Below are 72,089 nucleotides of genomic sequence, written 5' to 3' on the forward strand. Positions count from 1 at the left end.
GCCCCTTAAATAGGTACGTAGTTGAAGAAAAAGGGTCTTAAAGGTGAAATATTACTTATTAACAGAAATATTCCACTTTGTTATTAGTTGTAAAATAATTGACTGATAAAGTGTGTATCTACAAAGAATATGAATTTAAGAGTGATTAACATATTGTTTTAATGAGAATATAAAAGTTTTTGCCAAAAGCATACAGGCCAGTCAATATTTCACTGCTGCTTGACTGCTGCTGCTGCTGCTGCTGTCCTATCCCTAGCACATCATCAGCTGTGTCAATGCTGAATGGCTCTGGTACCCCTTCAAATACATGAGACTAGCGGCCTATGATGTCATACACCAGTTTATCTACCACAGTTAATGTCTGCGTATCTGTGGTGCCACACGTGTGGGGCCCTCAGGTGCTGGGGGAAATGTCATTGTTATGAAAGGGCAGGGGTAAACCAGTGTATGCTGTGAGGCCTTGGTGTGGAAGTTCCGTCTGAACTGTGCAGCTAATCCCCCGTACAGTGAGGGCAGTGAGGGCCTTTTTTACTCCCTCAGGGGCTGTGCAGCTGAGAGAGTGGTGTACATGAGTGTGAATGTGTAAGTGAGTGTGTGCCTGTCTTGGCTAAAACCCTTCATTGGGGGAAGATAGCCAGGTTATTTAGATAGATTGATAGTCATTGACAGATGAACATCAAAAAAATTTATATATCAAATAAACAGTTCACTGCTATGAACTTATTAACTTTAAGCTGAAATAAAGGCATTGTGGCCAGTATAGCTGCATTCTGTGAGCACATGAAAAACTAACTAATATAAGTTTTGTTTTAGGCGTAATGGTTATGTGTAGTAGCGTGCATTATATAAGGACAATGATACACGCCCGTGGCCTGTGTTTGTATTCCGTCTCCGAGCCGTTACAAAGCGGATCCTTCGAGAATGTAAACAGTGCGTTATAGAAAACTGGATAATGGTGAGGGGTGACTGAGCCACACAAACAATATGAGTATTGAATATTGTCACATCCCTTTTCTTTAAAAAAATGAAAGCAATTCAAATGTGATACATTGTTTACATTTGAACAAATATTTAGTACATGTATATTCCTTAATATATAAAGTATCAGTTACTTGAGATGTATATTCCTTAACAACTAAAAATACAAAACTGCATGAGGTATGGTAACTAATACATGAGGTATCTTAGAGCAATACATACATGAGATACATATAGTGTTCACTTACTGACTATAAAATCCTTAAATCTAGATGGAAGAACACCTCGCGTTGCTCTCGCGGTGTTTCCAGGGGTTTGACCTGTTTGACCTGTTTCTTGTATGTCTCCTTTTGGCATATGTTTGTGTTTTTGTCTGGAGTCATAAAAAAGTGTGTCTGTGCTCGGTAGATCTGACTTAACATTCACAGAGCTGTCATCTACGACATCATTCAAATTCTGTTCATTAGTCTTTCTGAGATGTTGTCTGTTGCGTCTAAGAATTCCTAAGTCAGTCTCAATGTCATATGATCTCTCATCTAACCGTTTGTGAACTGTACCTCGTCTCCACACTGAGTCTCCTAATTAGGTTGGTTGATCCTAACTGCATCACCTTCACTCAGTGGTGTGAGATCTTTGCTACCTTGTCATAGTACCACGCACTTTTCAGGTTCTTCAGTCTTCTTCTTCTTTCCAATGAAACATCAATTCCACTTGTTTTAGGAGCTCCGCTGTTGTGGGTAGTAATGTTCTCGTCCTTCTACCTAAACTACGCTGTACTGGACTCAATTCCATATCTTGAGATGGGCATTTCTGTAGTCTAAAATGGCTAAATAAGGATCACTTTTACTTGCTAGTGCTTTCTTAATCAAGTTCTTGGCTGTCTTTACAGCAGATTCAGCCATTCCATTGGACTGAGGATATTTGGGGCTTAATGTCCTGTGTTCAAAATCATATTGGACTGCAAAATCACTGAACTCTTTGCTAATGAATTGTGGTCCATTATCACTAACCAAAACTGATGGTATGCCATATCTAGCAAATGAGCTTTTAACTTGATGACTGCTATTGTATTGACAGAAGTTAACACATCAATTTCCCAAAATTACTGAAGTAGTCCACAGTTACAAGAAAATGTTGATTACCCAACTCAAATAAGTCCACTCCTACTCTCTCCCATGGTCTGTCAGTTATTTCATGTGACATTAGACTTTCTCTCTGCTGTTTGTTGCTGAATTTAAGACATGTTTCACATTGGGATATATATTATTTAATTTCAGCATTCATGCTTGGCCAGTAAACACATTCTCTTGCTCGCCTTAGACATGCTTCCACTCCCGTATGAGAGGAATGTATTGCCTTCTTGATCTCGCCACGCAGGGCACGAGGAATGACAACCCTTTCTCCTTTGAATATGAGACCATCTTGTGCAGATAGCTCACTTCTATAGTTGAAATATGGCAATAATTGATTTGTAATGTCATCTTTTGCCTCAGGCCATCCTGTGATTATTGCCTGTAAAAGCAAATTCATTGTCTCATCATCCGCAGTTGCTCGCTTTATTTTCTCTAGACGTTCAGGTCTAATGGGCAAAAGGGATATCATGTTAGTGCTTTCAAACATTTGACCGCCCTCATTATTTGGTAGATGTTGCCTGGGCAGCAAATCTGCTATGTGCATGTCTTTGCCTGGCAAGTATTCTAATTCTAAGTTATACTGAAAAGCTTTGAGTAGCATTCCTTGTAAACGCTTTGGAGCTCGATCAAGAGGCTTCCGGATGATTGACTGCAAAGGTTTGTGGTCACTCACTACTTTAGTCATTCTCCCAAAAGTATATTGGTGAAACTTGGTAAGTCCAAAAACAACTGCTAACATTTCCTTTTATCTCTGAGCATATCTAGTCTCTGTAGGGGTCAAAGCTCTGCTGGCATAGGAAATGGGTTTACCATCCTGCATCAATGCTGCACCTAAACCTGTCTGACTTGCATCGCACTGTAAAACAAGTGGTCTAGTCTGGTCATAGTAAGTGAGAACTGGGGCGGAAGTCACCGACTGTTTGACCTGTGCTAGCGCTGTGTCTTGAGCTGGTCCCCACTGCCAATCTACGTCTTTGTTGGTTAGACGACGAATGGGTTCCAATATGTCAGATAATTGGGGTAGAAACCTTGCTAAATAGTTAACCATGCCAGTGAGTCTCTGTACCTCCACCACATTTTGTGGGGCTTTCATGCTGACAATTGAAGTTATTTTATCTGGGTCAGGCTTTAGTCCATCTTTAGAAATCTTATGGCCTAAAAAAGATATCTCAGACTTTCTCAGTTCAGTCTTACAAGTATTTAACTTGATGCCCTGATTCCTACATCTTTCTAGCAACTTGCGTACATTGTTATCATGATCAGTATGTGCTTCATCATCAGTGTCACCAGAACCATAAACTAATATATCATCAGCAACACACACAACTCCTTGCAAACCTTCTAATGCTGTATTCAATCTTTTTTTGAAAAATTTCACTGCTGACAGCTAAACCAAAAGGTAGTCTCAACCATCTATATCTCCCTAGTGGTGTTTGGAATGTTGTCAAGTAGCTTGATTGTTCATCCAAACACAATGCCAGTAGCCGTTCCTCAGATCAAATTTAGAGAATATTTTATCCTTTGACAGGTTAGGCAGCACATCATCAATTATTGGAAGAGGATGCATTTCCTTTGTAAGACTTTGTTTAATGCTTGTGGATCAATGCAAACTTATGTCACCAGATTTCTTACTTCCAACAACCATGCGGCTTACCCACTCTGTTGGTTCATCAACTTTGGCAATGACTTTGGCTCTTTCAAGTTCTCTTAGCTTATTGTTGACTCTCTGCTTAATGCTGATCGGTACCCTGCATGACTGTACTGACACTGGACTTGGATTAGAACTCAAGGTTAATTTCACAACACCAGGTAGTTTGCCAAGGTCTGATGCAAATACATCAGAGTAATTAGCAAAGGAATCACTTACTATACTGATGTTCTCATAATTTACTGTGATCAAGTTCATCTGCTCAGATGCTTTTTTTACCCAGAATTGGTGTAACATCTTCTTCTACTACCACAAACTCCACTGAATGTTTGGTATTAGTCCTACAATTGACAATGACAATTCTACATTTACCCAATGGATGTAGTTTGGTAACTACATCCTGTAACAGTGTTACAGGGCTGCAACTGAATAGTTGGGATCATATGTCTAGGAATGGTATTGACACTAGCACCACAATCAACTTGGAAAGCAGCTTGTTTGTCACATACCAACATAGATGCCATGATCACCTTGTTGTTGTGTCGGTCAGATACCTTCATCACGTACTGCACCTCAGGGTCATCGTCAGCGTCATCTTGTACACCATGAACGGAATTCCTTGCTGGTCCCTTTGCTTGTCGTGTTTTTCCTCTGCATTTTGTTGCCAGATGATTCTTCCGGTTGCACTTGCTGCATGTCTGGCCGTATGCTGGACATTCTTCTTTCTTCCAGACGTGCTTGGTGCCACAGAATTTGCAGGGTTTCAGTTGCTTGGGTGTAGGTGAAGTCTCAGGCTTTGCAGCTTGTTTCACTTGATTGGGCTTGTTGGTTGGCTTGTGTGAGACTCTGTGAACAGGCTCTTGCGCGCCATCCTTGTAGATCGACATCTGCTTCTGTGATGCTTGATGTGCTGCGGCGATCTTCTGCTTGTTGTAGGGTTAGGTCTTCTTCTCGAAAAACTTCTCCCGGAGTGCATCGTCTCGGCAGCCAAACACCAGCTGGTCTCGCAGTAGGTCGTCCTTTTCAATCTTGAGATCACAGTCTTTTGCCAAAACTCTGAGCCTTGTTATGAATGCTTCCAAAGTTTCTCCACTCAGCTGCAGACACTTGTGGAATTTGTACCTGTCAATCAGCGTTATATAAAACAGTGTTACAGGGCTGCAACTGAATAGTTGGGATCATATGTCTAGGAATGGTATTGACACTAGCACCACAATCAACTTGGAAAGCAACTTGTTTGTCACATACCAACATAGATGCCATGATCACCTTGTTGTTGTGTCGGTCAGATACCTTCATCACGTACTGCACCTCAGGGTCATCGTCAGCGTCATCTTGTACACCATGAACGGAATTCCTTGCTGGTCCCTTTGCTTGTCGTGTTTTTCCTCTGCATTTTGTTGCCAGATGATTCTTCCGGTTGCACTTGCTGCATGTCTGGCCGTATGCTGGACATTCTTCTTTCTTCCAGACGTGCTTGGTGCCACAGAATTTGCAGGGTTTCAGTTGCTTGGGTGTAGGTGAAGTCTCAGGCTTTGCAGCTTGTTTCACTTGATTGGGCTTGTTGGTTGGCTTGTGTGAGACTCTGTGAACAGGTTCTTGCGCGCCATCCTTGTAGATCGACATCTGCTTCTGTGATGCTTGATGTGCTGCGGCGATCTTCTCTGCTTGTTGTAGGGTTAGGTCTTCTTCTCGGAAAAACTTCTCCCGGAGTGCATCGTCTCGGCAGCCAAACACCAGCTGGTCTCGCAGTAGGTCGTCCTTTTCAATCTTGAGATCACAGTCTTTTGCCAAAACTCTGAGCCTTGTTATGAATGCTTCCAAAGTTTCTCCACTCAGCTGCAGACACTTGTGGAATTTGTACCTGTCAATCAGCGTTGTCTTCCTTGGAGCAAAGTGGGCGTCGAACTTGGCAAGGACAGTGGTTAAAGTCTTAGCAGGGTCAGTCCCACTAGCATCTGGTGTAGGGAACTCAAAAGAATTGTAGATATCAAGCAGCTCATCCCCACCTAGATTTAGAAGTAAGGCCACTTTTTCCTCATCGGATCTCTTCTTAAACCCTGCAGCAAGCACATGGTCAAATTTATGTTTGAAGGTCTTCCATGCTTGATCGGAGTTACCTGCGAGGTGTATCTTGCCTGGGGCGCTCAGTGCAGAGACAGCCATCTTCACTTTCACTCCCTGTGTCCTCCAGAGAAATGATATTGCTGGCTCACCAGATTCTTGCACCGCCGCTCCTCGTATCACCAGGGCTGGGCGTCACTCTCTTCAACACATTTCACGAGCTTGGAACACTTCTTTCGCCACTGCGCTGCTGTTATAGGTGTCCGAAGGGATTATGTCACTTTTACCGCTGCCACCATGTTTTAAGCGTAATGGTTATGTGTAGTAGCGTGCATTATATAAGGACAATGATACACGCCCGTGGCCTGTGCTTTGTATTCCGTCTCCGAGCCGTTACACAGCGGATCCTTCGAGAATGTAAACAGTGGGTTACAGAAAACTGGATAATGGTGAGGGGTGACTGAGCCACACAAACAATATGAGTATTGAATATTGTCACAACCCCCCACATGTATATGTGACTTATTTCAGCGACGAGGTATTTCTTGCAACACTGGCTGCAGCGTCGCCACAGCCGCCGCCAGAGGAGGTGACGCGCCTCCATAAACATTATCCCCTATTTTCAAGAGTGAAAAAAAAGTCCTTGAATTGGATTTTCAAAGCTTTTCCATGACTGTTTAAGGTTTGTAGAAAAGATATATGAAGAGATGCTGATGTTTCATAAGGTAGGTAATGAGATACTGGCACGGACCTAAAACGAATCTTAACCGTCCTCCCTTCCTTTCCTCCCCAGTCAAAATACATCTTCCCTTCCTTCCTTCCTCCTCCCCATTCTGTCCTCCCTTCCTTCCTTTCCTCCCCGGTCGAAATACGTCTTCCTTCCCTCCCTCTCCCTTCACTGTCCTCCCTCAAAGAAATTCCTCCCCAGCTCCCATCTCTTCTTCTTGGGTGTTTTATGGGGTTAGTTAGGCTGTGGGGCCGCAGCCTCTAGAGCTCCGAGCTCCCATCTCTCTCCCTCCTCCACCATGGCGCTTGTTTTCCCCCTATTTTCTCCTCTTCCACAGCCTCCACATGCTTCCAGCACTCACCACAGACGGCACGGAGTGGCTTTTCCAACACGGCACTCGTCTCCCTCATCTTGGCGGCATAAACCACGGGTAACGGTAGAAATATGGACTCAGCGGGGTTGGTTTAGGTCCCTGTTTGGTACAGGTGACCCGTTGGAGAGTCAGGCCTTCTCATCGGCACACCCTGTAAAAATAAAACAACAGTATCCATTACAAATCTTCCAATTCCCTATTTCTTGCACAGCACATCTTTTCCAGAAAACCCTTCATGGCTTCTATAATTCTCTCATTTGCTTCATCACTCAGTCCCAGCAGCAGCAGCATCCACTCCCTCTCTGTCCTTGCAATCCTCCCATTCACATCCCTGCAGCCCACCTCACTCAGTGCCACCCTCATCATCTCCATCCTTTCTCTCCGGTACCTCCCACACACCACATGCACGACAGTTTCAACCACACCCCTGTCACACATCTGTCACACTTTGCTGCGGGACTCAGACCACCTGTAATTTCTTGCATTCACATTCATACACTGCGCTCGAGCTTGGAAGAGAAGATCACCACCACCCAGGCTTCCATCATACCAGCTGACACACTGCGGGGCTTCCTTTTCCCTGTACCACTCCATCGCATGCTTCCACCTCCTCAGACCGTCACCTTTCACTGCACTGTCTATCTCTTTCTTCCACTTTCTCACATTCCATTCTAGACCCTCACTATTTCTGTCAATCACCTTCCATTCAAAGAAACGCCTCCCTTCCTCTCTGCTCACCCACCAGACTCGCATACCACTGTCACCAACCATTATCATGCAGTTTTTAATCCATTTGCTCTCATGCACACTCCACAAGTAGACCTTCCGTGCCAATATCGCTTCATCCATTCGTTCCAATCTGACTTTGTATCTAAGGGTAGCCTTCCTAAATCTTTCCCTAAAGGTACTCCACCCCATATCACCCCTCAATGCTTCCACCGCTGCATACCTTGGTGCATTCAAAGCTAACCTACCGATCCTATTTTGCCCTACTTCCAATTTATCCATTTCCAACTCACTCCATGTAATCACCTCCATCCCATACATCACACTCGGCACTGCTACACTCTTCCACACCTCTCTCAGCACATCATACTTACATGCTCTCATTCTTGCCGCACTTCCCAGACGGCCCACCCATTGATTGACTAGGCTAATCTTCTCATTCTTTGTCCTTTCACATCCGCTCGGACTCATCCATACACCCAGGTACTTGTAAGCATCTGTTTGCCCTAGCTCTGTGTCTCCTAGCCTCCAGGTCCTATTTCTCTCATCTTCTGCCCCATTCACAACCATTATCTGACTTTTCTCACTACTATATTTCACTCCAAAATCTCTCCCATACTCATTCACCATATCTAATAGTTCCTGCAGTTCCTCCGCTGACTCACTCATGACTACCACGTCATCTGCATACAGAAGCACACATGCCCTGTCTTCTCCCACTTTTACTCCTGCATTCTTTCTCCTCATCCTGGCTGCCAACTCCTCAGTATACAGACTGAAGAGAGTTGGAGACAGGATGCAGCCCTGCCTAACACCTCTTTCACTCCTCACCCACTCTGTCTCTAATGCTCCTAACCTATACCTGGCTCTCGTATCCACATATATGCTCCTAATGATTCGCACTATCTTATCACTCAAACCTACTTTCTCCAGTACCTTGCACATCACCTCCCTGTTCACTCTATCATACGCTTTCTCAATATCCAGAAACCCAAGATACAACGGACTTCCATTCTTCCTTTTCCTCTCTATCATCTCATTTACCACATACATATTGTCCTCTGCCCTCCTGTCTGTGCGAAAACCATTCTGCTCCTCACCCAGCACTCTCTCTATTTCAATCCACTTACACAGCCTTTCATTCAACACAGCACAGAAAATCTTTCCCACCGTACTCGCCAGGGCTATCGGCCTATAATTCTTCAGTTATTTCTTACTCTTATGTCCTCCCTTGTGTATCAGAGTCACTCTGCATTCGTTCCATTCCCGAGGCACTCTCTCATTCTCCCATACACAGTTGAACAGCTCAGTCATCCTGTCTATCACCACCTCACCTCCATTCTTATACAATTCATACGGGATCTCATCCAGCCCTGCACGAAATAATATTGTATAATCACACTCTGTCCTGCCTGGGGGTTGGGATGGCATGTTCCTCCCTTCTCCCTTGTTGTTTACCTGCAACAATAAACTATCAATCAATCAATCAGAAAATCAGGGCGGGCCGTTGCAAAGGCTGACCCCAAGAACATCAACACAACAACAGAACATGTGTGTGTGTGGCCCCGCCCTGTAAAGCCTCTTCCCTCGACTTTCTCCTGCCCTCCCGACCCTCACATCCTCCTCAGTGCCGATGATGACCTGGTGCTGACGACCTGCCAACACGGGGCTGTGCATGAAGGAAGGAGTAATGGCCTGGGGTGTGTGTGTGTGTCTGGCCGTCAGGGTGAAGGAAGGAGTAATGGCCTGGGGTGTGTGTGTGTGTCTGGCCGTCAGGGTGAAGGAAGGAGTAATGTCCTGGGGTGGGTGTGTGTGTCTGGCCGTCAGGGTGAAGGAAGGAGTAATGGCCTGGGGTGTGTGTGTGTGTCTGGCCGTCAGGGTGAAGGAAGGAGTAATGGCCTGGGGTGTGTGTGTGTGACAGGCCGTCAGGGTGAAGGAAGGAGTAATGGCCTGGGGTGTGTGTGTGTGTCTGGCCGTCAGGGTGAAGGAAGGAGTAATGGCCTGGGGTGGGTGGGTGTGTCTGGCCGTCAGGGTGAAGAAAGGAGTAATGGCCTGGGGTGTGTGTGTGTCTGGCCGTCAGGGTGAAGGAAGGAGTAATGGCCTGGGGTGTGTGTGTGTCTGGCCGTCAGGGTGAAGGAAGGAGTAATGGCCTGGGGTGTGTGTGTGTGTCTGGCCGTCAGGGTGAAGGAAGGAGTAATGGCCTAGGGTGGGTGTGTCTGGCCGTCAGGGTGAAGGAAGGAGTAATGGCCTGGGGTGTGTGTGTGTCTGGCCGTCAGGGTGAAGAAAGGAGTAATGGCCTGGGGTGTGGAGTGTGTGTCTGGCCGTCAGGGTGAAGGAAGGAGTAATGACCTGGGGTGTGTTTGTGTGTCTCGCCCTCAGGGTGAAGGAAGGAGTAATGGCCTGGGGTGTGTGTGTGTCTGGCCGTCAGGGTGAAGGAAGGAGTAATGGCCTGGGGTGTGTGTGTGTGTCTGGCCGTCAGGGTGAAGGAAGGAGTAATGGCCTGGGGTGTGTGTGTGTATGTCTGCCCGACAGGGTGAAGGACGTAGTAATGGCCTGGGTGTGTGTGTGTGTCTGGCCGTCAGGGTGAAGGAATGAGTAATGGCCTGGGGTGTGTGGGTGTACTGTGTCTGGATGTCAGGGTGAAGGAAGGAGTAATGGCCTGGGGTGTGTGTGTCTGGCCGTCAGGGTGAAGGAAGGAGTAATGGCCTGGGGTGGGTGTGTGTGTCTGGCCGTCAGGTGAAGGAGAATGCTAGCTGCTATGTACCGTCGGCTGCTATGTACCACTGCTTTGGCTTATATGTACCATTGTTGGGCTGCTATGTACCGGCTCCTATGTACCACTGCTTTGGCTTATATGTACCATTGTTGGGCTGCTATGTACCGGGTCCTATGTACCAGTGCTTTGGCTTATATGTACCAAACAAGGCTGATATGTACCAGATACCAAGTAGTAAGCTGGCTCTATATGAGATGGAGGTATGTTTGGCAGCGCCATTATCTGCCGAATGAATTGTCTTACAGTGAGTTGATTAATATAGGCATTTTGTAGAGCTAGTCTCTTCACTCTGCGGTACACTGCTTGGGCCCAGTGAAACCAGCAGCCATGAAGGGAAGCCTCGGGAATGCACACTCGCACTGCTGACCATAGTGCTCTTTCAAAATCCAAAACAACTTCACAAACAGATGTTGACGTTAAATCAGTAATTTTTCTTATGACAGCTACATAGTCCTTTTTCTTTCTTCTTGACATTAGGACAAAGCACAATGGAACCTGTTTCATAATTCCATCCTTCTTTATAAAACTGTGCACACTAAAAAGCTGAACAAAAGGGGTACGAACAATTTTAAAAGTTCCGTCCATGTACCAAACTTTAGATTTGGACAGATGCTGCAACTGAATTGGTTTTGCAAATATGAGATGCTGTTGTCCATTTTCAAATAGATCAACTTGAAGAAAGTCCTGTGGAACATGATCTGTGTTTAATACAAAACTAATATCTTCAGGGTGTTTTGGACGTTGTCCTTCCCTGGCGCGATTGGTGCATCTGACTAGAGTGTTTATATTTGGTAAGGGAACATCTGAATTTTCCCAGCTTGAGAGTGCTTTCTTTACTATTTCCCCAGATGATGCAAATGGAAATTCCAAAGCAGACTTTTTAACGAAAGCTCGTGTCGATGCTTTGAGTTCAGCACCAGGATCCTCAGGATGTGTGTGTTGGTGGTGTCCACTTTTGAAGTTCATTGTTCCTATTTGCTGTGAAATTGTTGCATAGCACTTTTTACCACGGTAGCTGCATATCCATGTGACTGAGACAAATGACTCGCTTCCTGGTGTACGTAAAACCCAAAGAATCAGCGAGGAGAGAGCTGCCTTTTCTTGTTCCACCGGAAACAATTTTGTAGGTCACAGGAGTGTCTGCAAGGATCGTTGTTGGTAACGCTTCATCATCTAATGATGTTTCTGCAGCTGGCGTGATGTCATCAATAGGAAGTGTGATGTTGAAGCCATTGGGTGTGTTGTTGATTGTTGCAGGCTGCTCTTCGACTGGGAAGACATTAAAAGGATCATCAGCATCACCTGAAACCAGGGTAAAAAATATGAGCAAATGTATAGTGAGAGGGGGGGATGGAAAGTGAGTGGGACAGGGGAAAGTGAGTGGGGAAAATGAAAATAAGAGGGATGAGGGAAAACATGAGTGGGACAGGAAAGTGAGTAAGTAACAAGGTACATACATAGTAATGCAAAGGGGTACAACTAAACCTAAATGACTACAAATGACTTCAAAATACATAAAGGAATACAGAGGAGAGAGAGAGAGAGAGAGAGAGAGAGAGAGAGAGAGAGAGAGAGAGAGAGAGAGAGAGAGAGAGAGAGAGAGAGAGAGAGAGAGAGAGAGAGAGAGAGAGAGAGAGAGAGAGAGAGAGAGAGAGAGAGAGAGAGAGAGAGAGAGAGAGAGAGAGAGAGAGAGAGAGAGAGAGAGATACAAAGGAAGGCAAACAACAACAGACCTATGAGTCCTCACTACGGCTGTTTGTGTAGAAGAGAGAGAGAGAGGGTCTATGGGCATAAATTAGTACCCCTCCTCTCCCACCCATCCTTATCTAAATGCTCATGCAAAAGAAAGCTAAGGCCCCTAACAAACAGAAAGATAATTGTACCTGAAACTTCCATCCAGTCAGGACAGTCTGGGCAACACCACATGAAAACTTGACCAGCTTTCAATGGTCTGTCTATATTCCGGTACTCAGATTGTGATGTTGCTGTACCACATAAGCAGTGGCGCCACTTGTTGCACCCGTCACAGATAGGGGCTTCCTGGGCGAACACACAATCCACATCCTGAGCAAAGGAAAAGTGCTGATGCCATGGTAGTATAAAAAGGATAACTGGAGTTAGGAAGTAAATACTGAGCAAGTTCACTGGAGTTTCGAAGCAAATAGTGAGCAGATCCACTGGAGGTCCTAAGTTACCCTTTTCGAAGCAAATAATGAGCAGAGCTCTATTTGCTCTATTCTCTATTTGCGTGGTAAACAAATAAACATTATTATTAATTATATTAATAATAATGTTACATAGCTATAATTATGGTACATAGCAGCTGGTGGTACATAGCAGCCAACGGTACATAGAGGCCTGTTACGGTGAAGGAAGGAGTAATGGCCTGGGGTGGGTGTGTGGGTCTGGCCGTCAGGGTGGAGGAAGGAGTAATGGCCTGTGGGGATAAGGCTGGCAGCGGTGAGGTGACGGCAGCGTGGCATGAACCAGCTGGCACCTGTGATGACCTTAAAGCCCTGGAGGAGTGCCAGGCCAGGGTAGAGTCCCTTGATAGAGAGAGAACCAACATTGGCGGCCCTGTTTATGAAGCTGCTGGGCGCTTTTAGTGGCCCATCGAACACTGCGAGGTATTAAAAACATAATTTTACCTATTTTGGAAGCAGATTTGGCTGCTTTTTAATGTGGCAACTCCTTGCAGCCTTGCCTTTGGCTGTAACAACAGGCCACAGAGGGGATACAAAATTTATGAATTACCTGCAAGCCCGCTGAGAAGATAGAGTTGTGCTGACTTTTTTTTTTCGTCTTGGGAGGAAACCCTCTCGTTGGTCAGGTTTGTACCAGACATGCAGTGTGTGTGTCTTGCTGTCATAACTGCCCTCCTGTTGTCCTGATATGGAATTCATTGTGAGAGAGACACAGCTACAAGGACTGGAGCAACCCTTCGCCTCAGGCCCAGACATCCAAGCTGATGAGGGGAGCTGTACGTCGCCCTTATGACCAAAATTATTGGATTTGATCTCCCCCTCAGGGCTCTAGCTGTTATAACAGACTCACAATGGATACTTCAGTCTCATTGGCTGGACGTGTTACAAAATTTTAGATGAACAGAAGGTAGCTTTTGGGTGTGCCTTACCTGCATTGGTAAAACTCTAGAATCACACCCAACCCACTCTAATGACTAACACAATTTTTTAATTGTATTTGCTAAGCATCACTCTGATAACTCTTCATTATTATTACTCATTTCTGAAATTTTAAAATGCTGGGAAATATTACTATTTCAGCGGTGATAGGTTACTATTTGGTCATGTGATAGTATTCAGCGAGAAACTCCTCTAGGCTGGGCTATAAATATATCTTTATTTAATATCCTAATGTATAAGGTTGCACAGCCTTCATTTCTAGGGGTACCAATGTCACTATAATGTACTGAAGACATTTTCCTATAATATTTTCTAAACCTATTTTGATCCTCAAGCAAAATGAAACATGTTTATATGTCCTTAGAATTTTACTGTATTATCTTTTAATCAACAATAAGTATTTCAATTGAATTAAATTCAATGTTATTGTGTTGGAAGTGGCCTCAAGTACACACAGAGGACGTGTGGTCACCCATCTTGTCCACCTTCATGCAGCTCAGCCACCTTGTCTTAGTGTGTTGGCCAAGAATATCAAAGAATGAATCCAGAGCCTCCTCCTCTCCTGCCTCCCTCACTCTCTTGCCTTGTGTTTTATTATTATTCTGTCTTGTCATTCTCTCTTTGGTTTATTTCTTGCCTATTTATTTTTGCATCCTTCCTCTGTTCCTTTTATTATTACCACAGAACCTCCACACCTCACCTCTCCCTGCACTTACAGCACACCTTGGCCTGCACCTCGTCCCTCCCTGCAGGTGCATGGTGCCCAACGGGGTGCTGCACCTCACCTGGGTCAACGCCCGGAGCAGACTGATGAGGGCATCCATCAGTGACTCCCTGGGTGTGGGCACCTTCATCTCCACCCACGCCAGGCTCAGCATTGTTGGTGAGTGCCACGGCTGTCATCCCTCGCAGTACCTCTTGACGGGCAGTAGTCAGGCAGTCTTGTGTAGGATTTGGTAAGACTGTCTTTGGCTCAGTGACTTTCTGAGGATGCACAATGCACATGTTGGTTCATACTCTGTAGAGCAAGGAGAGAAAACTACCTCCTTCCACCTTGTCCTGATTCCTGGGAAGGTCTGCAGCTGTGACATGAACACACTAACAAAATATTACCTACCTACTGGGGTGATTTGGTGTGTGTGTGTGTGTGTGTGTGTGTGTGTGTGTGTAGATCACCTCTTGGTGTGCTGCGCGTTTCTCTCGAGACAGCCAGCCGTTCCCCTGCGGAAGAGCACAGAGCTCGTAGTACTGATCCTTGGGCAGGACTGAGACAACTCACACACAACACACCGCCACAACGAGGTCACAACTCCTTGCCTGACGTCGCGTACTTACTCACTGCTAGGTGAACAGGGGCTACACGTGAAAGAAGATAAACCCAACTTATCTTCACCCGGCCAGGGAATCGAGCCCCGGTCCTTCTGGTTGTGAGCCAGACGCTCTATCCACTGAGTGACCGGGCCATGTGTGTGTGTGTGTGTGTGTGTGTGTGTGTGTGTGTGTGTGTGTGTGTGTGTGTGTGTGTAATTCACCATGGTCTCATCACACAATAGACTCAAGATTGTCCGTCACTACCTTCCCCGAGAGGGCATGAAGCTCATGAGTGACGGATCTCCGCATACAGTTTAGACCCCCCCCCCTCCCTGGGGAGGAAGGGCACAACCCCTGTTAATACCTGATACCCATTCAGTGGTGGGTGTAGAGGTGACTCAGGTTAGAGGAGGCTGCCCATGGTCCCCACTCTGGCCAGGACTTGGCCCTGGAGAGAGCCCTGGAGCTGGTCAGCCAGTCTGTGGGCAGTGCTGAGCCTTACTCCCCCAGCCTCGTGGCTCAAGAGGCAGGAAATGGAGAATTCTGGACTAGTTTCATATACATTAAAAAGTGGTTATTCTACTAAGTATCTCTGTAGTATCTTGTACAGGGAAGGTGTCCTTAGTTTTCAAGGCATTACAATAAAACAAAACCTCAGCTGTTTGCCTTGCAAGGAAGAATGGTTTTGCTGCATGTGATGAACTTGTAAATATTCCCATGAGGAATGTATGGCATGACAAATAGCATTGAATAATTCCCTGCCAAGACTCATGCTTGGTTTCTCTCCTCACAGAAAGAGGATGGTAAAGACACCTTGTGCATGTTACTCTCTCATACTTGTGCCAAGGCCTAACACTGTGTGGCCAACACTCTCAGCAGGGGCTTTGTCTTGTGATGTATGTTGTTCATTTTGTATCTTGTTCTTTGTAGCTGTGTGAACTGCCTTAAAGTGAGTATTTATGCTCATTTTCATGACAAGAAAGTGTTTGTTATGTTGCTGGCTGCCACAGGCTCTATACAATCATGAGATGTTCATCATTCCACAGGAATATTTTATTGGCTTTACATTTTTTACATTATAGTTTGCTGGAATGTTCTCTTCCCTGCCTGGTGCTCAGCCTTCATCATTTCACAGGCTGACTGATTGAGGGACGTAAGTGGGTACTGAATTCGATACTGTTTGCTGATGACACAGTGCTTATTGCAGAAAATGAAAGTGACCCACAAAATTTGGTCAGTGTTTTTGATAATGTCTGTAAAAGGAGAAAGCTGAAAGTAAATGTCAACAAAAGTAAAGTGATGGTTTGTGAGAAGTGAGGCTGTAGATTTTGTATGTCCATATAGAGTGGGAATTGAATGTTTTATTTATCTATTTATTTATTTTTTACAACAAAGGAAACAGCTCAAGGGCACAAAAGAAGGAAACAATAATAAAAAAAAAAAAGCCCGCTCGCTGCTCCTAAAAAAATAATCAAAAGAGGTGGCCGAAAGAGAGGTCAATTTCGGGAGGAGAGGAGTCCTGATACCCTTCTCTTGAAAGAGTTCAACTCGTAGGCAGGAGGAAATACAGATGAAGGAAGATTGTTCCAGAGTTTACCAGCGTGAGGGATGAAAGAGTGAAGATGCTGGTTAACTCTTGCATAAGGGGTTTGGACAGTATAAGGATGAGCATGAGTAGAAAGTCGTGTGCAGCGGGGCTGTGGGAGGGGGGGAGGCATGTAGTTAGCAAGTTCAGAAGAGCAGTCAGCGTGAAAATATCGATAGAAGATATAAAGAGAGGCAACATCGCGACGGAATTTAACCCGTGGGCTTCGGCTATGGGAAAGCCGAGATGTGGCTGAGAAACGGCACCATTACACTGCATTTTGAGACTAAGAAAAGAGCATGGAACATACATCAGAGTACTCCTCTCATAACCATGAAGCCGTTAAAAATATTTATTTATACTCAAACTCCATTCTTTTTGGGTGGTGTTTGTTACAAAATAAACAGTCTCGTGATGCATGACATCTAGCCGAGAGTCGCTTGTTGTCTACTTTAGATAATTTGACAACTGATTACTCTATGGATAGCTAATTCAGTCTGCCATGACATTACAGCACCACCTATGACAAATAAGCCCACCTCAAGATCACTCACCCACCACAATGACCCAGGGCATGCATGGTGGGTTGCTCTATGCCGCCACCGCCTACAATTAGCTCGAATTAGGTGTTTTGAGCCGAGCCCCATACGGGGTCCACCATTTCAGCGGACCGACTCGCAAGAGCCCAAAAATGGGTCCACCGACGCTGCTGGGTTAAGAGGTAGAAGACTATCAGTAGGAGGAGGATAGCTGATGAGACGAAGAGCCTTAGACTCCACTCTGTCCAGAAGAGCTGTGTGAGTGGAGCCCTCCCACACGTGAAATGCATACTCCATACGAGGGCGGACAAGGCCCCTGTATATGGATAGCAACTGTGCAGGGGAGAAGAACTGGCAGAGACGATACAGAACGCCCAACCTCGAGGAAGCTGATTTAGCGAGAGAGGAGATGTGAAGTTTCCAGTTGAGATTTTGAGTTAAGGATAGACCGAGGATGTTTGGTGTTGAAGACGGTGACAGCTGAGTGTTATCGAGGAATAGGGGATAGGTGTTTGGAAGATTGTGTCGAGTTGATAGGTGGAGAAATTGAGTTTTTGAGGCATTGACGGACACAAGGTTCCTTCTGCCTCAATCGGAAATGATAGCAAGGTCTGAGGTTAATTATTCTGCAGCCTCCAGTCTGGAGTCGTGTACTTCCTGTTGAGAGGGTCTTCTATTGAAAGAAGTTGAATAATGCAGAGTGGAGTCGTCAGCGTATGAGTGGACAGGACAGTTTGTTATAGAAAAATCATTGATGAACAACAGGAAGAGAGTGGGTGATAGGACAGAGCCCTGTGGAACGCCACTGTTGATAGGTTTAGGGGAAGAGCAGTGACCGTCTACCACCGCAAAGATAGAACGGCCGGAGAGGAAACTGGAGATAAAGGAACAGAGAGAGGGATAGAATCCGAAAGAGGGCAGTTTAGAAAGCAAATACTGGTGCCAAACTCTATCGAAGGCTTTCAATATGTCAAGCGCAACAGAGAAAGTTTCACCGAAATGGCTAAGAGAGGATGACCAAGAGTCAGTTAAGAGAGCAAGAAGATCGCCAGTAGAACGCCCCTTGCGGAATCCATACTGGCGATCAGATAGAAGGTTAGAAGTGGAAAGGTGCTTTTGAATCTTCCAAGGATTGATTCAAAAGCTTTAGATAGACATGAAAGTAAAGCTATTGGGCGGTAGTTTGAGGGATTAGAGCGGTCACCCTTCTTAGGCACAAGCTGTACAAAGGCATACTTCCAGCAGGAAGGAAAGGTAGATGTTGAGAGGCAGAGACGAAAGAGTTTGACCAGGCAGGGTGTCAGCATGGAAGCACAGTTTTTAAGGACAATAGGAGGCACTCCATCAGGTCGATAAGCCTTCTGAGAGTTGAAGCCAGAGAAGGCATAGAAAACATCACTTGGAAGAATCTTAATAACAGGCATAAAGGAGTCAGAGGGGGGATGAGTTGGAGGAATATGCCCAGAATCATCCAGGGAGGAGTTCTTACAGAAAGTTTGAGCAAAGATGTGAAGAAAAAAAATGCAAAATAATTTTGAATGGTGAAAAAATGGAGGAGGTCAATGAGTTTAAGTACCTTGGATCATTTGTGTGTAAGCATGGAGGGAGAGATAAGAGAAAGAGCATTGCAAGGAAGAAGGGTGGTAGGGTCTTTGGGACGAATCATGAATGGTAGAAGTGTGAGCATGGAGGTAAAGAGGGATTTGAGAAATACAATAATAGTACCAACCCTTACATATGAAACGTGGGTCTGGAATGAAAGTCTAGAGTGCAGGCAGTGGAAATGAGTTACCTGAGGAGTGCTTGTGGTGTGAGTAGAATGGATGGAATGAGTAATGAAAGTGTGTTTTGGAATGTGTCACAGGGGTGAAGGGAAGAAGTGTGGAGTGGTGGAAGAAGTGAAGCGACAGACCTTAAAGTGGTTTGGCCACATAGAGCGAATGGAGGAGAGTAAGATGACCAGAAGGGTGTATGTGAGTGAGATAGAGGGAGGGAATGCTAGAGGACGACCTCCAGTGAAATGGAGGCATAGGGTGCTAGAGTACATTAGGGAGAGGGGGGAAAAATCTTTGAGAAACTTTGAGCAGGCAAGGAGGGAGTGTCTGGATAGAGAAAGATGGAAGCTCTTCTGCCGTGGCCATCCCCTGCTGGGAGCTCCTAGGAGCAGGTGTCCATGAAATGATGATGATGATGATGATGATGATGATGACTGATCTTCCTGTTATTTATGTCATGTAAATTGTTGTGGTCACCTGGAACATAAAACTGTTGCTGCTCTTCATTATGTAAATGCCTAGATAGTCTACAAATGTATACTTTTTGCATTGCATTTCATCATTGTGAGTTATCCGTTTCCCTTCTGAGGCAGTCACCAAAGGCCATACAAACACTGTAATGAAGGTTTGGGCAGAACCATTGGACTGCCCCAGCCTGCCTCCTGTCTTGCAGGAGTTTCATTTGTCTTCATCACTTGTGCCGGGCCACCTACAGCACAGTGGGCTGGGGCAGACAGGTTTTGTTCAGTCCACACCTCAGCAGTAATGTTCTTGTGTATATATATATATATATATATATATATATATATATATATATATATATATATATATATATATATATATATATATATATATATATATATATATATATATATATATATATATATATATATATATATATATATATATATATATATATATTATATAAAGACTGGCCTCTAACAATACATACATCAACATATGTAACTGCAACTAATAGGCTATTAATAAATGTTTCAAATATATATATATATATATATATATATATATATATATATATATATATATATATATATATATATATATATATATATATATATATATATATATATATATATATATTTTTATTTATTTTTTACAGCAAAGGAGACAGCTCATAGGCACAAAAAGTAAACATTAATAAAAAAAAAAGCCCGCTACTGCTGCTCCTAAAAAGAATCCAAAGAGGTGGCTATATATATATATATATATATATATATATATATATATATATATATATATATATATATATATATATATATATATATATATATATATATATATATATATATATATATATATATATATATATATATATATATATATATATATATATATATATAGAAAGATCATAAATTATGAAGCATGACTAAATGCATCTTTTATGAAATAGCATATACATATTTATTCTTTTTTTTTTCATATGATGTTTCTCTGTTTCGTCTTGGACATTAGAAGTGGCAACAGACAGTATTAAAAAATATTACGTAGTTTTCATATTTCTTTATGAGTGTGAGTGTTTCAGTTTGGTGTCAGTGTTGGGCAATGCTCTCTGTGTGCATCCCCACACACACAGCCTCGCTCTCTCCCCCACCACTGCCAGAGTTTGATGAGAAGCCTCAGGACGTGACGGTCATGGAGGGGGAGCGCACTGGGTTCCCGTGTGCCCTGGACACCATGCCGGCGCCCTCCATCAAGGGGTTCAGGAACAGTCACCCGCTGAAGCCAGACTCACGAATGACACGCCTTCCATCTGGTGGGTGTCTTCAGGGAGAGGGAAGGGCTGAGAGGAAAGGTTCAGGCAGACTGTTCTGCCCTGACCCATGGAAAATAGCTTTAAGGAAGAAATTGACGATTAACTTAGGGCATTTTCAATCATTCATTAGTGTTCATCATTGTGTGAGTCATGCTGTGTGACCTGAGCTTCAATCACATACTTAAGATACTTGTAGCTCCAGCATTGAAGTTGCTTGCCTCTCCAGGTGCCTTAGAAATAGAGAATGTAGCCATGCCGGGGAGTATTGCTGCCAAGCCAACAAGAGCAAGGTGTCCCAGCAAGCCACACTCACAGTCAAGGAAGCCTACGCCCTGCGGGACCCCCAGCGGCCCGTGCTCACTGCTCAGCCAAAGTCCACGATAGGCAAGGTGGGGGACAAGATCACCGTGGACTGTGCGGCCAACGGCTACCCGGAGCCAGCCATGGTGTGGCTCAAGGACGGCGCCACCATCCACATGGCGTAAGGACCTGCAAAGCGTTCCGTTGATGATGAAAGGGAATTTGGGAGATGACTGAGAGGGTCATTTTGATGTGTCTTGAGAGCTTGGATAACAGTGACTGAGGGAGAGGTTTCAGAATCAAATAAATATATACCCATTCCTTTTTTTTTTAGTTTGTGTGTGTGTTGCAGTTATTGCTGTATATGAGGTAAGTGTTGCAGCAGGCTTATTGTAATGGACTGCTTTTGTTGGTATTTTTTTTCCCTCGAGCTGCTTCCTCTACTGTGAAAAAAAAGTGACAAACAGCAATTAGATACAAAACTCACTTGCTTACCGTACCTTTCTGTCTTTCCTCAGGGACCTGGACACACTGTTCTGCGGCACCACCAGCAGCAGCCTGCACATCCATGGCCTGCAGGAGGAGGACGAGGGGACGTACAGGTGCCGGGCGGAGAACAGGGACCTGGACACACTGTTCTGCGGCACCACCACCAGCAGCCTGCACATCCATGGCCTGCAGGAGGAGGACAAGGGGACGTACATGTGCTGGGCGGAGAACAGGGAGGATTCGCTCGACGCCGTGGCCCACATACAGGTCCAAGGTGAGACAAAACTATGACATATAAATTTTTTTACAGTAATGAAAGAGTTCAAAGGCAAAACAACGAAAATAATAAAGCACTGCTCCTATAAAGAAAAACATGAGAGGTCAATATCAGGTGTAGAGGTCATAGGCAGGAGGAAATACAGACACATGATGGCTGTTCCAGAGTTTACCAAAAATTAACGTACGGTACAGTACATGCCCAAACATAACTCATCAGTCGAGTTAGATTAACTTAAGAGTTGTAAATGCAGACTAACATAAGGAGAAGAAAAAAAGTATGATTCAAAATTCACGATGATCTTGTGGCACCCCTAGACACTGTCCGCGGCACCAAGTTTGAGAACCTTTGGAATCTAGACCCTTCGAGCTCTCACATTAACTATTTCCAAAGGTCGAGAATTAGATTAATCTGGTTTTCATGAGTGTTTTTTTTCACGTTCACGGTAAAGACGAAGGGTCAAACTAAAACCAGGGTCATTAAACTACCCTGGAAATGCCCCAAACCCCTACGAAAGCCTTGTCAAATGTGTCTGCATGGGCGGCGAAAGGTTCAAGAATATGGTCGTCACTGAGACACTTTAAATCACCGCTCCTCGGCTGCACGTGTCGGGAATTTGGCAATGACCCGCCTCACCACTTGGCAAGCCCCGCGCTCTTTGCATGCATGACAGCCGTTGTGTGTGTGTGTGTGTGTGTGTGTGTGTTTGTTTGTGTTATTACTGCACATATTTGTACAGCGCCTCTCGCCTCTCGCCTGCCCAGTCTATTGCTTTCACAAAAATGCCTTCTCGGAATGACGGATGAAGCTCGCGGAAATGCCATAAGCTGCCCCTGATGTAAGACCGACAATTCTTCACACGCGCGCCCACACACACACACACACACACACACACACACACACACAAAAGAAAATAAATAAATAAATAAATAAATAAATAAATAAAGATAGATATAGATAGATAGATACATAGAAAGAAAAATTATTAAAGAGACACATGGCTTGATAGAAACACTCACACACACACACACACACACACACACACACACACACACACACACACACACAAAAGAAAAATAAATAAATAAATAAATAAATAAATAAATAAAGATAGATATAGATAGATAGATACATAGAAAGAAAAATTATTAAAGAGACACATGGCTTGATAGAAACACACACACACACACACACACACACACACACACACACACACACACACACACACACACACACACACACACACACACACACACACACACACACACACACACACACACACACACACACACACACACACACACACACACACACACACACACACACACACACACACACACACACACACACACACACACACACACACACACACACACACACACACACACACACACACACACACACACACACACACACACACACACACACACACACACACACACACACACACACACACACACACACACACACACACACACACACACACACACACACACACACACACACACACACACACACACACACACACACACACACACACACACACACACACACACACACACACACACACACACACACACACACACACACACACACACACACACACACACACACACACACACACACACACACACACACACACACACACACACACACACACACACACACACACACACACACACACACACACACACACACACACACACACACACACACACACACACACACACACACACACACACACACACACACACACACACACACACACACACACACACACACACACACACACACACACACACACACACACACACACACACACACACACACACACACACACACACACACACACACACACACACACACACACACACACACACACACACACACACACACACACACACACACACACACACACACACCTTAAAAACTGTGCGTCCGTACTGTCACCCTGCCTGGTCAAAGTCTTTCGCCTCTGACTGTCAACATCTACCTTTCCTTTCTGCTGGAAGTATGCCTTCATACAGCCTGTGCCTAAGAAGGGTGATCGTTCCAATCCTTTAAACTGCCGCCCTATAGCTTTACTTTCTTGAATATCTTAAGCTTTTGAATCAATCCTTAACCGGAAGATTCAAAAGCACCTTTCCACTTCTGACCTTCTATCTGATCGCCAGTATGGGTTCCACAAGAGGCGTTCTACTGGTGATCTCCTTGCCTTCTTGACTGACTCTTGGTCATCCTCTCTTAGCCGTTTTGGTGAAACCTTCGCTATTGCGCTGGACATATCAAAAGCTTTTGATTGGGTCTGGCACAAACCTACATTCACATGTACATTATAATGTACATGTTACATCGCTCGGTTCCCTAGAAGTCGCGACCTAGCGACTCGCCCCACCTTTGCAAATTTCAGTACCTACCCATGTTACAGTCGCCCAAAGTGTACTAGCTAAGCGTGATCTTATTACAGTTGCTTTAAAGATTATCACAGAAGTCAGAGCCCTCCTAACGATACAACATAGGGAAATGCCAATGATAATAATCATGGAAGTAACAAGAAATGGGTAATGTACATACAGGTTGAGGTAAATATGGCTAGAGTCGTGGATGTAGAAGTTGAGCACTATTCCGAGAAAACAAAATAATAGCTCAAAAATTTTTTTACATGATACATCCTAGTAAAATTTAATTGACTAAACTGTCATTAGGATACATGGTAATGGAGCTATTTGGAATAGTAAAAAGAAAAAGGAACAATCCTTGAAGAAGATCTGCTACACACTGGGCCTTCGAGTTACACCTTGACACAAAACTGTCGTAGAGAAACACTCATCCGTTGCGTGACAACTAATTGCCAGTGTCGTTACCCTCGGCACGCCGTTGAGACGGGTGGGGTTTACAACAATAGATAAGGTTGTGTGAAAAGAGATAATGTTATCCGTAGAGTCTCCTAATAGTTACAATGTGATAACAAGGACAAGTCTGGAGAACCTTAGTAGCAATCACTGTTGTAATAAATCTCACTGAAATATATAATTCCAGCATAAGTGAGTAAAGTAATTCCAGCATTAATAAACATCAAATGAAAAATACAAATTTCCACCTATCACTCGATCGTAACGAACGTGGATGACTGACATCTGTGACGCCAAAAATAATTCCCGTAACGGGTAACAGTGGTATGTCAAGCAAAGGGTAAGTAAGACTTGTCTGCATACTTCCAAACCTTACAGATATTCACATGCTTGTTACAATAAAAGTTAGGGGCAGCATCTGCTCAACTTTAGTTAAGTCTGTCATTGCAGAGATAAGTATGTTTTTAGCAGAAGCACATGAGGTTCAAGGTTAAAGTGTACCTATCCCTATGTTAGTCTACCCCCTCGGTTATTACGGCTCCAATTAAATTAAGAAGACTGACTGCCTTGCATCAACTCAGCAACAAAAGAGAATAGTGGGTTAGAGTGAAAAGTATTACTCAAGCACTCCCCTTCTCGCATGAAAAAAAGATGCAGGGAAAAGCTCAGGAACCAAACACAAATTAGTAAATGTTGGTTATAGTCGTGTGGTGGAAAGATACACAAAGCAGCGTCAGGATGAATCTCAAGCCGGCGCTAGTCTTTGGAGACGATCACTATGCACCATTCTGTGCAAAAAAAAAAAAAGATCGTAAAGCTCTAATTTCCATCCACCCATATATCTGACTATTTCTGCCTAAAAGAACCGTAATAGTATACCACATAGTAAGTGAAAGTTTAGTTGATGTTTCCGTAGAGTTTTTGGTATAGTCGTTTTTACACACACACACACACACACACACACACACACACACACACACACACACACACACACACACACACACGTACCGGGAAGTTTGTAAGAGGCCATCCGGAAAGAGGAAACGTCAATGGAAGTGCAGGAAGAGGAGAGAAGAGGAGGAGGAGGAGGAGGAGGAGGAGGAGGAGGAAGTATGAAGAAGGAGATGGAGCATGAAGATGTGCTAAGGAGGTTGTGCAGAAAGGAAGCTTGTGATGGCGGAGACGTTCTGGGAGAGGAAAAGGAATGGAAAACTCAAGGAAAAGGAATGGAAAACTCGAGGAAAAGGGATGGAAAATTCAAGGAAAATGAATGGAAAACTCAAGGAAAAGGAATGGAAAACTCAAAGAAAAGGGATGGAAAACTCAAGGAAAAGGAATGGAAAACTCAAGGAAAAGGAATGGAAAACTCAAGGAAAAGGAATGGAAAACTCAAGGAAAAGGAATGGAAAACTCAAGGAAAAGGAATGGAAAACTCAAGGAAAAGGAATGGAAAACTCAAAGAAAAGGGATGGAAAACTCAAGGAAAAGGAATGGAAAACTCAAGGAAAAGGAATGGAAAACTCAAGGAAAAGGAATGGAAAACTCAAAGAAAAGGAATGGATAACTAACGTGAAAATAACCAGTAATAACAATGATAATCAGGAAGGTATCACGCCAAGGGGAGAGTAGAATGTTAGCGGAAATTCCTATGTGAATGATGTAAGGATGACTTCAGTTTTTTTTCAATGGAGTCTAATACCTTTTCTGTTTTTCTCCCTCTATTTTCATGGCCCTCTACTTTACCTGTTCTCCATCCTCTCACATTTATACAACCAATGCTCATACAATTCATACATTTCACTGCCTGGCTCTCTCTCCTCTCCCTCCCTTTATCTCATCTCCATCTTTATATCATACTCGTTTGGAGCGCGAGAGAGATATATTGTGAATGTCTGTTTATTCATTCTAGTTTCCCTTTTCATTTTTCGCTTCCTAAATGTCGATTTCTGAGCCGCTCTTCTTTTGTTTGTTTCCTTCCTGCAGGAGCAGTGTCGTGCACGTTATATATTTGTTCTTTATTCATGTTTTAGTCAACGGCACGGAAAGACACTTCACATCTTGACTCGCATATTATATTCCCTTTATTATTATCATTTTGAACTAAGGGATTTGACTCTTTCTTTTTAACCCTAGAACACTAACCTTAGAAAAAGTCACACCACTACTAACCATGGGTACATCATACCCGATTTTGAAAAAAAAAAAAATAAATAAATATAAAGTTTTAATGGAATAAAGTTACATGAAGGGACTTCAAACTTTGTATCTTGACTTAACATTAAGAAGAACTGAAAAACGTATTGTTTTGGTATGAAAATCAGGTACTGAAAAATGTTACTAAAAATAGGAAAAATGTTCAAAAATTTCAAAAAAAAAAGTTTCATAAAAAAAATTATCGTCCGATGGCTTCCAAACTTCTTGTATGGCCTCCCAGGTCCTGTGATCCACTGCACAGGTGATCACTAAAAAAGTACGTAAACAATATCATAGGGACATGTACAACACCCTGTATCACCAACCATGGGTATGCCGCACCCGAATGTAGGCCTACAACAAAGGTGAGCAGAGAGAGCGAGACAACGTGACCTTCCCCTACACTGTCAAGCGGGCACATGAAGCTGCTGAGGAGGTGGGTACCCTCAGAGCACCGGAACCATACACAATGGCAATGACGTCATTCGCTTCGGGTACCTCATACCTATGGTTAGCGTTCTAGGGTTAAATGTCACCTTGAGCTTGTGGGAATGAAGGGGGGGAGAGAGGGAGGAGAAGGGTGCGTTTGTGTGTATGGGTGTGTGAGTGAGTGAGTGAGAGAGACATAGAAAGAGAAAGAGCGACAATGAGCGTTAGTGTGTGTGTGTGTATATATGAGTGAGTGTGTGTGTGTGGGGGCGGGGCTAGTATATGTTTGCGTGTGCGTGTGTGTGTATGTGCTTGCTTTTCATCACTCTCCCCCCCGATCATTATTCCGCACACTCGCGTCTTCCATTGGCTGATAATATTATGTTTCTGCGCTCGAGCTAAATCGCGTTATTTCGATGCCGTGAGACGTGAGGCAAATTCTTCTTGTTAATTTTATTTCCCGCGCGGAGGGAACTGTAATGGACTAATTATCTCCTGCACTGAGAGAGAGAGAGAGAGAGAGAGAGAGAGAGAGAGAGAGAGAGAGAGAGAGAGAGAGAGAGAGAGAGAGAGAGAGAGAGAGAGAGAGAGAGAGAGAGAGAGAGAGAGAGAGAGTGAGAGAGATAGAGAGAGAGAGAGAGAGAGAGAGAGAGAGAGAGAGAGAGAGAGAGAGAGAGAGAGAGAGAGAGAGAGAGAGAGAGAGAGAGAGAGAGAGAGAGAGAGAGAGAGAGAGAGAGAGAGAGAGAGAGAGAGAGAGAGAGAGAGAGAGAGAGAGAGAGAGAGAGAGAGAGAGAGAGAGAGAGAGAGAGAGAGAGAGAGAGAGAGAGAGAGAGAGAGAGAGAGAGAGAGAGAGAGAGAGAGAGAGAGAGAGAGAGAGAGAGAGAGAGAGAGAGAGAGAGAGAGAGAGAGAGAGAGAGAGAGAGAGAGAGAGAGAGAGAGAGAGAGAGAGAGAGAGAGAGAGAGAGAGAGAGAGAGAGAGAGAGAGAGGTGTGTGTGTGTGTGTGTGTGTGTGTGTGTGTGTGTGTGTGTGTGTGTGTGTGTGTGTGTGTGTGTGTGTGTGTGTGTGTGTGTGTGTGTGTGTGTGTGTGTGTGTGTGTGTGTGTGTGTGTGTGTGTGTGTGTGTGTGTGTGTGTGTGTGTGTGTGTGTGTCTGTCTGTTTGTCTGTCTGTCTGTCTATCCATTTATCTATCAATCTGTCTGTCTTTCTGTGTGTGTGTGTGTTTTGTTTTTTGTTTTGCCTGTGTGTCTGTGTCTGTTTTGTGTGTCTGCTTGCCTTTCTGTTTGTCTGTCTGTCTCTGTATTCTTTCCCTTTTTTCTTTCTTTCTTTTTTAGGTTGTTGGGAGGGGGGGGGGGTTCTCGAGTGAGTGCGTGCGTACATGCGTGTGTGTCTGTGTTGAGGTCTCGTCGCCACGTCATAAATGCTGCAGCAGTGCATACATTCAATGCTCGACACACTCGCGGGGAATGTTTATGAAATACATTATGAAGACGGCAGCGGTGGCGGAGGAGGAGGAGGAGGCAGGAGTGCGCCGCGCCGCTACTCATTACCGAGGCCTGGGCGCTCCTAACTCCCAGCTGAGGCGCGCAGTTACCGAGCTCCGCGTACTATTAGAGGCTATAATCTCGCTGCCAGTTGGTTGTTCGTGCTTGGGTAGAATAGTAACGGCTCTGTGCTTATTTTGAAATGGAAAAACTATCAATATTAAGTTTTTATGTCTCGAAGCATTCCATATTATTTTCTTGCACTTCATAATTTCCCTGTTATCTTCCACGCACTATGAGAGGCCTCAATCTCGCTGGCAGTTGATTGTTTACGTTTGGGTACGGTAATAACGCCACTATGTTTATTTTCAAGGGGTAAGGCTATCGATATTCCGGTTTTTATCTCTTGAAATCATTTAGTGTTCTTTTCTTACACGGCACAAACTCGCTGCCAGTTGATTGTTTACGTTTGTGTACAGTAATAACGCCACTATGCTTATTTTCAAAGGGGTAAGACTATCAATATTCACTTTTTATCTCTTGAAATTATTCCGTATTCTTTTTTTGCTTACATAACATTTTTCTTTCTTTCACAAGCCCATTCACAGACATCATTCATAGACAACCTGTTGCTCTCACCCTTCCGTAGACAAAGCGGACATATTTTGCTCTTAGACAGTCCATACTTCCCCATTTTTAGATAACCTTATGCTCTCACCTTCCTTTAGCCAGAGAGGACGTATATATGCTTACCACTTACTCATTCAGAGACAACCTTTCGCAGTTTTCACAGACAACCTTATGCTCTCACCTTTCTATAGACAATGCGGACTTATTTTGCTCTTAGACAGTCCATACTTCCCCATGCGTAGATAACCTTATGCTCTCACCTTCCTTTAGCCAGAGAGGACGTATATATGCTTACCACATACCCATTCAGTGACACCCTTTCTCAGTATTCCCAGACAACCTTAACCTCTCACCTCCCTATAGGCAGAGAGGACGTAAATATGCTGTTCTTTCACGGTTCACACTTACCCATTTAGAGACAGCCTTTCGCAACATTCCCAAACAACCTTATGCTCCAACTCTCCTATAGGCAGAGTGAACCAGCGCGGTCAATAGTGTATGAGTGGTGGGTGTCAAGTGTCAAACCAGCGCTTCGCCTCTTCTCGCCTCTCGTGTCTGCCCCTCTCCCGCCCGACCCTCCAGCCTGGACCCGCAGTTCATTGATGCGCTGAATACATCTCTTTCTAAAAACTGCGTGATATGTATGTGAGTCATTCCATTCCGTCCTCATTTTCCACGGCGGAACTTCAACGGCCGCCATTACAGTCTCAGACAAGGAAGTAAAAGGAATTCCGAATATGATTTTTTGACGTGTGTACCGAGACACACACACACACACACACACACACACACACACACACACACACACACACACACACACACACACACACACACACACACACACACACACACACACACACACACACACACACACACACACTCCGGTTTACACTTGTGGAGATTTACCTTACCGCGATTAAACTGAACACACACACACACACACACACACACACACACACAAACAGACACACAGACACACACACACACACACACACTCCGGTTAACACTTGTAGAGATTTTCCTTACCGCGATTAAAGTGAACACACACATACACAGACACACACACAGACACACAGACACATTTTTTTTTTTTACGTCGTTGCCTGTTGCGCCGGTAGGCATCTTCCTGGTGGGGCCTGATGGTCGGCCCAAGGCTTCTTCCAGGTGGGGCTTGATGGTCGGCCCAACCCGTTCTGGCGCAGGCGAGTGTTTATAGTGGTGCCATCCTGCATTGGCTCATGCTGCCCCCCGGAACTCGTTCTTGATTCGCTTGGACGGCTTCCTCTAGAGTCCGGGTTGATGAGTGGTCTTCAGGACAGCATGTGGGTAGTTTTAAGCCACTCGGCGGTGACTGAAAAATCCGAGTGGTAGCGTGAGGATTCGAACCTGCGTCGTCCATCACGGTGAATGTGGTCCCAGTACGCTACCAGTTCGGCCACCGCCTACACACACACTCCGGTTTTCACTTGTGGAGATTTACCTTACCGCGATTAAACTGAACACACACACACACACACACACACACACACACACACACACACACACACACACACACACACACACACACAGTGGAGCTAATCTTTTCCTTCTCTTTTCATTATCTCTCTCTTCGTACAAATTAGTGTATGTATAATAACTACAACTACCTAACTATAAATACAACCAACCCTTTACCTAATAATAACTTAACCAAATGACAAGTATAAATTTCCTGTCTGTTCTTGCCTAACCTGACAAACCATCATCTAATAGACGTACATCGTCTCCTTTCATTATTCTAAAACCACTTTCCTTAACCAAATGACTAATATAAATTTCCTGTCTTTTCTTGCCAAACCTGACAAACCCACATAATATACTACATCATCTTCTCCTTTCACTATCCTAAAATTACTTTCCTTAACCAAATTACAAGAATACATTTTGTCTTTTCTTGCTAAATCTGACAATCTTAATACATCTAACATACATCGTTTTATCCTTTCATTATCCTAAAAACGCTTTCCTCGACCCCCGTGTCATCAGCGAGGGTAAAACGCCGCGGTGTCCCGAAAGCCGAACACAAATTGCAGATTCCGCGGAACTGCCGTCGGTCACTGCCATTACGAAGAAGCCTTCAGTGTGAGAGGATTTGCCCCCAATCACTTGTCTGGCACATACGTATAATGCAACACACACACACACTCACACACACACACACACACACACACACACACACACACACACACACACACACACACACACACACACACACACACGTTTTTATGTTATTTTCATCTATCTTCAACATTTCGGCGCCAAAACACACACACATTTGATAAGGCTTTCGTAGAGGTTATGTTGCAGGTATCTCCATTGGTAGTTTAATGAGCCTTGTGACAGTTTAACAAGGATGTGAGAGTGCTGCAGCTTCCACGTGTGCAGGCAGGTAGCGAATGGCAGGTGGATGGGGAAGGCGGATGTGGCGTGAGTACATCTCTTCTCTGCCTTCCGGATGACTGCCTGGCTCGTGCGACCTCCCAACTCTCGCGTTTTACCAATAAATTTTAGGGTTACAGGATTCTCTCTCTCTCTCTCTCTCTCTCTCTCTCTCTCTCTCTCTCTCTCTCTCTCTCTCTCTCTCTCTCTCTCTCTCTCTCTCTGTACCGTTCTCACGAGATGTCGCCACTTACATCCATAATCCTCTCCTACGGTATCTAATCCTCCCTCGCTCCTCACTTCCCTTCCCTTCCTCTTCATCCTTTCCTCTCCTCCTCATATCGTCCTCTCTTCCTCCTCTCCTCTTATCCTTACTTCATTTGTTGTTTATTATATCCTTCCTTACTTTCCTTTCCTTTCCTTTTCTCTCGTTTCTACTCTTTCCTTTCCTCTACTTTCCTTTCCTTTCCTCCTCTTATCTTCCTTTCTTCCTCTTTCTCTCATCTTCTCCTTACTTCATTTACTGTTTATTATATAGTTCATTTTCTTCTTCTTTTCCTTTTCTCTCGTTTCTACTCCTGCCTTCCTCTACTTTCCTTTCTTTTCCTTTCCTTCTCCTTTGTTTTCCTTTGTTTTCTTTTCCTCTTTCTCTTCTTCCTCTCTTTATTGTCTTCTATGTCTTTCCTCCTTCATTTCATTTCCTATTCGGTTTCTCCTTCTCGTCTCTCTTCCTTTTCTATTTCTTTTTAATCATTTATTCCGCATGCCTCACTTCCCTTCCTCCTTTCCTCTCCTCTTTCCCTCATGTTCTCTTCTTCTGTTTGCTTGTTTTTTTTATTATTTCCTTACTCTCCTTTCTTCTTCTTCCCTTTCTTCTTCTTCTTTTATTTTGTTTTATTTCCTTTTATTTTATCTCCTTTAATCTTCGTTTCCTCTCCTCTCCTTTTGTTTTCTTTCCCTTCCTTTTCTTCTCTTTATCTTCCTTTTCTTATTTCCTTTCCTTTCCCTTCCTTTTCTTCTCTTTTATTTCGTTTTCTCTCCTTTTTCTTTCTCTTCTTTCTGTTTTTTTTCCTTTCCTTTCCCTTCCTTTTCCTCTCCTTCATTCGTTTCCTCTCCTTTTCTTTCTCCTCCTTCTCTTATTTCCTTTCTTTTCCTTCTCTTCCACTACGTTTCCTCTCCTTTCCTTTCTTTTACTTCTTTACGTGCCTTTCCTTTCCCTTCCATTTCTTCTCTCTCACTTCGTTTCCACTTCTTTTCTCTCTTTTCCTTCTCTTTTTTCCTTTCCCTTCCTTTTCTTCTCCCTCACTTCGTTTCCTCTCCTTTTCTTTCTTTTCCTCCTTTTTTTTTCTTTACTTTCCTTATCTTCTCCTTCACTTCGTTTACTATCCTTTTCTTTCTTTTCTCCTTTTTGTCCTTTACTTTCCTTATCTTCTCCTTCACTTCGTTTCCTCTCCTTTTCTTTCTTTTCCTCCTCTTTTTTCCTTTCCTTTACTTTTCTTCTCCTTCACTTCGTTTCCTCTCCTTTTCTTTATTTTCCTCCTCTTATTTCCTTTACTTTTCTTTCCTTTTCCTCTCCTTCACCTCGTTTTCTCCTTTTCTTTCTTCCTTCTTATTTCCTTTACTTTTCTTTCCTTTTCCTCTCCTTCACCTCGTTTTCTCTCCTTTTCTTTCTCTTCCTTCTCTTATTTCCTTTCCCTTCCTTTTCCTCTCCTTCACCTCGTTTTCTCTCCTTTTCTTTCTCTTCCTTCTCTTATTTCCTTTCCTTTCCCTTCCTTTTCCTCTCCCTCACCTCGTTTTCTCTCCTTTTCTTTCTCTTCCTTCTCTTATTTCCTTTCCTTTCCCTTCCTTTTCCTCTCCCTCGCCTCGTTTTCTCTTCTTTTCTTTCTCTTCCTTCTCTTTTTTTCCTTTCCTTTCCTTTCCTTTTCTTCTCTTTCATTTCGTTGCCTCTCCTTTTCTTTCTTGTCCTCCTCTTATTTCCTTTACTTTTCTTTCCTTTTCCTCTCCTTCACCTCGTTTTCTCTCCTTTTCTTTCTCCTCCTCTTATTTCCTTTCCTCTCGTTTCTTTTTATTTTTCCCTCTTGTTTCTGTCTTCCTTCCTTCCTGCCCGGCTTGTTCTTTATTTTCCTTCTTATTAATTCCTTTTGTGTTCTTTCTTTCTCCTGTCGCGTCTTCTCTCTCTCTCTCTCTCTCTCTCTCTCTCTCTCTCTCTCTCTCTCTCTCTCTCTCTCTCTCTCTCTCTCTCTCTCTCTCTCTCTCTCTCTCTCTCTCTCTCTCTCTCTCTCTCTCTCTCTCTCTCTCTCTCTCTCGTTTTTTTTCGTTCTTTTTTCTCGTTCTCTTTTTCGTTCTTTTCTCGTTCTTTTCAGTTTTCTTTTTTTCAGTTTTCTAAGTTTTCTTTTTCAATTTTCTTTTTTCGTTTTCTTTTTTTCGTTCTCTCTTGTTTTCCTTCTTTCTCTTTTGTTCTCTTTTTCCTCTTTCATTCCCTCTCCCTCATCCCCCTCCCTCCCCCACTCTCTCCCCTCCCTCACCCTCTCTCCCTCCTCCTCCCCCTCCTTCCTCCTCCCTCTCCCTCCCTCCTGGCACGGTGAAAAAGCCTGGCCAGGAGGGGTCGCGCCACGTCACCTCAATTTTAAATGAGTTTATTGGCTTCGGACGAAAGTAATTGCAATAACAGGTGGCGAGTGACAAGCTGTGCTTATGTGGCGCTGGGAAGTTCCTCTAACCCCTCCCTTTTTACTCCTTTGCCTGCCTCCTCCTTGCACAGGCCAGTGTACCTCTCGAGTGGAAAAAGGCCAATATTACCCCGATCTTTAAAAAGGGAGACAAAAAACAAGCCAGTAAGTATCGTGCTATCAGCCTTACGTCTGTCCTAATTAAACTATTCGAAAAAATAATCAGGGATAAAATGATCACTTTCCTTGAAACAAATGATTTGATAACTGATAGTCAGCACGGATTTCGTAGTAATCGGTCTTGCCTTACCAACCTATTAACCTTTTTCAACGATGTTTATACATATTGGGACGCTAGAGGCCCATATGACGTAATTTACCTAGACTTTCAGAAAGCTTATTTCAAAACTGCGTTCCCACGGTATTAACGACCATCTATATGCGTGGATTCATGACTGGGTCGCCAACAGAGAACAACGTGTAGTTCTTAATGGTGAAGCATCTGATTGACAACCCGTCACCAGTGGCGTGCCCCAAGGTCCGTCCTGGGGCCAACACTATTCATTATTTACGTGAACGACTTAGAAACTGATATCCTATCAAAAATAGCCAAATTCGCCGACGACACCAAATTAGGAGATACGGTAATGAACAGTCAAAGTTGCGTGAACATTCAATCAGACTTAATAAGACTTGCCGACTGGAGCGAAAAATGGCAAATGAGTTTTAACGTAGATAAATGTAAAGTAATGCACATAGGTGAAAAAAAATCCTAACTTTAAATATCAGATTCAAGGACAAGAGCTCAGCGAAGTAAAACAAGAAAAAGATCTTGGTGTCATTATCAGTAACACTCTTAAAATGAGTGATCAATGTTCTGCAGCGAGTAAAAAAGCCAATATGATGTTGGGATTAATCTCAAGAAACTGATTATAAATCACCCGAACTTATGAAGAGATTATATTAAGCATTTGTAAGACCACACCTAGAATACGCCGTTCAGTTCTGGTCACCGAACTATATCAAAGATCAAGTTTTGCTAGAAAAGATACAGCGACGAGCAACCAAACAAATTCCAGCGCTCCGAAACTTGCCATATGACGAGCGTTTAAAGCGTTTAGATATGTTTCCCCTAAAAAAGCGAAGGATAAGAGGGGACTTAATTGAAGTGTTCAAAATCCTTAATGGGTTCGACAACATTAACCCGAATAATCTGTTTCAGAGAGACACCAACACAATAACACGCAGCAACGGTATGAAGTTAAAGGGAAATCGATGTAACACTTTGGTGTGCAAAAGTTTTTTCAATAACAGAGTCGTCGAACACTGGAATGGACTCCCACCGTCAGTAGTTACCGCACAGAGGATCAATAGCTTTAAGTCTTCTTTGGATAAATACTTCAGGGATATAAGATTTTACTGATCCTTTTTCGCATGTTTTCAGACAGATTGCAGCTAGACCTCAACCTATATTCATATAATTCTCCCCCACAACCTAGATTGCAAGTAGCGAAAGTCAACAATAGGGTAAAGCAACAGTTAATGTTGGCATGACAGGTGGAGTGAGGTATGGGTGCAGTAAGGTGACAGGTTACTGGTGCCGTGCCTAGTAGAACAGTAAAACGAGGATCAAGCCTCCACCTGTGCCCCTGAAACTACACCTCACCCATCGTGAGTATTAGGGGGGATTCTGGGGCTACCCTGTGTAGGCCACTCGGCCTCTTCCAGCCTCCCTGTATTTCTATGTTCTTATGTTCTTATGTAATGAAGTCATTTTCCCCCACAGCTTAGGTTACCAGTAGTGTAAGTTAAGGGTAGTAATTTCCTCTTATTTCTCTCTTTACTGTAAAATTTATATGGCCCTTTCCTCCTTAAAGGTACATGGTGTTCTCTTCTAACTATTTCCTGCCGGCACGTTGCCGGAGGGACAGGTGGGTGGGGAGGAGCCTTCATCTATTCTGTCCTGTTCTACCACACGTAGATTACTAGTAGTAGCGGTAGTAAACAGACACCCTCGCCATAGACCGAGAGGTCTTCTGATATCTGTTTACTTTTAAGGAATGATGTTTGCTCTCAAGGAATGATGTTTGCTCTCAAGGAATGATGTTTGCTCTCTTTTCTCACCGTGGTATTCTAAAGTCTTTCATAATCTAGCCTTACACAACCTAATCCAGCCCAGTTCATTACATATATAGTTTATAATCTGCACAACTACTCATATTTTGACACTTCAATCAATTTATCATGCACCATAATATTACAGCACACACACACACACACACACACACACACACACACACACACACACACACACACACACACACTACAGTTTGCTCATGCTTACAAATACATACACAAACATACACTTACATACCTACACATAGCATAATACTACATTACACACACTATAATCTGCACATACATACCTACATAATTATTATACATACACATATAAACAATAGTGCGTACACAATCATATAGAACCATAGATAACACAATAGTCATAACACACACACACACACACACACACACACACACACACACACACACACACACACACACACACACACACACACACACACACACACACACACACACACACACACACACACACACACACACACACACACACACACATGATGTTTCCTACCCTCCTACGGTTTCTATCCTTCTCTCTGTACCTTTATCTCCAGTTTCCTTTCTGACCGTTCTATTTCTGCTGTGATAGACAGTCACTCTTTTTCCCCTAACCCTATTAACAGTGGTGTCCCGCAGGGCTCTGTCCTATCTCCCACTCTCTTCCTGTTATTCATTAATGATCTTCTTTCCAAAACGAACTGTCCTATCCATTCTTACGCCGATGACTCCACTCTGCATTACTCAACTTCTTTTAATAGAAGACCCACTCAACAGGAACTAAACGATTCCAGGCTGCAGGCTGCAGAACGCTTAGCCTCCGACCTTACTATAATTTCCGATTGGGGCAAGACGAACCTGGTGTCCTTCAACGCCTCAAAAACACAGTTTCTCCACCTATCCACTCGACACAATCTTCCAGATATCTAGTCCATATTCTTCGACAAAACTTAGCTATCACCTTCTTCAACACTAAACATCCTCGGTCTATCCTTAACTCAAAATCTCAACTGGAAACTTCATATCTCTTCTCTTACTAAATAAGCTTCCTCGAGGCTGGGCGTTCTGTATCGTCTCCACCAGTTCCTCTCCACCGCACAGATGCTTTCTATTTATAGGGGGGCCTTGTCCGCCCTCGTATGGAGTATGCAACTCACGTGTGGGGGGGCTCCACTCACACAGCTCTCTTAGACAGAGTGGAGTCTGAGGCTCTTCGTCTCATCAGCTCTCCTCCTCCTACTGATAGTCTTCTACCGCTTAAATTACGCCTTCAGGATGCCTCTCTTTCTATCTTCTATCGATATTTTCATGCTGACTGCTCTTCTGAACCTGCTAACTGCATGCCTCCCCCCCTCCCGCGGCCCCGCTGCAGACGAATTTCTGCTCATGCTCATCCCTATACTGTCCAAACCCCTTCTGCAAGAGTTAACCAGCATCTCCATTCTTTCATCCCCTTCACTGATAAACTCTGGAATAGCCTTCCTTCGTCTGTATTTCCTGCTGCCTATAAGTTGACTTACTGGAGTGTATCAAGACACCTCTCCACCCGAAACTGACCTCTCTTTTGGCCACTATTTAATTTTATCTTTTATAGGAGCGAGTAGCGGGCTTTTTTTTGTACTCTTTTTGTTGCCCTTGACCGTGTCCTCTGATGTAAAACACACACACACACACACACACACACACACACACACACACACACACACACACACACGCTCGTGGGCAGGTTCTGATTTTTCTTTTTCAAATCGTATTACGCACAAAAATAATAAAAATAGTAGGATCACAAAAGTCTGGGAAAATAATTGTGTGTGTGTGTGTGTGTGTGTGTGTGTGTGTGTGTGTGTGTGTGTGTGTGTGTGTGTGTGTGTGTGTGTGTGTGTGTGTGTGTGTGTGTGTGTGTGTGTGTGTGTGTGTGTGTGTGTGTGTGTGTGTGTGTGTGTGTGTGTGTGTGTGTGTGTGTGTGTGTGTGTGTGTGTGTGTGTGTGTGTATAATAATAATAATAATAATAATAATAATAATAATAATAATAATAATAATAATAATAATAATAATAATAATAATAATAATAATATAATAATAGGTTTATCAATGTAAGGCAGCCGTCAGGCTGAAAATATACAAATTAATGTGTGTGTGTGTGTGTGTGTGTGTGTGTGTGTGTGTGTGTGTGTGTGTGTGTGTGTGTGTGTGTGTGTGTTATTATTTGTCAGATGCTAATCATGTGTATGATAAAAGTGCCTCTAAGATTTGGTGAATAAACTAGTAATTTTAATCTCTGGTTTAAAAGATCAACAAGTAACTCTGTTTTGAGGTATAATGACATGATAATTAATGAGTGCCCACACACGACACGACAGTAGTAGTAGCAGCAGCTGTAATAGTAGTAACAGTTGTAGTAGTAGTAGTAGTAGTAATAGTAGTAGTAATAGTAGTAGTAGTAGTAGGTGAAGTATTTATATGCGTAAAAAGTTAGCCTCACCTACCTTTCTCGATGGTTTTCGTAGATGAGGTAGCAGTGACAGAATTAGCAGGAGCACCTGTCGTTGTAGTAGTAGCAGGAACACTAGTCGTTGTAGTAGTAGCAGGAGCACTAGTCGTTGTAGTAGCAGCAGGAGCACTAGTCGTTGTAGTAGCAGCAGCAGCACTAGTCGTTGTAGTAGTAGCAGCAGCACTAGTCGTTGTAGTAGTAGCAGCAGCACTAGTCGTTGTAGTAGTAGCAGCAGCACTAGTCGTTGTAGTAGTAGCAGGAGCACTAGTCGTTGTAGTAGTAGCAGCAGGAGCACTAGTCGTTGTAGTAGCAGCAGGAGCACTAGTCGTTGCAGTAGTAGCAGGAGCACTAGTCGTTGAAGTAGTAGCAGGAGCACTAGTCGTTGTAGTAGTAGCAGGAGCACTAGTCGTTGTAGTAGTAGCAGCAGCACTAGTCGTTGTAGTAGTAGCAGGAGGAGCACTAGTCGTTGTAGTAGTAGCAGGAGCACTAGTCGTTGTAGTAGTAGCAGGAGGAGCACTAGTCGTTGTAGTAGCAGCAGGAGCACTAGTCGTTGTAGTAGCAGCAGGAGCACTAGTCGTTGTAGTAGTAGCAGGAGCACTAGTCGTTGTAGTAGCAGCAGGAGCACTAGTCGTTGCAGTAGTAGCAGGAGCACTAGTCGTTGAAGTAGTAGCAGGAGCACTAGTCGTTGTAGTAGTAGCAGGAGCACTAGTCGTTGTAGTAGTAGCAGCAGCAGTAGTCGTTGTAGTAGCAGGAGCAGCACTTGTGGTTGTAGTAGCAGCAGGAGCACTAGTCGTTGTAGTAGTAGCAGGAGCACTAGTCGTTGTAGTAGTAGCAGGAGCACTAGTCGTTGTAGTACGTAGTAGCAGGAGCACTGGTCGTTGTAGTAGCAGCAGCAGTCTCACTCAGCACTCTCAGTCAGCACTCTGAACACACTCGAATACACTCCTGGGTGCGTCGTGGGCCTTGGGATTCACTAGATATCACCATGCCTTACGAGGTGATGATATAAAGAACTTTTTTCAAGCGGGCTCAAGGGCGGGACTGGTAATTCTGTCCTTTCATTTCACTGGCTGTTAACGCACTATTAAGGCTATACAGCTAACCAGGCAAGGCACGCTGTACTTCTGGGTGCCTTGGGGTGCTCATGCTCGCTGGCCATCGCTGCACGTGCCGTAGGAGAGCCAATAAGAACAATGATATGACACTTTTCTGGGGAGGCGAGCGGGGACAGGTAACACTGGGCCTCCCATTTCACTCGCTGTTAACGCACTATTTAAGGCTGTACAGCTATCCAACTAAGGCCGCATACACTCATGGCTGCCTTGGGGTGCTGCCGCTCACTGGTCATCGCTGCACACCTTCTAAGGGAGCCGCCACAGCCAGTTTGAGAGCTTTGGTCACCCCGAGTGTCGCTTTGAAAGAAAAGTGGCGGATCAGCTGATGCCTGGCGCCGAACATCAGCTGATTTGGGGCCGCTCTCACAGCCGTCTGGTACGCAGCCTAACCCGAGGCCCTGCCAGCCTGCTAACAAGCATCACCATCAGCCGTTGTTTTCGTGGTGTCGGCGTGGTGACGGTCATGGCAGGGTTGGTGGGACATGCAAACACTGAGCGGAGGATTGGCAAGGAGAAACGTGAAAAAAATATGAAATATAAGGAATAACTGTGAAGAATAAATATGACGAAAAAATGTGGAGTGTCTCGATCGCTGTAATACACCTGTCAAATCTGCTGATAGCCTAATATTTCCAAGGAATAATTGGTGAAATAATGGTGACAATTATTAAAGTTCTACTATTTAGCAAACAGTATGTCAGCAATACAGACTCTTCATTATATTATATACGGCAGTGTATTTTTTAACATTATAACTGGGCGACCATTTGGTCGCCCAGTGATGAAAAATGGTCGCCCAGTAAAGCGATTCCTTAAGTACTGAGCGACCAGATCAATTCCTCAAACTTTATGAGGAAATTTTAGTAAATTTAAACAGCTCTTGCATTGGCCTTCTATCTCCGTTTTCTTTCATTTGAGAATTCGTTAATATTGAAATTTTCTCCCCTACTGATTTCAGTGTTTTTACATTGAGTGAGTATGATAGTTTATTATAACATAATAAATTATCAAAATAATAATAATACATTTATGATGAAATAAACAGCCAAGCATATAATTGTGGAAGTTTTCCATCATGTAGCTATGTACAGCAGATACGAATGTTACTTGTTTGTTTTTAAAGTCCACCTGACTGCGGTTGTCCCGAGAGGAAGGAAAACGTTTTGTTACTTTTAATATCAGTGCCGAATTTAGCTACAACATAGAGCAGGGGTTCTCAATCTTCTGAAGGTTTGAACCGTTTCAGAACCCCACTGGATTGCCCAGTATGATCCCACAGCCCCTTAAATAGGTACGTAGTTGAAGAAAAAGGGTCTTAAAGGTGAAATATTACTTATTAACAGAAATATTCCACTTTGTTATTAGTTGTAAAATAATTGACTGATAAAGTGTGTATCTACAAAGAATATGAATTTAAGAGTGATTAACATATTGTTTTAATGAGAATATAAAAGTTTTTGCCAAAAGCATACAGGCCAGTCAATATTTCACTGCTGCTTGACTGCTGCTGCTGCTGCTGCTGTCCTATCCCTAGCACATCATCAGCTGTGTCAATGCTGAATGGCTCTGGTACCCCTTCAAATACATGAGACTAGCGGCCTATGATGTCATACACCAGTTTATCTACAACAGTTAATGTCTGCGTATCTGTGGTGCCACACGTGTGGGGCCCTCAGGTGCTGGGGGAAATGTCATTGTTATGAAAGGGCAGGGGTAAACCAGTGTATGCTGTGAGGCCTTGGTGTGGAAGTTCCGTCTGAACTGTGCAGCTAATCCCCCGTACAGTGAGGGCAGTGAGGGCCTTTTTTACTCCCTCAGGGGCTGTGCAGCTGAGAGAGTGGTGTACATGAGTGTGAATGTGTAAGTGAGTGTGTGCCTGTCTTGGCTAAAACCCTTCATTGGGGGAAGATAGCCAGGGTATTTAGATAGATTGATAGTCATTGACAGATGAACATCAAAAAAATTTATATATCAAATAAACAGTTCACTGCTATGAACTTATTAACTTTAAGCTGAAATAAAGGCATTGTGGCCAGTATAGCTGCATTCTGTGAGCACATGAAAAACTAACTAATATAAGTTTTGTTTTAGGCGTAATGGTTATGTGTAGTAGCGTGCATTATATAAGGACAATGATACACGCCCGTGGCCTGTGCTCTGTATTCCGTCTCCGAGCCGTTACACAGCGGATCCTTCGAGAATGTAAACAGTGGGTTATAGAAAACTGGATAATGGTGAGGGGTGACTGAGCCACACAAACAATATGAGTATTGAATATTGTCACATCCCTTTTCTTTAAAAAAATGAAAGCAATTCAAATGTGATACATTGTTTACATTTGAACAAATATTTAGTACATGTATATTCCTTAATATATAAAGTATCAGTTACTTGAGATGTATATTCCTTAACAACTAAAATACAAAACTGCATGAGGTATGGTAACTAATACATGAGGTATCTTAGAGCAATACATACATGAGATACATATAGTGTTCACTTACTGACTATAAAATCCTTAAATCTAGATGGAAGAACACCTCGCGTTGCTCTCGCGGTGTTTCCAGGGGTTTGACCTGTTTGACCTGTTTCTTGTATGTCTCCTTTTGGCATATGTGTGTGTTTTTGTCTGGAGTCAGAAACAAGTGTGTCTGTGCTCGGTAGATCTGACTTAACATTCACAGAGCTGTCATCTACGACATCATTCAAATTCTGTTCATTAGTCTTTCTGAGATGTTGTCTGTTGCGTCTAAGAATTCCTAAGTCAGTCTCAATGTCATATGATCTCTCATCTAACCGTTTGTGAACTGTACCTCGTCTCCACACTGAGTCTCCTAATGAGGTTGGTTGGATCCTAACTGCATCACCTTCACTCAGTGGTGTGAGATCTTTTGCTACCTTGTCATAGTACCACGCACTTTTCAGGTTCTTCAGTCTTCTCTTCTTCTTTTCCAATGAAACATCAATTCCACTTGTTTTTAGGAGCTCCGCTGTTGTGGGTAGTAATGTTCTCGTCCTTCTACCTAAACTACGCTGTACTGGACTCAATTCCATATCTTGAGATGGGGTATTTCTGTAGTCTAAAATGGCTAAATAAGGATCACTTTTACTTGCTAGTGCTTTCTTAATCAAGTTCTTGGCTGTCTTTACAGCAGATTCAGCCATTCCATTGGACTGAGGATATTTGGGGCTTAATGTCCTGTGTTCAAAATCATATTGGACTGCAAAATCACTGAACTCTTTGCTAATGAATTGTGGTCCATTATCACTAACCAAAACTGATGGTATGCCATATCTAGCAAAATGAGCTTTTAACTTCTTGATGACTGCTATTGTATTGACAGAAGTTAACACATCAATTTCCCAAAAATTACTGAAGTAGTCCACAGTTACAAGAAAATGTTGATTACCCAACTCAAATAAGTCCACTCCTACTCTCTCCCATGGTCTGTCAGTTATTTCATGTGACATTAGACTTTCTCTCTGCTGTTTGTTGCTGAATTTAAGACATGTTTCACATTGGGATATATATTATTTAATTTCAGCATTCATGCTTGGCCAGTAAACACATTCTCTTGCTCGCCTTAGACATGCTTCCACTCCCGTATGAGAGGAATGTATTGCCTTCTTGATCTCGCCACGCAGGGCACGAGGAATGACAACCCTTTCTCCTTTGAATATGAGACCATCTTGTGCAGATAGCTCACTTCTATAGTTGAAATATGGCAATAATTGATTTGTAATGTCATCTTTTGCCTCAGGCCATCCTGTGATTATTGCCTGTAAAAGCAAATTCATTGTCTCATCATCCGCAGTTGCTCGCTTTATTTTCTCTAGACGTTCAGGTCTAATGGGCAAAAGGGATATCATGTTAGTGCTTTCAAACATTTGACCGCCCTCATTATTTGGTAGATGTTGCCTGGGCAGCAAATCTGCTATGTGCATGTCTTTGCCTGGCAAGTATTCTAATTCTAAGTTATACTGAAAAGCTTTGAGTAGCATTCCTTGTAAACGCTTTGGAGCTCGATCAAGAGGCTTCCGGATGATTGACTGCAAAGGTTTGTGGTCACTCACTACTTTAGTCATTCTCCCAAAAGTATATTGGTGAAACTTGGTAAGTCCAAAAACAACTGCTAACATTTCCTTTTATCTCTGAGCATATCTAGTCTCTGTAGGGGTCAAAGCTCTGCTGGCATAGGAAATGGGTTTACCATCCTGCATCAATGCTGCACCTAAACCTGTCTGACTTGCATCGCACTGTAAAACAAGTGGTCTAGTCTGGTCATAGTAAGTGAGAACTGGGGCGGAAGTCACCGACTGTTTGACCTGTGCTAGCGCTGTGTCTTGAGCTGGTCCCCACTGCCAATCTACGTCTTTGTTGGTTAGACGACGAATGGGTTCCAATATGTCAGATAATTGGGGTAGAAACCTTGCTAAATAGTTAACCATGCCAGTGAGTCTCTGTACCTCCACCACATTTTGTGGGGCTTTCATGCTGACAATTGAAGTTATTTTATCTGGGTCAGGCTTTAGTCCATCTTTAGAAATCTTATGGCCTAAAAAAGATATCTCAGACTTTCTCAGTTCAGTCTTACAAGTATTTAACTTGATGCCCTGATTCCTACATCTTTCTAGCAACTTGCGTACATTGTTATCATGATCAGTATGTGCTTCATCATCAGTGTCACCAGAACCATAAACTAATATATCATCAGCAACACACACAACTCCTTGCAAACCTTCTAATGCTGTATTCAATCTTTTTTTGAAAAATTTCACTGCTGACAGCTAAACCAAAAGGTAGTCTCAACCATCTATATCTCCCTAGTGGTGTTTGGAATGTTGTCAAGTAGCTGGATTGTTCATCCAAAACACAATGCCAGTAGCCGTTCCTCAGATCAAATTTAGAGAATATTTTATCCTTTGACAGGTTAGGCAGCACATCATCAATTATTGGAAGAGGATGCATTTCCCTTTGTAAGACTTTGTTTAATGCTTGTGGATCAATGCAAATCCTTATGTCACCAGATTTCTTACTTCCAACAACCATGCGGCTTACCCACTCTGTTGGTTCATCAACTTTGGCAATGACTTTGGCTCTTTCAAGTTCTCTTAGCTTATTGTTGACTCTCTGCTTAATGCTGATCGGTACCCTGCATGACTGTACTGACACTGGACTTGGATTAGAACTCAAGGTTAATTTCACAACACCAGGTAGTTTGCCAAGGTCTGATGCAAATACATCAGAGTAATTAGCAAAGGAATCACTTACTATACTGATGTTCTCATAATTTACTGTGATCAAGTTCATCTGCTCAGATGCTTTTTTTACCCAGAATTGGTGTAACATCTTCTTCTACTACCACAAACTCCACTGAATGTTTGGTATTAGTCCTACAATTGACAATGACAATTCTACATTTACCCAATGGATGTAGTTTGGTAACTACATCCTGTAACAGTGTTACAGGGCTGCAACTGAATAGTTGGGATCATATGTCTAGGAATGGTATTGACACTAGCACCACAATCAACTTGGAAAGCAGCTTGTTTGTCACATACCAACATAGATGCCATGATCACCTTGTTGTTGTGTCGGTCAGATACCTTCATCACGTACTGCACCTCAGGGTCATCGTCAGCGTCATCTTGTACACCATGAACGGAATTCCTTGCTGGTCCCTTTGCTTGTCGTGTTTTTCCTCTGCATTTTGTTGCCAGATGATTCTTCCGGTTGCACTTGCTGCATGTCTGGCCGTATGCTGGACATTCTTCTTTCTTCCAGACGTGCTTGGTGCCACAGAATTTGCAGGGTTTCAGTTGCTTGGGTGTAGGTGAAGTCTCAGGCTTTGCAGCTTGTTTCACTTGATTGGGCTTGTTGGTTGGCTTGTGTGAGACTCTGTGAACAGGCTCTTGCGCGCCATCCTTGTAGATCGACATCTGCTTCTGTGATGCTTGATGTGCTGCGGCGATCTTCTCTGCTTGTTGTAGGGTTAGGTCTTCTTCTCGGAAAAACTTCTCCCGGAGTGCATCGTCTCGGCAGCCAAACACCAGCTGGTCTCGCAGTAGGTCGTCCTTTTCAATCTTGAGATCACAGTCTTTTGCCAAAACTCTGAGCCTTGTTATGAATGCTTCCAAAGTTTCTCCACTCAGCTGCAGACACTTGTGGAATTTGTACCTGTCAATCAGCGTTATATAAAACAGTGTTACAGGGCTGCAACTGAATAGTTGGGATCATATGTCTAGGAATGGTATTGACACTAGCACCACAATCAACTTGGAAAGCAACTTGTTTGTCACATACCAACATAGATGCCATGATCACCTTGTTGTTGTGTCGGTCAGATACCTTCATCACGTACTGCACCTCAGGGTCATCGTCAGCGTCATCTTGTACACCATGAACGGAATTCCTTGCTGGTCCCTTTGCTTGTCGTGTTTTTCCTCTGCATTTTGTTGCCAGATGATTCTTCCGGTTGCACTTGCTGCATGTCTGGCCGTATGCTGGACATTCTTCTTTCTTCCAGACGTGCTTGGTGCCACAGAATTTGCAGGGTTTCAGTTGCTTGGGTGTAGGTGAAGTCTCAGGCTTTGCAGCTTGTTTCACTTGATTGGGCTTGTTGGTTGGCTTGTGTGAGACTCTGTGAACAGGTTCTTGCGCGCCATCCTTGTAGATCGACATCTGCTTCTGTGATGCTTGATGTGCTGCGGCGATCTTCTCTGCTTGTTGTAGGGTTAGGTCTTCTTCTCGGAAAAACTTCTCCCGGAGTGCATCGTCTCGGCAGCCAAACACCAGCTGGTCTCGCAGTAGGTCGTCCTTTTCAATCTTGAGATCACAGTCTTTTGCCAAAACTCTGAGCCTTGTTATGAATGCTTCCAAAGTTTCTCCACTCAGCTGCAGACACTTGTGGAATTTGTACCTGTCAATCAGCGTTGTCTTCCTTGGAGCAAAGTGGGCGTCGAACTTGGCAAGGACAGTGGTTAAAGTCTTAGCAGGGTCAGTCCCACTAGCATCTGGTGTAGGGAACTCAACAGAATTGTAGATATCAAGCAGCTCATCCCCACCTAGATTTAGAAGTAAGGCCACTTTTTCCTCATCGGATCTCTTCTTAAACCCTGCAGCAAGCACATGGTCAAATTTATGTTTGAAGGTCTTCCATGCTTGATCGGAGTTGCCTGCGAGGTGTATCTTGCCTGGGGCGTTCAGTGCAGAGACAGCCATCTTCACTTTCACTCCCTGTGTCCTCCAGAGAAATGATATTGCTGGCTCACCAGATTCTTGCACCGCCGCTCCTCGTATCACCAGGGCTAGGCGTCACTCTCTTCAACACATTTCACGAGCTTGGAACACTTCTTTCGCCACTGCGCTGCTGTTATAGGTGTCCGAAGGGATTATGTCACTTTTACCGCTGCCACCATGTTTTAGACGTAATGGTTATGTGTAGTAGCATGCATTATATAAGGACAATGATACACGCCCGTGGCCTGTGCTCTGTATTCCGTCTCCGAGCCGTTACACAGCGGATCCTTTGAGAATGTAAACAGTGGGTTACAGAAAACTGGATAATGGTGAGGGGTGACTGAGCCACACAAACAATATGAGTATTGAATATTGTCACAACCCCCCACATGTATATGTGACTTATTTCAGCGACGAGGTATTTCTTGCAACACTGGCAGCGTCGCCACAGCCGCCGCCAGAGGAGGTGACGCGCCTCCATAAACATTATCCCCTATTTTCAAGAGTGAAAAAAAAGTCCTTGAATTGGATTTTCAAAGCTTTTCCATGACTGTTTAAGGTTTGTAGAAAAGATATATGAAGAGATGCTGATGTTTCATAAGGTAGGTAATGAGATACTGGCACGGACCTAAAACGAATCTTAACCGTCCTCCCTTCCTTTCCTCCCCAGTCAAAATACATCTTCCCTTCTTTCCTTCCTCCTCCCCATTCTGTCCTCCCTTCCTTCCTTTCCTCCCCGGTCGAAATACGTCTTCCTTCCCTCCCTCTCCCTTCACTGTCCTCCCTCAAAGAAATTCCTCCCCAGCTCCCATCTCTTCTTCTTGGGTGTTTTATGGGGTTAGTTAGGCTGTGGGGCCGCAGCCTCTAGAGCTCCGAGCTCCCATCTCTCTCCCTCCTCCACCATGGCGCTTGTTTTCCCCCTATTTTCTCCTCTTCCACAGCCTCCACATGCTTCCAGCACTCACCACAGACGGCACGGAGTGGCTTTTCCAACACGGCACTCGTCTCCCTCATCTTGGCGGCATAAACCACGGGTAACGGTAGAAATATGGACTCAGCGGGGTTGGTTTAGGTCCCCGCTCTTGGTACAGGTGACCCGTTGGAGAGTCAGGCCTTCTCATCGGCACACCCTGTAAAAATAAAACAACAGTATCCATTACAAATCTTCCAATTCCCTATTTCTTGCACAGCACATCTTTTCCAGAAAACCCTTCATGGCTTCTATAATTCTCTCATTTGCTTCATCACTCAGTCCCAGCAGCAGCAGCATCCACTCCCTCTCTGTCCTTGCAATCCTCCCATTCACATCCCTGCAGCCCACCTCACTCAGTGCCACCCTCATCATCTCCATCCTTTCTCTCCGGTACCTCCCACACACCACATGCACGACAGTTTCAACCACACCCCTGTCACACATCTGTCACACTTTGCTGCGGGACTCAGACCACCTGTAATTTCTTGCATTCACATTCATACACTGCGCTCGAGCTTGGAAGAGAAGATCACCACCACCCAGGCTTCCATCATACCAGCTGACACACTGCGGGGCTTTCCCTGTACCACTCCATCGCATGCTTCCACCTCCTCAGACCGTCACCTTTCACTGCACTGTCTATCTCTTTCTTCCACTTTCTCACATTCCATTCTAGACCCTCACTATTTCTGTCAATCACCTTCCATTCAAAGAAACGCCTCCCTTCCTCTCTGCTCACCCACCAGACTCGCATACCACTGTCACCAACCATTATCATGCAGTTTTTAATCCATTTGCTCTCATGCACACTCCACAAGTAGACCTTCCGTGCCAATATCCTTCATCCATTCGTTCCAATCTGACTTTGTATCTAAGGGTAGCCTTCCTAAATCTTTCCCTAAGGTACTCCACCCCATATCACCCTCAATGCTTCCACCGCTGCATACCTTGGTGCATTCAAAGCTAACCTACCGATCCCATTTTGCCCTACTTCCAATTTATCCATTTCCAACTCACTCCATGTAATCACCTCCATCCCATACATCACACTCAGCACTGCTACACTCTTCCACACCTCTCTCAGCACATCATACTTACATGCTCTCATTCTTGCCGCACTTCCCAGACAGCCCACCCATTGATTGACTAGGCTAATCTTCTCATTCTTTGTCCTTTCACATCCGCTCGGACTCATCCATACACCCAGGTACTTGTATGCATCTGTTTGCCCTAGCTCTGTGTCTCCTAGCCTCCAGGTCCTATTTCTCTCATCTTCTGCCCCATTCACAACCATTATCTGACTTTTCTCACTACTATATTTCCTCCAAAATCTCTCCCATACTCATTCACCATATCTAATAGTTCCTGCAGTTCCTCCGCTGACTCACTCATGACTACCACGTCATCTGCATACAGAAGCACACATGCCCTGTCTTCTCCCACTTTTACTCCTGCATTCTTTCTCCTCATCCTGGCTGCCAACTCCTCAGTATACAGACTGAAGAGAGTTGGAGACAGGATCTGCCCTCTAACACCTCTTTCACTCCTCACCCACTCTGTCTCTAATGCTCCTAACCTATACCTGGCTCTCGTATCCACATATATGCTCCTAATGATTCGCACTATCTTATCACTCAAACCTACTTTCTCCAGTACCTTGCACATCACCTCCCTGTTCACTCTATCATACGCTTTCTCAATATCCAGAAACCCAAGATACAACGGACTTCCATTCTTCCTTTTCCTCTCTATCATCTCATTTACCACATACATATTGTCCTCTGCCCTCCTGTCTGTGCGAAAACCATTCTGCTCCTCACCCAGCACTCTCTCTATTTCAATCCACTTACACAGCCTTTCATTCAACACAGCACAGAAAATCTTTCCCACCGTACTCGCCAGGGCTATCGGCCTATAATTCTTCAGTTATTTCTTACTCTTATGTCCTCCCTTGTGTATCAGAGTCACTCTGCATTCGTTCCATTCCCGAGGCACTCTCTCATTCTCCCATACACAGTTGAACAGCTCAGTCATCCTGTCTATCACCACCTCACCTCCATTCTTATACAATTCATACGGGATCTCATCCAGCCCTGCACGAAATAATATTGTATAATCACACTCTGTCCTGCCTGGGGGTTGGGATGGCATGTTCCTCCCTTCTCCCTTGTTGTTTACCTGCAACAATAAACTATCAATCAATCAATCAGAAAATCAGGGCGGGCCGTTGCAAAGGCTGACCCCAAGAACATCAACACAACAACAGAACATGTGTGTGTGTGTGGCTCCCCGCCCCTGTAAAGCCTCTTCCCTCGACTTTCTCCTGCCCTCCCGACCCTCACATCCTCCTCAGTGCCGATGATGACCTGGTGCTGACGACCTGCCAACACGGGGCTGTGCATGAAGGAAGGAGTAATGGCCTGGGGTGTGTGTGTGTGTCTGGCCGTCAGGGTGAAGGAAGGAGTAATGGCCTGGGGTGTGTGTGTGTGTCTGGCCGTCAGGGTGAAGGAAGGAGTAATGTCCTGGGGTGGGTGTGTGTGTCTGGCCGTCAGGGTGAAGGAAGGAGTAATGGCCTGGGGTGGGTGTGTGTCTGGCCGTCAGGGTGAAGGAAGGAGTAATGGCCTGGGGTGTGTGTGTGTGTCTGGCCGTCAGGGTGAAGGAAGGAGTAATGGCCTGGGGTGTGTGTGTGTGTCTGGCCGTCAGGGTGAAGGAAGGAGTAATGGCCTGGGGTGGGTGTGTGTGTCTGGCCGTCAGGGTGAAGGAAGGAGTAATGGCCTGGGGTGTGTGTGTGTGTCTGGCCGTCAGGGTGAAGGAAGGAGTAATGGCCTGGGGTGTGTGTGTGTGTCTGGCCGTCAGGGTGAAGGAAGGAGTAATGGCCTGGGGTGTGTGTGTGTGTCTGGCCGTCAGGGTGAAGGAAGGAGTAATGGCCTAGGGTGGGTGTGTGTGTCTGGCCGTCAGGGTGAAGGAAGGAGTAATGGCCTGGGGTGGGTGTGTGTGTCTGGCCGTCAGGGTGAAGAAAGGAGTAATGGCCTGGGGTGTGTGAGTGTAGTGTGTCTGGCCGTCAGGGTGAAGGAAGGAGTAATGTCCTGGGGTGTGTGTGTGTGTCTCGCCATCAGGGTGAAGGAAGGAGTAATGGCCTGGGGTGTGTGTGTGTCTGGCCGTCAGGGTGAAGGAAGGAGTAATGGCCTGGGGTGTGTGTGTGTGTCTGGCCGTCAGGGTGAAGGAAGGAGTAATGGCCTGGGGTGTGTGTGTGTGTCTGGCCGTCAGGGTGAAGGAAGGAGTAATGGCCTGGGGTGTGTGTGTGTGTCTGGCCGTCAGGGTGAAGGAAGGAGTAATGGCCTGGGGTGTGTGGGTGTACTGTGTCTGGCTGTCAGGGTGAAGGAAGGAGTAATGGCCTGGGGTGGGTGTGTGTGTCTGGCCGTCAGGGTGAAGGAAGGAGTAATGGCCTGGGGTGGGTGTGTGTGTCTGGCCGTCAGGGTGAAGGAGAATGCTAGCTGCTATGTACCGTCGGCTGCTATGTACCACTGCTTTGGCTTATATGTACCATTGTTGGGCTGCTATGTACCGGCTCCTATGTACCACTGCTTTGGCTTATATGTACCATTGTTGGGCTGCTATGTACCGGGTCCTATGTACCAGTGCTTTGGCTTATATGTACCAAACAAGGCTGATATGTACCAGATACCAAGTAGTAAGCTGGCTCTATATGAGATGGAGGTATGTTTGGCAGCGCCATTATCTGCCGAATGAATTGTCTTACAGTGAGTTGATTAATATAGGCATTTTGTAGAGCTAGTCTCTTCACTCTGCGGTACACTGCTTGGGCCCAGTGAAACCAGCAGCCATGAAGGGAAGCCTCGGGAATGCACACTCGCACTGCTGACCATAGTGCTCTTTCAAAATCCAAAACAACTTCACAAACAGATGTTGACGTTAAATCAGTAATTTTTCTTATGACAGCTACATAGTCCTTTTTCTTTCTTCTTGACATTAGGACAAAGCACAATGGAACCTGTTTCATAATTCCATCCTTCTTTATAAACTGTGCACTAAAAGCTGAACAAAAGGGGTACGAACAATTTTAAAAGTTCCGTCCATGTACCAAACTTTAGATTTGGACAGATGCTGCAACTGAATTGGTTTTGCAAATATGAGATGCTGTTGTCCATTTTCAAATAGATCAACTTGAAGAAAGTCCTGTGGAACATGATCTGTGTTTAATACAAAACTAATATCTTCAGGGTGTTTTGGACGTTGTCCTTCCCTGGCGCGATTGGTGCATCTGACTAGAGTGTTTATATTTGGTAAGGGAACATCTGAATTTTCCCAGCTTGAGAGTGCTTTCTTTACTATTTCCCCAGATGATGCAAATGGAAATTCCAAAGCAGACTTTTTAACGAAAGCTCGTGTCGATGCTTTGAGTTCAGCACCAGGATCCTCAGGATGTGTGTGTTGGTGGTGTCCACTTTTGAAGTTCATTGTTCCTATTTGCTGTGAAATTGTTGCATAGCACTTTTTACCACGGTAGCTGCATATCCATGTGACTGAGACAAATGACTCGCTTCCTGGTGTACGTAAAACCCAAAGAATCAGCGAGGAGAGCTGCCTTTTCTTGTTCCACCGGAAACAATTTTGTAGGTCACAGGAGTGTCTGCAAGGATCGTTGTTGGTAACGCTTCATCATCTAATGATGTTTCTGCAGCTGGCGTGATGTCATCAATAGGAAGTGTGATGTTGAAGCCATTGGGTGTGTTGTTGATTGTTGCAGGCTGCTCTTCGACTGGGAAGACATTAAAAGGATCATCAGCATCACCTGAAACCAGGGTAAAAAATATGAGCAAATGTATAGTGAGAGGGGGGGATGGAAAGTGAGTGGGACAGGGGAAAGTGAGTGGGGAAAATGAAAATAAGAGGGATGAGGGAAAACATGAGTGGGACAGGAAAGTGAGTAAGTAACAAGGTACATACATAGTAATGCAAAGGGGTACAACTAAACCTAAATGACTACAAATGACTTCAAAATACATAAAGGAATACAGAGGAGAGAGAGAGTTACAAGGAAGGCAAACAACAACAGACCTATGAGTCCTCACTACGGCTGTTTGTAGAAGAGAGAGAGAGAGGGTCTATGGGCATAAATTAGTACCCCTCCTCTCCCACCCATCCTTATCTAAATGCTCATGCAAAAGAAAGCTAAGGCCCCTAACAAACAGAAAGATAATTGTACCTGAAACTTCCATCCAGTCAGGACAGTCTGGGCAACACCACATGAAAACATGACCAGCTTTCAATGGTCTGTCTATATTCGGTACTCAGATTGTGATGTTGCTGTACCACATAAGCAGTGGCGCCACTTGTTGCACCGTCACAGATAGGGGCTTCCTGGGCGAACACACAATCCACATCCTGAGCAAAGGAAAAGTGCTGATGCCATGGTAGTATAAAAAGGATAACTGGAGTTAGGAAGTAAATACTGAGCAAGTTCACTGGAGTTTCGAAGCAAATAGTGAGCAGATCCACTGGAGGTCCTAAGTTACCCTTTTCGAAGCAAATAATGAGCAGAGCTCTATTTGCTCTATTCTCTATTTGCGTGGTAAACAAATAAACATTATTATTAATTATATTAATAATAATGTTACATAGCTATAATTATGGTACATAGCAGCTGGTGGTACATAGCAGCCAACGGTACATAGAGGCCTGTTACGGTGAAGGAAGGAGTAATGGCCTGGGGTGGGTGTGTGGGTCTGGCCGTCAGGGTGGAGGAAGGAGTAATGGCCTGTGGGGATAAGGCTGGCAGCGGTGAGGTGACGGTGGCGTGGCATGAACCAGCTGGCACCTGTGATGACCTTAAAGCCCTGGAGGAGTGCCAGGCCAGGGTAGAGTCCCTTGATAGAGAGAGAACCAACATTGGCGGCCCTGTTTATGAAGCTGCTGGGCGCTTTTAGTGGCCCATCGAACACTGCGAGGTATTAAAAACATAATTTTACCTATTTTGGAAGCAGATTTGGCTGCTTTTTAATGTGGCAACTCCTTGCAGCCTTGCCTTTGGCTGTAACAACAGGCCACAGAGGGGATACAAAATTTATGAATTACCTGCAAGCCCGCTGAGAAGATAGAGTTGTGCTGACTTTTTTTTTTCGTCTTGGGAGGAAACCCTCTCGTTGGTCAGGTTTGTACCAGACATGCAGTGTGTGTGTCTTGCTGTCATAACTGCCCTCCTGTTGTCCTGATATGGAATTCATTGTGAGAGAGACACAGCTACAAGGACTGGAGCAACCCTTCGCCTCAGGCCCAGACATCCAAGCTGATGAGGGGAGCTGTACGTCGCCCTTATGACCAAAATTATTGGATTTGATCTCCCCCTCAGGGCTCTAGCTGTTATAACAGACTCACAATGGATACTTCAGTCTCATTGGCTGGACGTGTTACAAAATTTTAGATGAACAGAAGGTAGCTTTTGGGTGTGCCTTACCTGCATTGGTAAAACTCTAGAATCACACCCAACCCACTCTAATGACTAACACTAATTTTTTTAATTGTATTTGCTAAGCATCACTCTGATAACTCTTCATTATTATTACTCATTTCTGAAATTTTAAAATGCTGGGAAATATTACTATTTCAGCGGTGATAGGTTACTATTTGGTCATGTGATAGTATTCAGCGAGAAACTCCTCTAGGCTGGGCTATAAATATATCTTTATTTAATATCCTAATGTATAAGGTTGCACAGCCTTCATTTCTAGGGGTACCAATGTCACTATAATGTACTGAAGACATTTTCCTATAATATTTTCTAAACCTATTTTGATCCTCAAGCAAAATGAAACATGTTTATATGTCCTTAGAATTTTACTGTATTATCTTTTAATCAACAATAAGTATTTCAATTGAATTAAATTCAATGTTATTGTGTTGGAAGTGGCCTCAAGTACACACAGAGGACGTGTGGTCACCCATCTTGTCCACCTTCATGCAGCTCAGCCACCTTGTCTTAGTGTGTTGGCCAAGAATATCAAAGAATGAATCCAGAGCCTCCTCCTCTCCTGCCTCCCTCACTCTCTTGCCTTGTGTTTTATTATTATTCTGTCTTGTCATTCTCTCTTTGGTTTATTTCTTGCCTATTTATTTTTGCATCCTTCCTCTGTTCCTTTTATTATTACCACAGAACCTCCACACCTCACCTCTCCCTGCACTTACAGCACACCTTGGCCTGCACCTCGTCCCTCCCTGCAGGTGCATGGTGCCCAACGGGGTGCTGCACCTCACCTGGGTCAACGCCCGGAGCAGACTGATGAGGGCATCCATCAGTGACTCCCTGGGTGTGGGCACCTTCATCTCCACCCACGCCAGGCTCAGCATTGTTGGTGAGTGCCACGGCTGTCATCCCTCGCAGTACCTCTTGACGGGCAGTAGTCAGGCAGTCTTGTGTAGGATTTGGTAAGACTGTCTTTGGCTCAGTGACTTTCTGAGGATGCACAATGCACATGTTGGTTCATACTCTGTAGAGCAAGGAGAGAAAACTACCTCCTTCCACCTTGTCCTGATTCCTGGGAAGGTCTGCAGCTGTGACATGAACACACTAACAAAATATTACCTACCTACTTGGGTGATTTGGTGTGTGTGTGTGTGTGTGTGTGTGTGTGTGTGTGTGTGTAGATCACCTCTTGGTGTGCTGCGCGTTTCTCTCGAGACAGCCAGCCGTTCCCCTGCGGAAGAGCACAGAGCTCGTAGTACTGATCCTTGGGCAGGACTGAGACAACTCACACACAACACACCGCCACAACGAGGTCACAACTCCTTGCCTGACGTCGCTTACTCACTGCTAGGTGAACAGGGCTACACGTGAAAGAAGATAAACAACTTATCTTCACCCGGCCAGGGAATCAGGCCCCGGTCCTTCTGGTTGTGAGCCAGACGCTCTATCCACTGAGTGACCGGGACATGTGTGTGTGTGTGTGTGTGTGTGTGTGTGTGTGTGTGTGTGTGTGTGTGTGTGTGTGTGTGTAATTCACCATGGTCTCATCACACAATAGACTCAAGATTGTCCGTCACTACCTTCCCGAGAGGGCATGAAGCTCATGGTGACGGATCTCCGCATCCAGTTTAGACCCCCCCCCCGCCCTGGGGAGGTCGGGCACAACCCCTGGTAATACATCATACCCAGTCAGTGGTGGGGGTAGAGGGGCCTCTGGTTAGAGGTGGCTGGCCAAGGTCCCCCTCTGGCCAGGACTTGGCCCTGGAGAGAGCCCTGGGCTGGTCAGCCAGTCTGTGGCAGTGCTGAGCCTTACTCCCCAGCCTCGTGGCTCAAGAGGCAGGAAATGGAGAATTCTGGACTAGTTTCATATACATTAAAAAGTGGTTATTCTACTAAGTATCTCTGTAGTATCTTGTACAGGGAAGGTGTCCTTAGTTTTCAAGGCATTACAATAAAACAAAACCTCAGCTGTTTGCCTTGCAAGGAAGAATGGTTTTGCTGCATGTGATGAACTTGTAAATATTCCCATGAGGAATGTATGGCATGACAAATAGCATTGAATAATTCCCTGCCAAGACTCATGCTTGGTTTCTCTCCTCACAGAAAGAGGATGGTAAAGACACCTTGTGCATGTTAATACTCTCTCATACTTGTGCCAAGGCCTAACACTGTGTGGCCAACACTCTCAGCAGGGGCTTTGTCTTGTGATGTATGTTGTTCATTTTGTATCTTGTTCTTTGTAGCTGTGTGAACTGCCTTAAAGTGAGTATTTATGCTCATTTTCATGACAAGAAAGTGTTTGTTATGTTGCTGGCTGCCACAGGCTCTATACAATCATGAGATGTTCATCATTCCACAGGAATATTTTATTGGCTTTACATTTTTTACATTATAGTTTGCTGGAATGTTCTCTTCCCTGCCTGGTGCTCAGCCTTCATCATTTCACAGGCTGACTGATTGAGGGACGTAAGTGGGTACTGAATTCGATACTGTTTGCTGATGACACAGTGCTTATTGCAGAAAATGAAAGTGACCCACAAAATTTGGTCAGTGTTTTTGATAATGTCTGTAAAAGGAGAAAGCTGAAAGTAAATGTCAACAAAAGTAAAGTGATGGTTTGTGAGAAGTGAGGCTGTAGATTTTGTATGTCCATATAGAGTGGGAATTGAATGTTTTATTTATCTATTTATTTATTTTTTACAACAAAGGAAACAGCTCAAAGGGCACAAAGAAGGAAACAATAATAAAAAAAAAGCCCGCTCGCTGCTCCTAAAAATAATCAAAAGAGGTGGCCGAAAGAGGTCAATTTCGGGAGGAGAGGTCCTGATACCCTTCTCTTGAAAGAGTTCAACTCGTAGGCAGGAGGAAATACAGATGAAGGAAGATTGTTCCAGAGTTTACCAGCGTGAGGGATGAAAGAGTGAAGATGCTGGTTAACTCTTGCATAAGGGGTTTGGACAGTATAAGGATGAGCATGAGTAGAAAGTCGTGTGCAGCGGGGCTGTGGGAGGGGGGGAGGCATGTAGTTAGCAAGTTCAGAAGAGCAGTCAGCGTGAAAATATCGATAGAAGATATAAAGAGAGGCAACATCGCGACGGAATTTAACCCGTGGGCTTCGGCTATGGGAAAGCCGAGATGTGGCTGAGAAACGGCACCATTACACTGCATTTTGAGACTAAGAAAAGAGCATGGAACATACATCAGAGTACTCCTCTCATAACCATGAAGCCGTTAAAAATATTTATTTATACTCAAACTCCATTCTTTTTGGGTGGTGTTTGTTACAAAATAAACAGTCTCGTGATGCATGACATCTAGCCGAGAGTCGCTTGTTGTCTACTTTAGATAATTTGACAACTGATTACTCTATGGATAGCTAATTCAGTCTGCCATGACATTACAGCACCACCTATGACAAATAAGCCCACCTCAAGATCACTCACCCACCACAATGACCCAGGGCATGCATGGTGGGTTGCTCTATCTTCGCCACCGCCTACAATTAGCTCGAATTAGGTGTTTTGAGCCGAGCCCATACAGGTCCACCATTTCAGCGGACCGACTCAAGAGCCCAAAATGGGTCCACCGACGCTGCTGGGTTAAGAGGTGAAGACTATCAGTAGGAGGATAGCTGATGAGACGAAGAGCCTTAGACTCCACTCTGTCCAGAAGAGCTGTGTGGTGGAGCCCTCCCACACGTGAAATGCATACTCCATACGAGGGCGGACAAGGCCCCTGTATATGGATAGCAACTGTGCAGGGGAGAAGAACTGGCAGAGACGATACAGAACGCCCAACCTCGAGGAAGCTGATTTAGCGAGAGAGGAGATGTGAAGTTTCCAGTTGAGATTTTGAGTTAAGGATAGACCGAGGATGTTTGGTGTTGAAGACGGTGACAGCTGAGTGTTATCGAGGAATAGGGGATAGGTGTTTGGAAGATTGTGTCGAGTTGATAGGTGGAGAAATTGAGTTTTTGAGGCATTGACGGACACAAGGTTCCTTCTGCCTCAATCGGAAATGATAGCAAGGTCTGAGGTTAATTATTCTGCAGCCTCCAGTCTGGAGTCGTGTACATCCTGTTGAGAGGGTCTTCTATTGAAAGAAGTTGAATAATGCAGAGTGGAGTCGTCAGCGTATGAGTGGACAGGACAGTTTGTTATAGAAAAATCATTGATGAACAACAGGAAGAGAGTGGGTGATAGGACAGAGCCCTGTGGAACGCCACTGTTGATAGGTTTAGGGGAAGAGCAGTGACCGTCTACCACCGCAAAGATAGAACGGCCGGAGAGGAAACTGGAGATAAAGGAACAGAGAGAGGGATAGAATCCGAAAGAGGGCAGTTTAGAAAGCAAATACTGGTGCCAAACTCTATCGAAGGCTTTCAATATGTCAAGCGCAACAGAGAAAGTTTCACCGAAATGGCTAAGAGAGGATGACCAAGAGTCAGTTAAGAGAGCAAGAAGATCGCCAGTAGAACGCCCCTTGCGGAATCCATACTGGCGATCAGATAGAAGGTTAGAAGTGGAAAGGTGCTTTTGAATCTTCCAAGGATTGATTCAAAAGCTTTAGATAGACATGAAAGTAAAGCTATTGGGCGGTAGTTTGAGGATTAGAGCGGTCACCCTTCTTAGGCACAAGCTGTACAAAGGCATACTTCCAGCAGGAAGGAAAGGTAGATGTTGAGAGGCAGAGACGAAAGAGTTTGACCAGGCAGGGTGTCAGCATGGAAGCACAGTTTTTAAGGACAATAGGAGGCACTCCATCAGGTCGATAAGCCTTCTGAGAGTTGAAGCCAGAGCAGGCTTTGAAAACATCAGTTGTAAGAATCTTAATTACAGGCATTAAGGAGTCAGAGGGGGGATGAGTTGGAGGAATATGCCCAGAATCATCCAGGGAGGAGTTCTTACAGAAAGTTTGAGCAAAGATGTGAAGAAAAAAAATGCAAAATAATTTTGAATGGTGAAAAAATGGAGGAGGTCAATGAGTTTAAGTACCTTGGATCATTTGTGTGTAAGCATGGAGGGAGAGATAAGAGAAAGAGCATTGCAAGGAAGAAGGGTGGTAGGGTCTTTGGGACGAATCATGAATGGTAGAAGTGTGAGCATGGAGGTAAAGAGGGATTTGAGAAATACAATAATAGTACCAACCCTTACATATGAAACGTGGGTCTGGAATGAAAGTCTAGAGTGCAGGCAGTGGAAATGAGTTACCTGAGGAGTGCTTGTGGTGTGAGTAGAATGGATGGAATGAGTAATGAAAGTGTGTTTTGGAATGTGTCACAGGGGTGAAGGGAAGAAGTGTGGAGTGGTGGAAGAAGTGAAGCGACAGACCTTAAAGTGGTTTGGCCACATAGAGCGAATGGAGGAGAGTAAGATGACCAGAAGGGTGTATGTGAGTGAGATAGAGGGAGGGAATGCTAGAGGACGACCTCCAGTGAAATGGAGGCATAGGGTGCTAGAGTACATTAGGGAGAGGGGGGAAAAATCTTTGAGAAACTTTGAGCAGGCAAGGAGGGAGTGTCTGGATAGAGAAAGATGGAAGCTCTTCTGCCGTGGCCATCCCCTGCTGGGAGCTCCTAGGAGCAGGTGTCCATGAAATGATGATGATGATGATGATGATGATGATGATGACTGATCTTCCTGTTATTTATGTCATGTAAATTGTTGTGGTCACCTGGAACATAAAACTGTTGCTGCTCTTCATTATGTAAATGCCTAGATAGTCTACAAATGTATACTTTTTGCATTGCATTTCATCATTGTGAGTTATCCGTTTCCCTTCTGAGGCAGTCACCAAAGGCCATACAAACACTGTAATGCAGGTTTGGGCAGAACCATTGGACTGCCCCAGCCTGCCTCCTGTCTTGCAGGAGTTTCATTTGTCTTCATCACTTGTGCCGGGCCACCTACAGCACAGTGGGCTGGGGCAGACAGGTTTTGTTCAGTCCACACCTCAGCAGTAATGTTCTTGTATATATATATATATATATATATATATATATATATATATATATATATATATATATATATATATATATATATATATATATATATATATATATATATATATATATATATATATATATATATATATATATTATATTACTGAAAAGCTTATGCTTATATAAAGACTGACCTCTAACAATACATACATCAACATATGTAACTGCAACTAATAGGCTATTAATAAATGTTTCAAATATATATATATATATATATATATATATATATATATATATATATATATATATATATATATATATATATATATATATATATATATATATATTTTTTTTACAGCAAAGGAGACAGCTCAAGGGCACAAAAAGTAAACATTAATAAAAAAATAAAAAAAGCCGCTACTCGCTGCTCTAAAGAATCCAAGAGGTGGCCGAAAGATAAGTCAGTTTCAGGAGAGGTGTCCTGATATATATATATATATATATATATATATATATATATATATATATATATATATATATATATATATATATATATATATATATATATATATATATATATATATATATATATATATATATATATATATATATATACAAAGATCATAATTTATGAAGCATGACTAAATGCATCTTTTATGAAATAGCATATACATATTTATTCTTTTTTTTTTCATATGATGTTTCTCTGTTTCGTCTTGGACATTAGAAGTGGCAACAGACAGTATTAAAAAATATTACGTAGTTTTCATATTTCTTTATGAGTGTGAGTGTTTCAGTTTGGTGTCAGTGTTGGGCAATGCTCTCTGTGTGCATCCCCACACACACAGCCTCGCTCTCTCCCCCACCACTGCCAGAGTTTGATGAGAAGCCTCAGGACGTGACGGTCATGGAGGGGGAGCGCACTGGGTTCCCGTGTGCCCTGGACACCATGCCGGCGCCCTCCATCAAGGGGTTCAGGAACAGTCACCCGCTGAAGCCAGACTCACGAATGACACGCCTTCCATCTGGTGGGTGTCTTCAGGGAGGAAGGGCTGAGAGGAAAGGTTCAGGCAGACTGTTCTGCCCTGACCCATGGAAAATAGCTTTAAGGAAGAAATTGACGATTAACTTAGGGCATTTTCAATCATTCATTAGTGTTCATCATTGTGTGAGTCATGCTGTGTGACCTGAGCTTCAATCACATACTTAAGATACTTGTAGCTCCAGCATTGAAGTTGCTTGCCTCTCCAGGTGCCTTAGAAATAGAGAATGTAGCCATGCCGGGGAGTATTGCTGCCAAGCCAACAAGAGCAAGGTGTCCCAGCAAGCCACACTCACAGTCAAGGAAGCCTACGCCCTGCGGGACCCCCAGCGGCCCGTGCTCACTGCTCAGCCAAAGTCCACGATAGGCAAGGTGGGGGACAAGATCACCGTGGACTGTGCGGCCAACGGCTACCCGGAGCCAGCCATGGTGTGGCTCAAGGACGGCGCCACCATCCACATGGCGTAAGGACCTGCAAAGCGTTCCGTTGATGATGAAAGGGAATTTGGGAGATGACTGAGAGGGTCATTTTGATGTGTCTTGAGAGCTTGGATAACAGTGACTGAGGGAGAGGTTTCAGAATCAAATAAATATATACCCATTCCTTTTTTTTTTAGTTTGTGTGTGTGTGTTGCAGTTATTGCTGTATATAAGGTAAGTGTTGCAGCAGGCTTATTGTAATGGACTGCTTTTGTTGGTATTTTTTTTCCCTCGAGCTGCTTCCTCTACTGTGAAAAAAAAGTGACAAACAGCAATTAGATACAAAACTCACTTGCTTACCGTACCTTTCTGTCTTTCCTCAGGGACCTGGACACACTGTTCTGCGGCACCACCAGCAGCAGCCTGCACATCCATGGCCTGCAGGAGGAGGACGAGGGGACGTACAGGTGCCGGGCGGAGAACAGGGACCTGGACACACTGTTCTGCGGCACCACCACCAGCAGCCTGCACATCCATGGCCTGCAGGAGGAGGACAAGGGGACGTACATGTGCTGGGCGGAGAACAGGGAGGATTCGCTCGACGCCGTGGCCCACATACAGGTCCAAGGTGAGACAAAACTATGACATATAAATTTTTTTACAGTAATGAAAGAGTTCAAAGGCAAAACAACGAAAATAATAAAGCACTGCTCCTATAAAGAAAAACATGAGAGGTCAATATCAGGTGTAGAGGTCATAGGCAGGAGGAAATACAGACACATGATGGCTGTTCCAGAGTTTACCAAAAATTAACGTACGGTACAGTACATGCCCAAACATAACTCATCAGTCGAGTTAGATTAACTTAAGAGTTGTAAATGCAGACTAACATAAGGAGAAGAAAAAAAGTATGATTCAAAATTCACGATGATCTTGTGGCACCCCTAGACACTGTCCGCGGCACCAAGTTTGAGAACCTTTGGAATCTAGACCCTTCGAGCTCTCACATTAACTATTTCCAAAGGTCGAGAATTAGATTAATCTGGTTTTCATGAGTGTTTTTTTTCACGTTCACGGTAAAGACGAAGGGTCAAACTAAAACCAGGGTCATTAAACTACCCTGGAAATGCCCCAAACCCCTACGAAAGCCTTGTCAAATGTGTCTGCATGGGCGGCGAAAGGTTCAAGAATATGGTCGTCACTGAGACACTTTAAATCACCGCTCCTCGGCTGCACGTGTCGGGAATTTGGCAATGACCCGCCTCACCACTTGGCAAGCCCCGCGCTCTTTGCATGCATGACAGCCGTTGTGTGTGTGTGTGTGTGTGTGTGTGTGTGTGTGTGTGTGTGTGTGTGTGTGTGTGTGTGTGTGTGTGTGTGTGTGTGTGTGTGTGTTATTCCTGCCCATATTTGTACAGCGCCTCTCGCCTCTCGCCTGCCCAGGCTATTGCTTTCACAAAAATGCCTCCTCGGAGTGACGGATGAAGCTCGCTGAAATGCCATAAGCTGCCCCTGATGTAAGACCGACAATTCCTTCTTCACACGCGCGCGCTTCCACACACACACACACACACACACACACACACACAAAAGAAAAATAAATAAATAAATAAATAAATAAATAAATAAAGATAGATATAGATAGATAGATACATAGAAAGAAAAATTATTAAAGAGACACATGGCTTGATAGAAACACTCACACACACACACACACACACACACACACACACACACACACACACACACACACACACACACACACACACACACACACACACACACACACACACACACACACACACACACACACACACACACACACACACACACACACACACACACACACACACACACACACACACACACACACACACACACACACACACACACACACACACACACACACACACACACACACACACACACACACACACACACACACACACACACACACACACACACACACACACACACACACACACACACACACACACACACACACACACACACACACACACACACACACACACACACACACACACACCTTAAAAACTGTGCGTCCGTACTGTCACCCTGCCTGGTCAAAGTCTTTCGCCTCTGACTGTCAACATCTACCTTTCCTTTCTGCTGGAAGTATGCCTTCATACAGCCTGTGCCTAAGAAGGGTGATCGTTCCAATCCTTTAAACTGCCGCCCTATAGCTTTACTTTCTTGAATATCTTAAGCTTTTGAATCAATCCTTAACCGGAAGATTCAAAAGCACCTTTCCACTTCTGACCTTCTATCTGATCGCCAGTATGGGTTCCACAAGAGGCGTTCTACTGGTGATCTCCTTGCCTTCTTGACTGACTCTTGGTCATCCTCTCTTAGCCGTTTTGGTGAAACCTTCGCTATTGCGCTGGACATATCAAAAGCTTTTGATTGGGTCTGGCACAAACCTACATTCACATGTACATTATAATGTACATGTTACATCGCTCGGTTCCCTAGAAGTCGCGACCTAGCGACTCGCCCCACCTTTGCAAATTTCAGTACCTACCCATGTTACAGTCGCCCAAAGTGTACTAGCTAAGCGTGATCTTATTACAGTTGCTTTAAAGATTATCACAGAAGTCAGAGCCCTCCTAACGATACAACATAGGGAAATGCCAATGATAATAATCATGGAAGTAACAAGAAATGGGTAATGTACATACAGGTTGAGGTAAATATGGCTAGAGTCGTGGATGTAGAAGTTGAGCACTATTCCGAGAAAACAAAATAATAGCTCAAAAATTTTTTTACATGATACATCCTAGTAAAATTTAATTGACTAAACTGTCATTAGGATACATGGTAATGGAGCTATTTGGAATAGTAAAAAGAAAAAGGAACAATCCTTGAAGAAGATCTGCTACACACTGGGCCTTCGAGTTACACCTTGACACAAAACTGTCGTAGAGAAACACTCATCCGTTGCGTGACAACTAATTGCCAGTGTCGTTACCCTCGGCACGCCGTTGAGACGGGTGGGGTTTACAACAATAGATAAGGTTGTGTGAAAAGAGATAATGTTATCCGTAGAGTCTCCTAATAGTTACAATGTGATAACAAGGACAAGTCTGGAGAACCTTAGTAGCAATCACTGTTGTAATAAATCTCACTGAAATATATAATTCCAGCATAAGTGAGTAAAGTAATTCCAGCATTAATAAACATCAAATGAAAAATACAAATTTCCACCTATCACTCGATCGTAACGAACGTGGATGACTGACATCTGTGACGCCAAAAATAATTCCCGTAACGGGTAACAGTGGTATGTCAAGCAAAGGGTAAGTAAGACTTGTCTGCATACTTCCAAACCTTACAGATATTCACATGCTTGTTACAATAAAAGTTAGGGGCAGCATCTGCTCAACTTTAGTTAAGTCTGTCATTGCAGAGATAAGTATGTTTTTAGCAGAAGCACATGAGGTTCAAGGTTAAAGTGTACCTATCCCTATGTTAGTCTACCCCCTCGGTTATTACGGCTCCAATTAAATTAAGAAGACTGACTGCCTTGCATCAACTCAGCAACAAAAGAAAATAGTGGGTTAGAGTGAAAAATATTACTCAAGCACTCCCCTTCTCGCATGAAAAAAAGATGCAGGCAAAAGCTCAGGAACCAAACACAAATTAGTAAATGTTGGTTATAGTCGTGTGGTGGAAAGATACACAAAGCAGCGTCAGGATGAACCTCAAGCCGGCGCTAGTCTTTGGAGACGATCACTATGCACCATTCTGTGCAAAAAAAAAAAGAAGATCGTAAAGCTCTAATTTCCATCCACCCATATATCTGACTATTTCTGCCTAATAAAACCGTAATAGTATACCACATAGTAAGTGAAAGTTTAGTTGATGTTTCCGTAGAGTTTTTGGTATAGTCGTTTTTACACACACACACACACACACACACACACACACACACACACACACACTCACACACGTACCGGGGAAGTTTGTAAGAGGCCATCCGGAAAGAGGACACGTCAATGGAAGTGCAGGAAGAGGAGAGAAGAGGAGGAGGAGGAGGAGGAAGTATGAAGAAGGAGATGGAGCATGAAGATGTGCTAAGGAGGTTGTGCAGAGAGGAAGCTTGTGATGGCGGAGACGTTCTGGGAGAGGAAAAGGAATGGAAAACTCAAGGAAAAGGAATGGAAAACTCGAGGAAAAGGGATGGAAAACTCAAGGAAAAGGAATGGAAAACTCAAGGAAAAGGAATGGAAAACTCAAAGAAAAGGGATGGAAAACTCAAGGAAAAGGAATGGAAAACTCAAGGAAAAGGAATGGAAAACTCAAGGAAAAGGAATGGAAAACTCAAGGAAAAGGAATGGAAAACTCAAGGAAAAGGAATGGAAAACTCAAGGAAAAGGAATGGAAAACTCAAAGAAAAGGGATGGAAAACTCAAGGAAAAGGAATGGAAAACTCAAGGAAAAGGAATGGAAAACTCAAGGAAAAGGAATGGAAAACTCAAAGAAAAGGAATGGATAACTAACGTGAAAATAACCAGTAATAACAATGATAATCAGGAAGGTATCACGCCAAGGGGAGAGTAGAATGTTAGCGGAAATTCCTATGTGAATGATGTAAGGATGACTTCAGTTTTTTTTCAATGGAGTCTAATACCTTTTCTGTTTTTCTCCCTCTATTTTCATGGCCCTCTACTTTACCTGTTCTCCATCCTCTCACATTTATACAACCAATGCTCATACAATTCATACATTTCACTGCCTGGCTCTCTCTCCTCTCCCTCCCTTTATCTCATCTCCATCTTTATATCATACTCGTTTGGAGCGCGAGAGAGATATATTGTGAATGTCTGTTTATTCATTCTAGTTTCCCTTTTCATTTTTCGCTTCCTAAATGTCGATTTCTGAGCCGCTCTTCTTTTGTTTGTTTCCTTCCTGCAGGAGCAGTGTCGTGCACGTTATATATTTGTTCTTTATTCATGTTTTAGTCAACGGCACGGAAAGACACTTCACATCTTGACTCGCATATTATATTCCCTTTATTATTATCATTTTGAACTAAGGTATTTGACTCTTTATTTTGAACCCTAGAACACTAACCTTAGAAAAAGTCACACCACTACTAACCATGGGTACATCATACCCGATTTTGAAAAAAAAAAAAATAAATAAATATAAAGTTTTAATGGAATAAAGTTACATGAAGGGACTTCAAACTTTGTATCTTGACTTAACATTAAGAAGAACTGAAAAACGTATTGTTTTGGTATGAAAATCAGGTACTGAAAAATGTTACTAAAAATAGGAAAAATGTTCAAAAATTTCAAAAAAAAAAGTTTCATAAAAAAAATTATCGTCCGATGGCTTCCAAACTTCTTGTATGGCCTCCCAGGTCCTGTGATCCACTGCACAGGTGATCACTAAAAAAGTACGTAAACAATATCATAGGGACATGTACAACACCCTGTATCACCAACCATGGGTATGCACCCGAATGTAGGCCTACAACAAAGGTGAGCAGAGAGGCAGAGCGTGACAACGTCCCCTACACTGTCAAGCGGGCACATGAAGCTGCTGAGGAGGTGGGTACCCTCAGAGCACCGGAACCATACACAATGGCAATGACGTCATTCGCTTCGGGTACCTCATACCTATGGTTAGCGTTCTAGGGTTAAATGTCACCTTGAGCTTGTGGGAATGAAGGGGGGGAGAGAGGGAGGAGAAGGGTGCGTTTGTGTGTATGGGTGTGTGAGTGAGTGAGTGAGAGAGACATAGAAAGAGAAAGAGCGACAATGAGCGTTAGTGTGTGTGTGTGTATATATGAGTGAGTGTGTGTGTGTGGGGGCGGGGCTAGTATATGTTTGCGTGTGCGTGTGTGTGTATGTGCTTGCTTTTCATCACTCTCCCCCCCGATCATTATTCCGCACACTCGCGTCTTCCATTGGCTGATAATATTATGTTTCTGCGCTCGGAGCTAAATCGCGTTATTTCGATGCCGTGTGAGACGTGAGGCAAATTCTTCTTGTTAATTTTATTTCCCCGCGCGGAGGGAACTGTAAATGGACTAATTATCTCCCCGCACTGAGAGAGAGAGAGAGAGGCAGGCAGGCAGGCAAGCGAGGTGTAGTGTGTTTGTGTGTGTGTTTGTGTGTGTGTGTGTGTGTGTGTGTGTGTGTGTGTGTGTGTGTGTGTGTGTGTGTGTGTGTGTGTGTGTGTGTGTGTGTGTGTGTGTGTGTGTGTGTGTGTGTGTGTGTGTGTGTGTGTGTGTGTGTGTGTGTGTCTGTCTGTCTGTCTATCTATCTATCAATCTGTCTGTCTTTCTGTGTGTGTGTGTGTTTTTTTTGTTTTGCCTGTGTGTCTGTGTCTGTTTTGTGTGTCTGCTTGCCTTTCTGTTTGTCTGTCTGTCTCTGTATTCTTTCCCTTTTTTCTTTCTTTCTTTTTTGGGCTGTTGGGAGGGGGGGGGGTTCTCGAGTGAGTGCGTGCGTACATGCGTGTGTGTCTGTGTTGAGGTCTCGTCGCCACGTCATAAATGCTGCTGCAGTGCATACATTCAATGCTCGACACACTCGCGGGGAATGTTTATGAAATACATTATGAAGATGGCAGCGGTGGCGGAGGAGGAGGAGGAGGCAGGAGTGCGCCGCGCCGCTACTCATTACCGAGGCCTGGGCGCTCCAAACTCCCAGCTGAGGCGCGCAGTTACCGAGCTCCGCGTACTATTAGAGGCTATAATCTCGCTGCCAGTTGGTTGTTCGTGCTTGGGTAGAGTAGTAACGGCTCTGTGCTTATTTTGAAATGGAAAAACTATCAATATTAAGTTTTTATGTCTCGAAGCATTCCATATTATTTTCTTGCACTTCATAATTTCCCTGTTATCTTCCACGCACTATGAGAGGCTTCAATCTCGCTGGCAGTTGATTGTTTACGTTTGGGTACGGTAATAATGCCACTATGTTTATTTTCAAGGGGTAAGGCTATCGATATTCCGGTTTTTATCTCTTGAAATCATTTAGTGTTCTTTTCTTACACGGCACAAACTCGCTGCCAGCTGATTGTTTACGTTTGTGTACAGTAATAACGCCACTATGCTTATTTTCAAAGGGGTAAGACTATCAATATTCACTTTTTATCTCTTGAAATTATTCCGTATTATTTTTTTGCTTACATAACATTTTTCTTTCTTTCACACGCCCATTCACAGACATCATTCATAGACAACCTGTTGCTCTCACCCTTCTGTAGACAAAGCGGACATATTTTGCTCTTAGCCAGTCCATACTTCCCCATTTGTAGATAACCTTATGCTCTCACCTTCCTTTAGCCAGAGAGGACGTATATATGCTTACCACTTACTCATTCAGAGACAACCTTTCGCAGTTTTCACAGACAACCTTATGCTCTCACCTTTCTATAGACAATGCGGACTTATTTTGCTCTTAGACAGTCCATACTTCCCCATGCGTAGATAACCTTATGCTCTCACCTTCCTTTAGCCAGAGAGGACGTATATATGCTTACCACATACCCATTCAGTGACACCCTTTCTCAGTATTCCCAGACAACCTTAACCTCTCACCTCCCTATAGGCAGAGAGGACGTAAATATGCTGTTCTTTCACGGTTCACACTTACCCATTTAGAGACAGCCTTTCGCAACATTCCCAAACAACCTTATGCTCCAACTCTCCTATAGGCAGAGTGAACCAGCGCGGTCAATAATGTATGAGTGGTGGGTGTCAAGTGTCAAACCAGCGCTTCGCCTCTTCTCGCCTCTCGTGTCTGCCCCTCTCCCGCCCGACCCTCCAGCCTGGACCCGCAGTTCATTGATGCGCTGAATACATCTCTTTCTAAAAACTGCGTGATATGTGTATGTGTGAGTCATTCCATTCCGTCCCTCATTTTCCACGGCGGAACTTCAACGGCCGCCATTACAGTCTCAGACAAGGAAGTAAAAGGAATTCCGAATATGATTTTTTGACGTGTGTACCGAGACACACACACACACACACACACACACACACACACACACACACACACACACACACACACACACACACACACACACTCACAGTTTACACTTGTTGAGATTTACCTTACCACACACACACACACACACACACACACACACACACAAACAGACACACAGACACACACACACACACACACACTCCGGTTAACACTTGTAGAGATTTTCCTTACCGCGATTAAAGTGAACACACACATACACAGACACACACACAGACACACAGACACATTTTTTTTTTTTACGTCGTTGCCTGTTGCGCCGGTAGGCATCTTCCTGGTGGGGCCTGATGGTCGGCCCAAGGCTTCTTCCAGGTGGGGCTTGATGGTCGGCCCAACCCGTTCTGGCGCAGGCGAGTGTTTATAGTGGTGCCATCCTGCATTGGCTCATGCTGCCCCCCGGAACTCGTTCTTGATTCGCTTGGACGGCTTCCTCTAGAGTCCGGGTTGATGAGTGGTCTTCAGGACAGCATGTGGGTAGTTTTAAGCCACTCGGCGGTGACTGAAATATCCGAGTGGTAGCGTGAGGATTCGAACCTGCGTCGTCCATCACGGTGAATGTGGTCCCAGTACGCTACCAGTTCGGCCACCGCCTACACACACACTCCGGTTTTCACTTGTGGAGATTTACCTTACCGCGATTAAACTGAACACACACACACACACACACACACACACACACACACACACACACACACACACACACACACACACAGTGGAGCTAATCTTTTCCTTCTCTTTTCATTATCTCTCTCTTCGTACAAATTAGTGTATGTATAATAACTACAACTACCTAACTATAAATACAACCAACCCTTTACCTAATAATAACTTAACCAAATGACAAGTATAAATTTCCTGTCTGTTCTTGCCTAACCTGACAAACCATCATCTAATAGACGTACATCGTCTCCTTTCATTATTCTAAAACCACTTTCCTTAACCAAATGACTAATATAAATTTCCTGTCTTTTCTTGCCAAACCTGACAAACCCACATATAATATACTACATCATCTTCTCCTTTCACTATCCTAAAATTACTTTCCTTAACCAAATTACAAGAATACATTTTGTCTTTTCTTGCTAAATCTGACAATCTTAATACATCTAACATACATCGTTTTATCCTTTCATTATCCTAAAAACGCTTTCCTCGACCCCCGTGTCATCAGCGAGGGTAAAACGCCGCGGTGTCCCGAAAGCCGAACACAAATTGCAGATTCCGCGGAACTGCCGTCGGTCACTGCCATTACGAAGAAGCCTTCAGTGTGAGAGGATTTGCCCCCAATCACTTGTCTGGCACATACGTATAATGCAACACACACACACACACACACACACACACACACACACACACACACACACACACACACACACACACACACACACACACGTTTTTATGTTATTTTCATCTATCTTCAACATTTCGGCGCCAAAACACACACACATTTGATAAGGCTTTCGTAGAGGTTATGTTGCAGGTATCTCCATTGGTAGTTTAATGAGCCTTGTGACAGTTTAACAAGGATGTGAGAGTGCTGCAGCTTCCACGTGTGCAGGCAGGTAGCGAATGGCAGGTGGATGGGGAAGGCGGATGTGGCGTGAGTACATCTCTTCTCTGCCTTCCGGATGACTGCCTGGCTCGTGCGACCTCCCAACTCTCGCGTTTTACCAATAAATTTTAGGGTTACAGGATTCTCTCTCTCTCTCTCTCTCTCTCTCTCTCTCTCTCTCTCTCTCTCTCTCTCTCTCTCTCTCTCTCTCTCTCTCTCTCTCTCTCTCTCTCTCTCTCTCTCTCTCTCTCTCTCTCTCTCTCTCTCTCTCTCTCTCTCTCTCTCTCTCTCTCTCTCTCTCTCTCTCTCTCTCTGCCGTTCTCACGAGATGTCGCCACTTACATCCATAATCCTCTCCTACGGTATCTAATCCTCCCTCGCTCCTCAC

At 44.1% G+C, this 72,089-nt stretch overlaps 2 protein-coding genes across 3 annotated transcripts; both read left to right on the top strand.

Annotated features, from left to right (window-relative positions):
- The first annotated feature begins 20,320 nt into the window (after positions 1-20,320).
- On the top strand, positions 20,321-21,560 carry LOC126993734 (uncharacterized). Of its 2 annotated transcripts, XR_007748213.1 has the most exons (3): positions 20,321-20,552; positions 20,779-21,033; positions 21,473-21,560. XR_007748213.1 is itself a non-coding variant. In XM_050852909.1 (2 exons), exons 1-2 carry the CDS (start codon positions 20,342-20,344, stop codon positions 20,934-20,936), a joined length of 369 nt encoding a protein of 122 aa, XP_050708866.1. In that variant the 5' UTR covers positions 20,321-20,341; the 3' UTR covers positions 20,937-21,280. The 2 variants fall into 2 exon arrangements, 1 of the variants encoding a protein (XP_050708866.1); XM_050852909.1 differs by lacking the exon at positions 21,473-21,560 and having other exon boundaries at positions 20,779-21,280.
- Positions 21,561-54,481: 32,921 nt separating this feature from the next.
- LOC126993735 (hemicentin-2-like) lies at positions 54,482-62,776 on the top strand. Its single transcript, XM_050852910.1, has 5 exons — positions 54,482-54,569; positions 55,453-55,617; positions 61,559-61,697; positions 61,921-62,175; positions 62,515-62,776. The coding sequence occupies exons 1-5, from the start codon at positions 54,482-54,484 to the stop codon at positions 62,774-62,776; spliced, it is 909 nt and encodes a 302-aa protein (XP_050708867.1).
- Positions 62,777-72,089: the final 9,313 nt, after the last annotated feature.

This window comes from Eriocheir sinensis, unplaced genomic scaffold (genome assembly GCF_024679095.1).
Source record: "Eriocheir sinensis breed Jianghai 21 unplaced genomic scaffold, ASM2467909v1 Scaffold662, whole genome shotgun sequence".
NCBI lineage: Eukaryota > Metazoa > Arthropoda > Malacostraca > Decapoda > Varunidae > Eriocheir > Eriocheir sinensis.

Coding starts and splice junctions, on each gene's coding strand:
- LOC126993734 (XM_050852909.1), top strand. CDS start 20,342: ATGCTCTCTGTGTGCATCCCCACACACACAGCCTCGCTCTCTCCCCCA. Junction 20,553..20,778: donor AATGACACGCCTTCCATCTG/GTGGGTGTCTTC, acceptor TTGCCTCTCCAG/GTGCCTTAGAAATAGAGAAT.
- LOC126993735 (XM_050852910.1), top strand. CDS start 54,482: ATGGAATTCATTGTGAGAGAGACACAGCTACAAGGACTGGAGCAACCC. Junction 61,698..61,920: donor AATGACACGCCTTCCATCTG/GTGGGTGTCTTC, acceptor TTGCCTCTCCAG/GTGCCTTAGAAATAGAGAAT. Junction 62,176..62,514: donor GGCGCCACCATCCACATGGC/GTAAGGACCTGC, acceptor GTCTTTCCTCAG/GGACCTGGACACACTGTTCT.